Genomic DNA, 57,331 nt, shown 5'->3' on the forward strand with positions numbered 1-57,331 from the left:
ATTAGCCACTCTCTTTTCAATGATCTATTTGTCCCCTAGCATGGAATGGAGGCCGATCACCATTGAAGTCAATGACAAACCTGTATATTGTTACCAGATCAACATTGCTACTCGATTGCCTAATAAAAAGCTATGGTATACAGATGTCAAAAGAGTATTGAAAAAATAAGAATTTTCAGAAGAAGCATCGAGAAATGAATAACAAACCCTACTAAGCTTAGCATTTCAATTTATCATGTGCGTAGGAAGTTTATACAAAAGGTCTTATGATGGGATTCATTTGTCATGTGTTGATGAAGATCAAGCTGAACAGATAATGGTTGAACTACATTCAGGAGACTATGGTCCTCACATGAGTGGGAAAATGTTAGCCAAAAGAATTATGAGTGTAGACACCCCAATTTGTACGAACCTGTTAAGAAAATCCAAATTTCCTCGAATTGATTCCGATTTAGAACTCAAGATTTTCGATGGACCCGCATTGCTACTTAGCATCATTTTCATGCATACATGCATCATGTCATATAGTTTGCATGCTCAACCTTGTCCCTAACTCACTCCAAATTCGTATTCATTCTTCATTAACCAATCCATTACCCATACCCTCATCATGGTCCACTCCCTAACCAAATCTAAGCCCAAAACAAAGTCCATATTTTAACCTAAATTCAAATTCATTATCTAAGTCCTAAACCCAATTACCCAAATCCATTACCTAGCCCAACCTAAGCCCAAAACCCAATGTCATTCTAAACCCATAAACTAAGTCCATGTCCTAACCCAAATCCAAGTCCATATCCTAACCCAAACCCAAGCCTACTCCAAGTCCATTCTCTCACCCCTTCATAAGATGACACATGTTGATACCGCATAAGCCCCCAATACCCAATGCATCATCTAATTGGAGGGTCAACTTCCCTTTTGTGAAAACTCAAGAATGCCCTTCTCAAAAAGTTTAGTCAAACCAAAAAGGTTATTTGGTCTTTGGTAATAATCCATAAAAATGAGAGAACTTCCCATTATGCCCTCAAAAGGTGGGAATCTCCAAGTACATACATGGAGTTCTCCCATTGGTCCATTTTAAAAAAATACTTCCACCCTTATTTTATGAGTTATTTATAAATGAACCAAGGTCTACTTTTCACCTACCACTCCACCTTTACACATGTCATTCTCCTACTCACCCTCCTAAAATTACTTTTGTTCTCCTATTGGCCCATTTCAAAATTATACTTCCACCCTTGCTTTATTTGTTATTTACAAATGAACCAAGATCTACTTTTTACCTACCACTCCATCTTTACACATGTCACTCCCTTATTCACCCTCCCAAAAGTACTTTTGTTCTCTCATCTCTATTTACCAAAAAACCAAAGATCAAAGAATGTTTTTAGGGTTCCTTCACAAATGTCATCTTTACCCTCATACAAATGAAAAATCCAAAAAGAAATAACATAAATCCCATGTCCATTTTCTTTATTTTTAAGACTGGACCACTTTATCCCCAAAATTTCTCCAAAAACTCTATAAATACCATCATTTTCTATGAGCAACTCATGCTCTCAAGCCCCCATCTCTCAACCTAAAACTCAACCAAAATTTCTACTCATTCTCTCATTTTCTAAACTTAAACTCACTCTACCCTCAACCATCTTATTCAACTCTCAAGTCTACTTTTCAAGGTTCAACTTCATCAAGGGACAAGGTGGGCTTTAACATGTAAATTTTATTTCAAGGCTTGCATCTTCTTCTTCTAACCCTCTACTTTATTTTCTTTTTTAGAAATCTCTTAGGATGTAATGAATACCCTCTCCTATCCCCGGTAAATTGGATTAAGGTTCGATCAAAAGGATGGGGGTTGAAGCCCTTTTTTACCTTAACATCATGCATCATCTTGTACACAATGCACACGCTCACCTATGCATGGCAATGATGAAGAAATGTGTCATCCTCTTGATGAGGAGAAACACTAAGTTTCTAGCCATGCATACATGCATCAAGGTTGTGGTCTCAAGGGAATTCCATCATGAAGTCTCTTTAAAAGCTCAAACTTACATTCATATGCCCAAATGCAATGTGACTACATGGGTCATTCTCTTCCATAGAATGTCCTTAATGTCATTTTGAATCAAAATCCTTTTGAAAAGGGGACATTTCGATTTAATGCACACACCACCCTTGTCATGCATTCTCATGCATTTTTAATATTTATTTTCTCAATTTTTTTACAAAATAAAATGGCCAAATAAGGTAACCACCTTTGGTGGAGAGGATGGGGTGCCTAACACCTTCCCTATCCTCTAATCGGACCTCTTTACCTAGATCTTAGGTAGACCTTGCCCTTTTCCAACGAATGAGAGTCACTACAATGCCATGAAAAAAATAGTTTTTCAAAAAATCGATTCGGGTGCCCATTCACACCTATTTCCAAAAAAGGAATGGTGGCGACTCCAAACAATGTAGCATTGAGGTTCATGGCGAACATTTCATGTCTACAATGAGACAAGGGTATTATTAGCCTATGATGGAAATAGATTGTCATCATCTGGTCAAGACCTACCACAAATGCCAAATACATACAAATCTCATACACGTGCCACCTTCCAAATTAGTTGGTTTGACTTCACCGTGGCCATTTTCAGTTTGGTAAATTGATATCATTGGTAAAATCTCACCCTAAGACATCAAATGGGCACGAATACATTCTAGTTGCTATCGATTATTTTACAAAGTGGGTCGAAGCAGCTTCGTATGCTGTCCTCATTGCCTCCCGAGTTGCAAAGTTTATTCGAGCAAATATCATCAGTTGATATGGGGTACCTTCGAAACTGATCTCTTATAACGGGTCCCACTTCAAAGCTGAGGTTATTACACTGTGTTCAAGGTTCAAAATCTCGCACCATAAATCATTTCCTTATTGTCCTCAGACCAATAGAGCAGTTGAGGCGACCAATAAGAATCTAAAAACAATCATCAGAAAAACGTGTTAATCATATCGAGATTGGTAAGAAAAATTGTCATTTGCATTATGGGCATATCGAACTTCAATTCGATCTTCTACTGGATCTATTCCCTACTCCTTAGTGTATGGCATGGAAGCAGTCTTGCCAACTGAAATGAAAATCCCATCTCTCAGGGTCTTGTTAGAAAGTCAACTATCAAAAGCAAACTGGATTCGTCAACAGTATGAAGAATTAAATTTGATCGAAGAAAAATGACTAAGAGCTTTGTACCACGTACAAGCTTACCAAATAAGAGTTGCCCGTGCGTTTGACAAAAAGATCAAGGCACGTCACTTACAAGTCGGGAATTTAGTACTCAAAGAGAATCGGGCTCCTATCTTTGATCCTAGAGGGAAGTTCAAACCAAATTCCGGAGGTTCATTCATCATCAAGGAAATATTACCGGAGGTTCGTTCATCATCAAGGAAATATTACCGGGAAAAGCTGTCAAACTTCAAAACTATGATGGAATTGAATTACCAGAACCAACAAACCTTGATCAAATCAAACAGTACTATATCTAAAGAGGTCATCTTTGGTCGAATCAATTCTCCTATTACCCAGTTCAATATATCCCTTCTCAACCCCTTTGCAGTTTTTTTTTCAAAAGGAAAATACATTTTTCGTTCTCAACTTGACCACCCAACTTAGGGGAGGAAAAAATTCGAACTACATTTTGGTTTGATCCCAAAAGTCTGGGGTACGTAAATAACCTGAGAAGTTACTTCAGGCCTGACCACATCAAAATAAAAAAAAATAGATTTCTCGACATGAAATTTTTTTTTAAAAAAGGTATTATCAAATGGGGAAGAAAATTCAAGAAAAAGAGAAAATGCCACACAAGGGGCATTCGGGTATTTGAGCCTCAAAATTCTTTTCTTTTTATATCCAGTCTTAAGCTTACCCATGAAAGTCCTCCTAAGTATCATATGAAAAATTCAAGGAAGATAGCAAAATATAATCATACAGCAATTCCAAAAGTTCAGAAAAGGGAAGAAAAAGAAAAATGGGACCTGCTAAGTTGAGAACCCGAAAGGGCTACTTAAGCAAAAATTAAGATAAGCTCGCAAGTTTGAAAATTCGAAAGGATAATCTTGATAATAATTAGAGCATAGGAAAAAAGCCTACTAGGTTGAAAACCCGAAAAAGGTGACTTAGACAACTATTAAGGCAAGCTCGCAAGATTGAAAATCTGAAAGAACGACTTTGGCAATAATTAGAGCAAAGAAAAAAGAAAAGAAAGCTCGTTAGATCGAAAACCTGAAAAGATGATCTAGGCAAAAGCTAGAGCATGCTCGCTAGTTTGAAAACATGAAAGAGAAATTTAGGTAAAAGTTAGCAACAAAGAAAAATAGAAGAAAATCTCTATAGAGTTGAAAAGCTAAAAAGTGGTCCAAGCCGAAACATCTAAAGTCCGAATAATCAAGTTTAACACTTAGTTTAAACCAAACGATGACTCAGAAGCCACAAGTATCTTGTCTACGATTGATCTAAATATTTTTTGCTTTTCCAAGTAAATCAAGGGGAAGAAGGGTGAATTCTATGGTGAATCTCGAAAGAAAATATTTTGTTCTCTTGAGCCTAACTCAACATCTTCAATCTTCAATCAGAGTTAAAAGTTGAATATTTATTGCGCTTGTCGTAATCAAATATTTCAAACCTTCATACAAGGAGCACTTTCTTTCTTCTCTGATATGTAGTTTTCCCCTTATACTAGGGGTATTTTTTTACAAGATGTGTTCAATACAATGTTTCCTGTCAAGCTAGACGCATTTTGTTTTCAAACTTGATCAGTGTTAATCCTAAAGGATAATGGGAACCCCGAATTTAAGGTTACCCTCTTGATGGCAATTTTTTTTTTTGAAAACCCCTAAGGTACAAAGAAGTTAAAAAATTCATAAATTTTTTTGAAAAACCTTAAGGTCCAAACAGAAGCATTTATGATCTCATTACTCTTTCACATGGAATAGGAGATAGGGCATTCTTTCTTTCTTTCCAGATTCATTAATGTCTTTCTTGTACTTATTCATTAATTATTTTCCAGATTTATTCATTTTTTCCCAGATTTATTCATTCTTTCTTAGATTCATTGATTCCATCCTAGATTTATTCATTATTTCTCATATTCATCCATTCTCTCCCAGATTTATTCATTTTGCTCAGATGTCGTCGAGGGTTATCTCGGATATTGCTCAGTTTCGCTTAGAGGCCTCCGAAGATTATCTAGGATTTTACTCAGTTGCCGCCGAGGGTTATCTCAGATTTTACTCAATTGTCGCCGAGGGTTATCTCAGATTTTGCTCAAATGCCATCGAGGGTTATCTTGCATTTTGCTCAGTTGCCACCAACGGTTTTCCTAAATTTTGCTCAGATGTCGCCGAAGGTTATCTCGGATTTTACTCAGTTGCCATCGAGGGATATCTCAGATTTTGCTTAGTGGCCACCAAGGGTTATCTCGAATTTCGCTCAGATACCGCCGAGGGTTATCTAGGATTTTGCTCAATTTTCGCTAAGGGTTTTCTTGGATTTTGCTCAGTTGTCACCGAGGGTTATCTCGGATTTTGCTCAGTTGCCACTAAGGGTTATCTTGAATTTTGCTCAGTTGCCGCCAAGGGTTTTTTTGGATTTTGCTTAGTTACCACCGAGGATTTTCTCAAATTTTACTTAGATGCCGCCGAGGGTTATCTCAAATATTACTTAATTTTGTTCAAATGCCGCCGAGGATTATCTCAGATTTTACTCAGTTTATACTGAAATTATGCTCAATTTTTACTTAAACCACATGAGATTTATCTCAAATTCAAAATACACATGTGCACATTATTCCATTAGTCAGGGAAAATTCTCTAAAATTCAAGGATTTAATACCATCAGTGAGAGCTCGTGCTCGAGGACCTGACAACTTTTAGTTCGATGAGAGTTTTACCCTTAAGGATCCGAACGTCCCGAAGATTTACTAAATCAGACTGCAAAATGAACTGTCACTAGGTTTGGAATTCAGATATCGTACTATCTACTAAAATAGATTTGCATCTAGTTTGCTTCAACCCTCTGCCAAATAGGGGTACCCCAATACTTTATTTGTTACTAGATATGTTTCAGAAATACAGATCAAGTATTTCAAACTATCAACACTATAAAAATCATGCTACACTAGGAAAATATAATCCCAAAAACATAGAAATCATCATCTTGCAGACAAAAAGAAGCTCCACAATAAAAATCACTAAAAAATTATCAAATTATCAAAATACCCCTAACATCAAAACAACCTTAGAGTCCCCCTTATGGTTAGGAAAATCTTTTCGAACACATAAAATAGTAAAGTAAAACAAAATAAACTATTTCGTCAATTTTCACCAGATTCGACAAAATTACAAAAATACCCCTCATAGAATTCGCGATCATTTAATGTCAAAAAATTTGATAAATAACACAAACCAATAATCTCATTGAATTCCTTACGAAAAATCGATTCCAAAACATCCCAGAACATCGAAAACCGACTTGAAACGTAAAAGTTCTCTTCGGAGGCAAAACGATAATTTTCTAATTTTTAAAAATTTTAATTTCGAAATTAATAAATAAAATATTAATTAACGTAAAGTAAAATCTTAATAAAATTAATTTAAAAATCTAAACCAAGTCAATCTCATAAGACTTAAGTCAAAACCCTAACCAAGTCAATATCATAAGACTTAAGTCAAAACCCTAATCTAAAGGAACCAAGTCAATCTCATAAGACTTAAGTCAAAATCCTAATTAAAACCTTAATATAAAAAGGACTAAGTCAATCTCATAAGACTAAAGTCAAAACCTTAATTAAAACCCTACCTAATCAAACACTCTCTAGAGAACCTCCACAACCTAATTTCGCATCACAAAAAGTAGGTCAAAAAATCTTTTAGGAAACACTTAGATCTAAGAAGGAGGCACTTCATCTTGGAGATCTGAAGCGAATTCAGTGACAGAAACGAAGCGATGGAAGTATCTTACGAAGAATCATTATATCAGTTCTAAGGGAACCAATTATTGTGATCGTACAAGTATATTTCTTTTTTATATTTTTTATTTGTTTTATTTATTTATTTTAGATTTTTTTAGCAATATAATCTTCTCAAAAAATAGTAGAGACCGGCGTTTGTCGGACGAGGTTGGTTCCTAACACCTTCCAATCCGTAACGTGATCCCTGGACTTAGTTTCTTTTGTAGATTAGTGGTTTTTATCCATCTTGAGTTAATGCTCGATTCCGATACCGTAATAACTAGGTAGCAACTCCCAAATCTCAAAGTCAAAAGTAGATCCGCACACCCCGCAGATCGAGGGCGCTTTCACACTCAAAAGTAAATAAAACACCAAAGCCTACGACCAATATCCTATTCCATGAATGAATAAGGAGCTACCAATCACTTACGAATAAAACAATGAAAAAGTCCTCAAACCTAAGTCGAGTGTGCCCTCCGTTTGATATTCCTAAAGAATCAAAGTTATTCTTAGAACATCAGATTCATTCTAATCTGATCTAACCTATAAGTTTGGTTCAAAAACATAGCCAAATCAAGGTGGTTCGACCTCTTTTGTCGACCCTTCTATGTATTCTCTCAATGGTGTTTGGCTTTCTTAGCTGCCCATCTATGTATTCTCTCAAAGGTGTTTTGCCACCTTGGCTGACCAATTATATGTTATCTCAAGGAGGTTCAGTTCAATTTCATTATGAGAGTCGACCTTAAAACCCGACCTTCCTATTAGTTTCACTATAAGGTTCAACCTCATTAGACTACCCTTTTATCAATTTTACTATGAGGTCCAGCCTCGTTAGCCAATCCTCATATCTATTTTATTATGAGGTTCGGCCTCCTTGGCTAATCACTCCTATCAGTTTCACTATGAGGTTTGACCTATTTAGCTAAGCTTCCTATCAGTTTCACCATAAGGTTTGGCCTCCTTGGCCGACCCTCTTATCGGTTTCACTACAAGGTTTAGCCTCATTTGTCGACCCCCCATCAATATCACTATGAGGTTTGGCTTCCTTGGACCATGAGGTTTGGCCTCCTTGGTCGACCCTCTTATTAGTTTCACTATAGGCTTAGCCCCTTGGCTGAACCCCCTTATCGGTCTTATTATAGGTTTGGTCCCCTTAATAGTAAAGATTACACAAGATTACTAAAGTAGCAAGAGTTCCACCATCAAGAAAAAATAGATACGGTGCTTGAAAGGGGGTTGCAGTTACATAACTTGACTAAGTTAACTTGAAAATTGAATAGTTATCGAATTAGAGCAGTTACACATTTAGCTCACTTCTCATGTAGGTTGAGAGAATCATGAGGAGTGGGTCTTCGTGATCATCAAAGTATCATGGGTTTTTATTACTATAAATGTTAGATAACATGAGAAAGAGTGGTTACAATTGAGTCTACTACCCCAGTAAGAGTTCAATCTATAAATAGAGAAACTTCTCTCACTCAAATAAGAAGGTACAATATACACAAAAAATCGTTAATCTAATTCTCTTATTTTTTACTTTGAAACTTTTACCAAGTTCTAACTTGATCGTTGGAAACCCTTTGACCGCCATCGCACCAGTATCTTATTAGGTGAAAACTGACACAGAGAAGATGGCCAAAACAAAATAAAAGCTTACCAGAGACCAAAGAATTCATTTATGCAATACAAAATTCGAGAATCAAGAAAACAAATAATACATAGATCTCGAGGAATGGGAGATCCAAAGAAACACCTACATATACCAAATTTATCAAATTGCCAAAATTTCCTTTTAATCTTAATGTATCGAAATAAACCTCATGAAAATTAAAAATTCCTAAATTCACATTTTAAATTAAAAAAGACTTTTCCAACATATAGGTTACAAACTATACAAGATTAGTTTATCTATTTAAGATTTCAAAAATATTGTTTTAATTTTTTTAGTATTATAATGAGAGAATGCAGTAAAGGATTGTTGCACCAAATATTATTTAAGATTTTTTAATATTGTAATGAGGGAAAGCAATTGAGGATTGTTGACACCAAATTTTCTTCTAAAAGTTCCCCTACGATAGAGATTTTTTTTTGTGTCAAAATTCATAAAATTGTAAATCCATAATAACCATGTTAGTTGATGTGTTGGAATTAAACATATGTATCTTTAATCTTCAATATCACAATTAGTTAAGGGATGCGTATTAATTACCAGGTGGAAATAAAATCCCAATTCTTAGATCAAATTAATTTGATTGGTGTTTGAAGATCTTATAATCTTGAAATCTTACGTTGGTGTGGGCCTACATAAAAAATTTCCAAATTAGACCATTTTGTATATCCTTATTTAGACTAATAGTTGGTATTATTGAAATGATAGACTACTAAATCTGAAGTAGGCTTGGGCATCCTCTTTGGAGTTAAAGGGGGGGTAAAAGAGAAAATATAGTAAAGTTCAAGGGATATTATAAAAAACGGGGGTGAGGAGGAAAAAAAATATAGTTAAAGGAGGAGATTAGGAAAGATAATAAAGTGGGGTTGTGTGGACTTCACTTATTTGTTTCAAACTTTATACCCTACAAAATTATAACTAAGTGGGGTCCACTATTGTGTTTTATTATATAAATGAGAGTTTACTTACTTAGAAGGGTATTATTGAAGGGGATTGAGAAAAATATAAAGAAAATAAAGTTTAAAGGAGAAGAAAAGGAAAGGCAATAAAGTAGGATTGTTTGGACCCCACTTCTTTGTCTCAATCTTTATAGCCACAAAATTCTAATAACTACAGTTTCTTAGGGGTATAAAGAGAGGTCCACTGTTATGTTTTATTATATAGATTCTAAAAGGAAAGACAATAAATTTGAAAAAGGGAAATGAGGAAAGAAATTAAAGTGGGATTGTTTAGACCCCACTTCTTTATCTTTATTGTTATACACACAAAACTATCGCAATTATTGTTTCTTGGGGGTATAAAGAGAGGGGTCTACCGTTGTATTTTAATATATATAGATTCCAATAGGGTAACTCTATTATGTCAAGTGGGAACTCAATTAGTCATTTGAAAACCTGAGTTATTTGTGTTATATCTAATACTCTTTTGTGAGAATAGCAAATAAATGAGTTTTTGAATTTTAAAATATTAAAAGTAATTTCTTATATATTAATATTATTTGAAAAGATTTTATTCAAATAGACTAGGATTTTCATTGAGTAGAGTCAAACTGGTTTGACTAGATTTGTATTTTATATTTCTTACAGTTGAAAAATATTTTTAATATTTTAAATTTAAAATTATATTCAATTTCTATTTCTTAGTGGTAAATAGAATACTTAATTCAATTAAGTTTCGAATAAGATTTAGCTAAGTTTCCGCTTGGTTCAAACGAGTTCTAGTACTTGTAGTATTGACTTCAAACCCTTGAAAGGCTCCATAATTTAGCCAAATATGTTTCATTGAATGAAGAAATATGGCTCAAGAAATAACACATGATCCTGACCATGAAAGCATTACATCCAATTAATGGTTGGAATTTTATTTGTATCTTGATAATATATATCTCAATAATACTCATCTTGAGAACAGTCCCCAACAGTTGAGTTATGCATTTATTCAATCAAGATTCTTGTGTTATTTCTTGAGTCATATTTCTTTAGCAAGTTGAATGCATCCCATTTTATAATTGTTATAATGCCGATACTAGGGTTAAAAGACATAAGAAACATAGTGGCCCACTATTTTACACATTCTTCAACGAAGTCTTGAATATTTTCTTTAGCCAATTGAGTGCAACGCATTCTTCAGTGGGCAAACCCCAGACCCAAGCTCTATTTATGATCCCCTAAAATCAAAATAATTTCCTTGAAATCATAAATGCTCTTTGAAATGTGTCAGCCTCTTAATGTAATATTGTTTTTTTTTTTCTAGTTTGTAGTAGATTAGAATCAAGTGTGCGGTTTTTGGAATAATTTGACCTAGTTACCATTATTTTTAGATTTTACAAATAATTGAGGGGTATTTTTTATATTTTAAAAATAAATAAATAATGTTTTAACGGGACAGACTAGTTGCACACCACGAACTGTTGGTTGCACACCAACCTTAACAAAATCCTTCACTTTTTTGTATTTTTATGACCTACTAGTTGCACTCTAATACCTAATTTTTAGGGTTTAAGCTTTATTTTAACTTGTAACTTTGTATTATTTGTCCGTGCTCTATGTTGATCTGGTTTTGTGATTGCATTTGTTCGTATTCTCTTTAGCTCCAATTTAATAAAGGCACTAATTTTCTAATCTTTGTTTAGAATTTAATTCGAACCTGTGTATTTCAAGAGAACGTAACATTGTAAACATGATTTTGAAGCGAAAAAATATTTCTTGCAAAAATTACTGAACTATCACTAATTTCTTTGGACATAGTTGAGGAAGAACAAAAAAACAAAATTTTAAAAAAGGTGTGCAACATTTTTTTAATTATTTTTGAAGTGTAATCATCCAAATGCAAAGTAAGTGATGGAGTGCAATTGATAATGGGTGGTGTGCAACTAGTCGGTCCCTATTTTAATAGTATTGAACGTGTTCTCTACCACATTGTTATTATTCCTCTGTAATTTTTAAGATTGCATATAAGGGAATCCTCTCATTTAAAAATAATAGTTTTGATAAGGAAGTAATCTTAATTTTGAGGGAGAATATGTAAATAGTACTTGGATTAGGGATCTCCTCTGTAAAAGACAAATATTTTTTTTCTCATTTCTTTAAATATGAGAAAATTCTTGTTTAATGAGATTCATCTTCACTAAAAATCGAGAAGAGTAATGTTGGAGTGACTTCGCAGGACACTGCATTTGACACTAAGCTAAAGTCATGGCATTCATATGAAACCATGTGAAACCATGACGCTTCTTAGACGTATCTCGATAAAAAAAATCTATGGTTCTGTGCACACCTCCACATTAACACAGTGTCATGGGAAGTCACTTTTAGCATTTTTCAATTGAGAAGCTCATTGGGTCTCTATAAAAAGGACCTGACCTCACCATTTCTAAGCCCATCACAACTAAACCATATTCTCTCCTTAAGCCCTCAATTTTACTATTCCCTTCCTCCATCTTTCCCATTCAACCAACATGTGGAGAACCAACAAGGGGAGCTTCCAACCCATTTTGATGGAGATTGAGTGGAAAAGTTCCTTCAATTGCCAGATGAATCCGATCTTTCAATGTTTTCGAGCTTGATGAACATGCAATGCACAGAAAGCAATTCGTCACTAATCTTAGAGAAAACAATTGATCATGTTTCTACTTCAACAAATGCATCAACTCTCAATGGGAATGAGTTGATAAAAATGGGCATCGAAGATGGTTTTGTTCCGAACTCAAACAACGAACATTCCTTGAGCTACAATGGTTCTCTTTCAATGGTAAACCGACAAGACGATATTTTCGGCCTTGCCGATGATGCAGGATTGTTACAAGGCCATCAAAGTAATGCTACTATCCGTTCTAATCTCTTAGTAAAGAACCAACATGTCCAACTTCCCAACTTGACCGATACTTCTTCTTTTGGTTCAATTGACTCTATTTTTGAGAAACCAACAACCCCATATTCCTGGTTCTTCCAACACAACTTCAATTGATTCAAGTAACACATCCATCCCTATAATAAACCCAAATTCCCAACTTCTATCTCTGATACACCATCTTGGTTTTGTTTGAATGGCTCCCTTTAAAATAGAAGCCAACCAAATTTTTTCATACTGGTAACCATTCATCATTGAACCAACAAGCCATTTTTTCTCGCTCTAGAAGTAATGCACATTTTCTTGGCTCAAATGGTTCAATCTCAATGAGAAACCAAACCATCCTTAGTTCTAGCTCTACCTATACATCGTTTTCCGTGAACCAACAAGCCATTTTTTCTCGCTCTAGAAGTAATACACATTTTCTTGGCTCAAATGGCTCAATCTCAATGAGAAACCAAACCATCCTTAGTTCTAGCTCTACCTATACATCGTTTTCCGGCTTAAACGACTCCATTGCCACTAGAAACCAAAAACCCAATGCTTCTTACTTGGGTAATACACCTTTGGTTTCCTCAATTGGCTCACTCTCAATGATAAATCAACAAACCCCTTTTCCAAGAATTGGCAGCGAGCCTTCTTTCCATAACAAGCAAACCTATGTTCCTAGCATTAGTAAAATGCCTTGGTCTAGTTCAAATGGCTAATTCCCCATGTCCAAGCATTTAGTTTTTGCTCCAAATTCTCTTCGTACATCTTTATTTGGATCCAATGGTTCTTGGACCTTGAGGAACCCATTAGCACTTGTTCCAAGCCATAACAATCAAGAAGGTTCTGACACTATTGTGTCATTTAGGATTCAAAACAAGCCATCGAGTATCTCTAGATCCTTGAATGTTGGCTGTGTTAATGAGTCTCAGAAAAAATCATGGATGGTTTATGATGACCCTCATATATGTCGCACATGCGGCAAAATCTTTTCGTTCATATTATTCCTTGGGAGGTCATATGAGTTACCATACAAGGACAATGAAGAAAGAAACATTGTCCGCTACTATGCCAAAAAATTTAAGTGGTTGTAGCCTCATCAAGTTCTTGCAATGTCCCATCGAATCCACAGTCTCACTTGGGCTCCATAGAGAAATCCTCGTGGATTAAAAGGAAGAAGAGAAAATTTTCTGAAGAGGAAGAAGAGAGTTCAAAGGATGAGACTGAAGAAATGGGAGAAGTAAGTTATGAGACCTCCATTAGAGATTGGTGACAAGAAAAAGTTGGCCTTTTTCGCTGAACTTCTATGCAAAAAATAGATGTTTTATTTTGTTATTTTGTTTAATTTCGTTTGCTTTTTTAGTCATGCTGGAGTGACCTCAAAATTGACCTCAATTCACACTTTGCTAATGTGGAGGTGCACACATAACCATAGATGCTTTTCACTTGTATCTCGATGAAAAACATTTATGGTTCTGTAGACACCTCCATGTCAACAAAGTATGAATTGAGGTCAATCTTGACGTCACTCCAGCTTTATTCTTTGTTTTTCCAACTTGTTTGATTTGAAAAGGAAAATTGTTTCTTTTTCTTCACTTCTCAAATAATACATGAAATCATCAAACTGTGTAGTCACAGGAATCAATTTTTCCAGTGAAATTTGTACTTATTCTAGAGAAAGTTTTGATTGTTTTATGATAGCTTGAATCTTATATGAATTCTAAGCCAGGCGAGCTCCAACCCACTCTATCCCCCATTTATCATCCGTATCTTCTTGGTTATATGCTATATTTATCCTTAATTTAATGTATTGACGTGGATTGACTTTTTTTAAGGCATTATAAGTAACTAGAATTTGACTGTGTTGCAGGCTCGATAATCTTGTTTGAGATTAAGGGGGGAAAAAAGAAAAGGAAACAAAAATGTAAGAGTATTATTGAAAAGGAGGTAGAAGGGTAAAGGTATTAAGTTAGAAGGATATTATTGAAAAAGATGAGGAGGACAGAAAATGAACTTTGATAGGTATTATTGGAAATAAGGTATATGAGAAAAGTTAATAAAGTTGAAGGAATATTCTTGAAAAAAGAGCAGAAAAAAGGGAAGAAGTTGATATTGTTCCTCGAGATGCTTGCGAGATTTAATTTGAACCACTCTTTATGTGTGATAAATATTAGGGGAAGACAACCATTTTGTTTTATTATAACAATGTGAAGGTAAATAGTTTTCTTCGATTTTGAAATTGTTTTTTTGCCAAAATAAGAAGATTAATTAGTTTGCTTATCAGATTTCATGGTTAGTATAACAACTTTGAGAATTGTAGGAGTAGAGTAGAGACTTTGAAGTATAGTTTAATTTCTTACCAAATTCATTCCTGACTATCTTATTAAGTGTCGTTGGACCCACATAGATTACCACATTTGAAATCCAACACCACGACCCTCTAAATCTCATGGAAAAAACTTAGATTATTATTATTTGGGAGGGGGAATGATTGATCCAAGGTGTTGAAAATGGATGACTACTAAACTCCAAAATTTGAAATTAAAATTCAATGGTGAAAAATAAGTTTTTTCTTTCTTTCTTTTTTGGTTGAAATTTTGTACTCTACATGACCATGGCATCCGACCATATTCTTGGATGCCACAAAGTGGTACGATTTGGAATTTCCTTACTAACTTCACAAGGAAAGTGTTTTTCAATTCAAATAGAAGCAAAATCTAATCTAAGGAAACCTGATCAATTAACTATTCATATTCCATCATAATATTGAAAGATCTTTTTGTGAATCACAATACACTTATTAATCCATCTTATAACACTAATATCCCATTGCAATTGCATTTTCCTTTGAATATTAAAGAAGACCTTGATCGAGTTACTTTTAAAATGAGTCATTGATCTCACTAATTGAAAGATTGTTGAAAAATAACCATCATACATTTGGTGGTTAAGACCTATTTATAAAAATGATCTTTTCATTTCTAGTTCCTTTTTGTGTCTGTACAAGCTAGTAGTCCACTCGATCATCATGATTTATCACAACAGAATACAAAGTAGGATCGTGTAACTCTACAAAAAACTCTCATTGAAGAAGTTTTGGATTGAAACAAGAGTTGGTGAAATGTGGGTGTAGTTTTTATAGGGATTTGTAATTGCCACTACAACAAATATGGACATTAGGAACGGTTTATAACCGTTCCTAAGCCAGTATGAAATGGTTTACAGGCCGTTTATAATTAAGGCGTCATTAATGAATTTAAACTCGTTCTAAATCTCAGGATTTGGAACGGTTTTTAAACCGTTCCAAAACTCAGATTTTGGAACGTCTATAAGACTGATGTCCTAAGTCAGAGACTTTGGGTATCGATTACAAACTGATATCTAAAGTAGTCATAAACCGATATCTAAACTTTAAAAAAAAAATTAATTTTTAACTTTTTTTACCCGCTATCAAAATAGATCCAAATAGAAAACATCAAAGTTCTCTATCACATTAATTTATACACAAAAAGAGTTACAATGAGTCATAATTTACAAATCCAAAATTAAAAATGAGTCATAATTACGATGGGGAAGAAAACTCTAACTTTTACCCTTCCTAACATTTCCCATATATATTGTGCCAAACACTTTTCAAAATAAGGGTTATAAGTTTTGGAATGGACTGAGTTTTTATGTGGATAATCTCTATAGTAAAAAGATCATCCTCACCAAAAATCAGCTCATTCCGTAACTTCTAACCCTAGTTTACAAGTTAAAGAATTGTGGACGGTCCATTTTAACCTACATATATATATATATATATATATATATATATATATATATATATATATATATATATATATATATATATATATATATATATATATATATATATATATATATCTAGGTTAAAATGAACCCTTCTTTGCTTTTGTCACCAACCAGGCCAGGGGTTTTTACGAATAGAGGGCAGAGAGCTACGAATGATTGTTTGGAGCCTTGATGCTGGAAGCATTGGTTTCCAGGACTGGAACAAGAGAAAGAGGAGAGGAGCTTGAATCGGAAGGAAGATCAGAGGACCTGGAGGGATAAATCTCGTAGTTGGTTGGCTTACTCCCCGGTGCATTGGAACCCCGAATGGAAACAAATCAAGGTCTTAGCTTCCGAGCTCTTCTGCTGCCACTGGTTTCGGTGGATCGAATCGAAGGTTGGTTGGGATGCACTTAGCAGGTGGAGCTATGGGATTCCCAGTCGCTGTGTGTGAAGCCCTAATACAGGTTCTGGATCTTCTGCGTGAAGTGGTTCGTGGTACCCTCGGTCGCAGATCTGAAGGGTGGTTTCTCGTCGAGCTCCTGTGCACATCCATCCAGTGGTGCGTGGAATAGGAAGGTGGACTAGTCTTTGTTTGGTTCCCGCGTGGTTCCACTGCAAAGATTCAGAGGAAGGAAAACGGAGATCTCCAGTCTCCATAAAATAGGATCTTCTGGTAGACCCTATCCACGTTCTTGATGTGATTCTTGGTTACGAAATTTTGTGACCTGCGGTTGATCACGTTGATTCCGCTGTAGTCAACCTTCAAATACTCCATTCGATTCCCTCATTTATATGTATATATATAAAGGGTCAAGATCCGTGTACACGTATATCTTCTCTTATATCTACGACTTGTTTTGTTCTATGTGGGCTAAAAGTTTCAGATTGAGCTGATTTTTGGTGAGGATGATCTCTATGACGAGGAGATCATCCTTACCAAAAATCAACTAATTCTAAAACTTCTAACCCCATATTTATTAGTTGAAGAATCGTGGACCGTCCATTTTTTGTAAATCACTTCTGACGAGATTAAAAATTTCGAATTGAGTTGTTTTTTGGTGAGGATGATCTCCTCGTCATAGAGATCATCCTCACCAAAAATCAACTCAATCCGAAATTTTTAACCCTCATAAGACAAAACACGTTATAGATATATGTGTACATGGATCTTGTGTTCTTTAATGATTTTGTGTTTAAATGAAAGTCGTTATACTCAAATTAACATTGTACTTTTAACTTTTTTGTAGTTTGTAATTTAACTCTTGTATTGTGACTGCTTATCTCAATTGGACTGTTCTATTATTAATAAAATTCAACCGTACATGTCACAAAAAAAAAACATTAGGCTATTCAGCGACTTAATACACTTTTTATTATTTTTTAAAAAATAGATTCTTTTTTTTTTTTAATATTAAAATATTAAGCCCTTTTTCTAGTAACCCCGGCTCAAAAGAAAATAATAATAATAATATTGGGGTGCGTTTCATCTAAGGTCTCTAAATCCGAATAGGTGTAGGATTTAGCCAAGGTATCCATTATTAATCATAAATAAATAAAAATCATTAACTCACAAAATTTTACCAATTATTTAATCAAATGGCAAAATTAAACAGGAAAATTACTGAATCAAATGGCAAAATTAAACATTTTCCTATTTATTTGTACACCCAACTTGAAAGAGAGCTTCCTTGCTTCCAATAAAAGAAAAGAAAGGAGCATGTAATGGGAATTCTATAACAGATAATACTAAAAATATTTTGAAAAAGTAGAAACCTAATTTTTTTTTCCAAAATATACTCTGTTTTTTCTCAGAATATTTTTATTTAAAAATTACAACTGTTAACAGTAGAAAATGCACAAGAAACAGATAAACAGATGCCATAATCACAAGAATCGTGTTTCATTCCTGATTCTTTCTAATTTCTGATCCTGATTATGGGAGAGAGGTTGTTTTGTAATCCATACAAAACATGACATTGGATTCTCACATCTGATTATGGGCGAAAATGGGATTCTAGAATCCAAACAAAACACCTTTTAGATCTCTAATGATGATGATCAATACTCTTAATACACTGCAAACAAGAGAGAATTAGACCACATATTTTTAATATTCCAAGCTCACATTAAACAACATTTCTTAAAAAAATACCTTAATTTCAATCTAACAATAATCTCACACAGTGTTGTCTACATAGACAGTTATGACATCCAATAAGATCACAAGAGAGAACCAACTGCCTTTTCTGTAAGAACCCAGAGCTGGATAGTTTCATTTTAAAGATCTAAAAACACCTTTCAATCTTCTTCTTTTTCAGGGGGAAGACCACAAGGCAACAACATTTTCTGCACAAAAGTAAACAAAAACATTAGATTTAGTTATAGAATTCTTCGCTAGGTCAAGCACTTGTTTTACAGGGAAAGCGCTCGAGAACATTAAAATTAATGTTTTTTTTTTCTTTTCGAGTATGAACAATAATTGAATTTATGCAGATGAAACTAATTTATATGAGAAGATGTTCTCTAATTATCAGCATGCAGACTTCATTTTTTTTATAAGCAAAAAAAAAAAACTTTCTATCGAAAAGAGGTCAAAATGTTCTCAAAAGAACGACAAAAGGAAAAGCAACTAAACACTCCTTACACACTAAATCCCACCTACATAGAAAATCCTCAAAAAAGAAACCTCTAAACTCTTTGAATTGTTTTTACCATTAAAAAAGCAAACCATGAATACTACAAATGACACCGTGAAGATGATTCTCCTTTCCTTCAAAGATAAGCCCCAACAAACTGCAAAAGGGACGAGACTCCAAAGAATCCACTCCCTACCTAGAAAAGTTTTCGCCTTCTAACCCTGAACAACCAAAAGGACCGAACGAGGTTGACACCAAGAGATACTAAACAAAGAGATAAAATGGGGATAAACTGAACGAGCAAGATCACAATGGATGAAGGTGATCCACAGACTCCCCACTTGCCTTGCATAAAAAGTAAAACTCAGCAGAAATAACACCCCTAGCCATGAGGTGATCTAGGGTAAGAAGTTTGTCACAAGCAGACACCCATAAAAGAATATATAAAAAAAAACCCATAGAAGGGATTTGACAAGACCAAACATCTACGGTCTTCCAATTGGGTAGGAAAATCATAGGAGGATAGGGTGTTGACAAGAGAAACCATTTCTACAATCTCTCAATCACTAAACCCCCTTTTGAACCCAAAGTCCCAAGTCGTATCCTCGCCAAAAAGAGTAAGGAAAGACAAGATAAGCATCCTCTTTTTTGAGGACAGAGTATATAGCCCAAGAAAGAACTCCTGAAAAGTGGAATCACTACACCATTTGTCCTCCCAAAAACGAACACAGATACCTCCCCCTTATTGGAAATAATCTAGTTATTTTAGTCCTAATTGTTTAGTAATAGTTTTTAGTTTTCATATTTCTTATTGTAAGGGCTTTTTTGGCTTTTGAACTCTTTTATTATTATAAATTTATGTCAAGCACTCTAATTGAGACTTGACGATTTCTCTTCATTATTCTTCTTGGTATCAGAGTCATATCGACAGCTCTCCTTGGGCTTATATCTCTCTTCATTATTCCTCACCTTACTCTCTTCTCCTCCAACTTTTTTGGTTGAACTTGGAACTCCACAAACCTAGCAGCAAGATCGTTTAAGGGCTTCCCCTCTGGGGGTTTTTATTTTTTTTTATTTCTAGCTTGAGTTGTCCCAATCACATGCTGCAATAGGGCTGGTTTGTGAAAAGCCTGCATTGTAAGCTGTGTTCCATGCTGCCAATTTGTTTTGAGTTGGACCCCCTGCGATAAGTTTTTTCTTTTTGCTGCTGGCCTACGATATAAGTCTTTGCTGCTGGGCTGCAATAAGTTTTTTGGCTCTATGTTTAGGGTTGTGTGATGTGGGTCTTGCGATAGTGCTGTGTGGCTGCTTTAGGGCTGTTAGCCTCTTAATTAGGGCAATGTGAGATTGATTTGTGCCATGGGAGTGTGTGTCTTGCGATGGTGCTGATGGTGTTTTGTGCTGTTGTTTTGCCAATGCAACTTCCTTGTGATAGGGCTTAGGGCTGGCTGGTGTGGCTTCACCTCCCCCGCCCCCCTCCCCTCTTTTCTGTTTGTTTTCGTTGTTTTCTAGTTCATTTAGGCTGCAACTTGGACTGACAGCACTGCTGTGAGTTGCTGTGCTACTGCGATTGGAATACAAGGGTGTTGTTGCAAAAAAATTTTGAATACTATTGCTGCCCCACAATAGGGTTTGGCTGGGTTGTGTGATACAGTTTCACCCCCGCCCCTCTTTTTTTGTTACTGTTAGAAGTTGTCCTTCACTCTTTGGTGATCGTGAGACCTCCCTTCAAACCAAAACAATGACTTCAGAACAAGCAATTACGACTTCCGCCACAATTCTTAGGTCTAATTCTTAGCCCAACGTATTACCACTGCTCTTCTCAATGGTTGGAACTTTCAGTCATGATCTCGATCCGTGCAACTTTATCTCGGTAGTAGAGGGAAATCCGAATGGCTTTTTGGCACCATTACTTAGCCACCCCTTACTGATCCCAAATTTGAATCATGGGAGATGGACAGCTGCACTATCCTTAAGTGACTATTAAACTCAATGGAGCAGTAATACATATATACCATGTTCATGTACCATGAGACTGTCTCCTCTTTGTGGTTAGCACTTACTCAGACATATGTACATGCCAGAAATGACTCGAGGATTTATAAACTCTATCAAGACATTGCCCAGGCTATCCAAGGGACTCAAATTGTAGCTAATTACATTGGATTTCTTCAATCACATTGAGAGGAACTTTCTCATTATGAGTCTTTGACTGAATTGTCTTCAAAAATAATCGATTATGTGGTTAAAAAGATTGCTAGACATTAGACCTCTCAATTTCTTATGGGTCTACGTCCTGAATTTGAGGCACTTTGAACATAGATCCTCAACACCACTTCTTTACCTTCTTTATCTGAGATATTTGCAACCATTGATAGTGATTAGCGTCATCGTATTGTACCTTTTCATACTCAAGTCCCTGCCATTCTTTCTGCTCCAACTGCAAATTAGATGGCCTTAGCTGCCAACTTGAGTTTCTCTGACTCTCGTATCTCAGGATCTGGGAGTCGTGGTAGTGGTAAAGGGAATGGCATTACTTACAATCATTGCGGGAAGACTAACCATGAGAAGGCCCATTGCTTTCAACTCTATCCTCATTTGATACCACGATCTCTTTCCATTCCATCTTTGGGACAGTCTGCTCCTCGTGCCGCTATAGTGGAATCATCATCCATTCCTCTCATTGATCCTCCTCCTTCACTTGGCACGATTGACTTACAATAACTACAAACTCAGATTGCCACTATTGTCCGAGATTGGATTCATGCATGCACTCACTCCTCTTTGACTGTGGCCTCAATTACTATGACTCTAAGTACATCCTTTATTTTTCATGTCACTCATTCTGGCACTGCCCCTCTGACATTGGTTATTGATTATGGTACCTCTGATCACATGATCGGTGAATCTAGCCATTTTATTTCTACTTTTCCTACCAATTATAGGGAGGTTCTCCTTACTAATGGATCTTTTATACTTATCCACAACAACAATATCATCCCCTTATCCTCTAGCATTTCTCTAGACTCTATGCTTCGTGTCCCTCACTTATCTATTAATATTTTGTCTGTGAATAGTACTACTAAGTCTCTAAATTGCTCAATCACCTTTTTCCTACTCACTATATTTTTCAGGACCTAACTTCAAAGAAGATTTTTAGCAAGAGATATGAGAGGAATGGACTTTACTTATTTGGATCTCAGCCTATTGTTGTTCTGGCTTTTGTGCTTCCCTCTTCTGGGAGTCACGGTTTTCATCTCAAAATCTAGATTTATGACATGCTCGTTTAGGACATGCCAATTTTCAAAACTTATGATCTTTATTTCCTGCTTTAAAAATTGTTTATAGCGGACATAAATTTCAGTGCTCTGTGTGAATTTTCTAAACACACATGTACTTATATTCCTCATATGCATCGATTTAATGCAATATTTGATTTAGTTCACAAACCACCACCTGAGTAAACTTACTCTTAGTTTAACGCCTATTGGAGCTACTAGTAAATTTTCTGGAACGCGTTTATTTCTACATCTTCCCAAGTCTTTCCAACATCCCCATCTCTAATACACCTGTTTCATAACATTATACTTCTTAACCACTCAATAATTAGCTCCATAAAACATAATTGGTCTTGTTGTCTTCTTGTAAAATTTCCCTTATTAATTTTCTTTTTATGCATCAATCACATGACACTTCAGAATAACATAATGCGGGACACAACCTCTCATGCAAATACAATTTACAACTCATGCAATTGTAATATAATTATAAGTAGAGGACATTGCAGATCTAAAAGAAAACAAGCCTAAAGACAAAGCTCGTGAAATAGAGTATTAAACGAAAATGTGTAAAGAATACCTGCATAAAATTGTAGCGTTCTCTTCCAATTGATTCATTTTCCGCGATAGCAAAATAAGACAGTAGAGGATAATGACCTACATACGACGCATAACTATCACGTTGAATGTTAACTGCCCATTCACTGCACATCCAAACATATATAAGGAATAAGAAAGGCATACTATCAAAAAATATATGAAGAGCAAAATAAGATTTTTAATGGGTTAGAAACTTGCAATCTATTCAAGTCGGCATGCCCTGTTCCAACATATTTAGCTTGGAGATGTTCAAGCTGGGAATTAATGTTAAACCTGTCACTGGCCTGCACCAAAGTAGATAACAAGAATTACTAAATTCCTGGAGGGCTGGTTGTTATGTCCCCCCAATAATAGAAGAGTAGTCTACACCATAAAATCAACAAAATATTTATTTAAAAAAAAACAAACTTTGATGCAAATCTGAATTTCTAATCTGTGAGAAACCAGATACTTGTTCAGCATACCAGCATCGAAATGATAAGATACTGACAGTGGTACCAGATGCCATGTGAAGGCTTATAGGATACCTCTTTTCAATTACTTGTTAAATTATTGGCTCTTTAAAGAGAAAAAAATCCTTTCAATTTGTTTTTTCTGGGTATGCAAATAAAAAATATTATGTGAATCTCGCTTTAGGAAGAACCAAGTATCTGTTTTATATTATAACAAATAATTAATCAATGACCAACTGGTGATAAAATTGAATGTGATCCATTATTTCAAACAAATGCTCGCCTGCTTCAATGACTAGTCTCTCAACCATAGGCCGAATACCTTTCTAGAACAAACCAAGTAACATGTAGAGTGCATGAGAATTTTCGGCCTAAATAAATAAACAAGTAAATAAACAAACTGCAATGCAAGATAAGCACATAAATCGCCAAATAAAAGAGACTAGTTTTGGACTTCAAAGAAAGGGCTTCCTGTTACAAAATTTGCAATGAAGAATATACAACATTACAACATAGAATCAGCAGAAAAAGAAATTGATGCATTCTATCTCTAATTAAAACATAATCTATGATTCGGATTAGAACTAGAGCTTACAGAGAGTACAAAAATTTCAAGTCACAAAGCAAAATGAACATAAAATAAAGATTCCAATCATGAGATATGTAACAAGGACAACACTTTTAGGATGTTTGTTGTGCTGGATACATATCAACACAAGTCCATCCGATACACGTCATCCTAACGCACAAGATAGTATCAACCCTCATTTTAACAATTAATGATCCTCATCCATGTAATCATATTACATAAAGTAAGTTATCAAATTGTTAAACACTATCATTATTTGAAATTAGAAATCTACTTGTATTAACTTAAGGTTTATAAAAATGTTTTCTTTCCCTTTTCCTTATTTTTACATAGATTTAAGAAATTGTTGCATTTTAAAAGGAGCCTTGGACTTTCATTTTTCCTAATACAAACTTTACCCATTACTTGTAAGAGATCAAAAAATAAAAAATAAAAATACCTGCATATCTACAACACTTTGAGAATCACAAGAAGTTCCACCTTTTCACTCAAACCTGCCATAACAAAAGTTCAAGCATTAAAAAGATGGAATATGAAATAGGAGAATGGCCAAATGATTCACCCAAATATATATATATATATATATGCAAACACCAACTGATGCTCAAATATATATATGGGGTGCCTAAGGGCCATATACAAAATCAAACATTTTCCAATATATGGGTTAGAAGTGTCAGAATGGACTGATTTTTTGTGAGGATGATCTCTATATATTAGGGCTGTCAAAGGATAGTTATTGAATCAGATATACCTCTAGGGCTCCATCAGAATTCAAATCCGAAAAAAAAAAAATATATCACTAGTCTCTGAATTTGAATCCAATTAGATACATAATTTGATTCGAATCTAACGTTTTCAACCTCAAGCCCAAACCCCTAATTTTTTACCAAGAAAGAGAGATAGATCCGAAGATCACAGAGGTTTCGCAGTTGTTTGAACGATTCAAGGAAGCTTTTATAAGAAAAGATTTCAATACTTCCACGATCTCACGACTGACTGAATGGACTTATAGAGAGAAGAAAAAAGAAAAAACCCTAGAAATAGTTTCATCTTCTGGTTTTAGACAGAGATGCATCCATTTCATCCGTCTCAACTTGAAACCCCAACCTTCCCATACTCAGATCTTCAACTTGTAGCCTCCGGCAACGAAAATATTACCAATCCCATATACACTGAATCCCAACCCCCCATCATTTCTTCTTCTTCTTCTTCTTCTTCTTCTTCTTAGGGTTAGGAAGATGGGATCATAAATTTTACCGTAAGGTTAACAATACAACAAAAGAGAGAAAATCCCAACCAGCCCCATCATCTCTTCTTCTTCTTAGGGTTAGGAAGATGGAATCATAAATTTTACTGTAAGGTTAACAATACAACAAAGAAAAAAAAAATTACCTGGTTCGTGGGGGGGGGAAGATGGTGCCGAACCTCGCCTAGTGTTTCATAACACTTTTTAAAGAACGAAAACTTGTGAAGACTCTAGGAGTGGAGAAGAGTATCTCGGATTATTATTTAAGTCGTGCTGGGGTGACACATGATTTATTGTGATTCTCACAATTCTAACGTGGACATGCATACACAACCGTAGATGATTTGTAATCGTATCGCGAGGAAACACATTTATGGTTATGTGCACATCCCACGTCAAACTTGTGAGAATCGCAGTAAATACCCTGTGTCATTCCAGTATTTTTCTATATATATATATATATATATATTTTTTTTTTTTAATAATAAGTTTTATATATTAACAAATCGAACATTGGACCGATATCCGAATTTGAATCCAATACCCGAAATTTTCATATAATATCCAATTTTCCAAATACCAATTCAAATTCGGATTAGGGTTCAACAACCCCATTTCATAAGTTGAAGAATCATGGAGCATAAATTTTTACCATTAATTTGAAATCATTTTTTATAGGGTTAGAAGTTTTAAGATGGACTATTTTTTTTTTTTTTTGTAAGGATGGTCTCCACATCATAAAGATCATCCATCATTCTCACAAAAAAATCAAATTATTTCGAAACTTTTAACCAATATGAGACAAAACTTTAACTCCAATTTGACCAATCCAACGTTGTCTTATATCTCCCTCTATATATATATAAAAAATTGGCTAGGAGAAATTTCAAAACAAATCAAAAATAAATAACTAAATAAATAGAGGTAAGGGTCAGATTTGTTAACTGTTCCTACTATGTGGTGTTATAACTTATATCAACAAAGATGGGGAAAAAAATCTCCAAGGCGCATCAAAATCCCATTTCTAAAATACAATAATAAATTGTTATCAAAAAAAAAAATCACAATAATAAATCACCAAACCCCATACTGATATCATCCATAAATCCACAAAAAATAAAATGCCCATACATTCAAGGTTTGGAATATTAAAAAAAAAAAATTATATTATAAAAAAAAAAAAATCATGTTTATAAACCCATATATTATTTTATTTTTTTTACAAAGATATTAAATTGCAGCAGTGGGCGATCTTCAAAAATAGTGGAATTTAAATTACAACATCAAAACACACAGATGGAGGCAAGTCTCAAACCAGGCTCTCCATTCATTAGAGATTTTAACAAATACTAATCCCTAAGAAATCAGTATTGATTTTTAGGAAACCTATGCTTTTTTTCTTCCCTTCTTATCCCATCCATATATATATTCCATGTTGTGCATCAAACCTCCTTTGAGGTGTAAAATATCTTTCAGAATAACACCTAAAATAATTAAAATAAGCACACACAAAAATATTTACAGCATCAAACATACTAGTAATCTCTAAGGAAAACTATAGTTTTTTTTTTATAATTAACCGTACAATTTATGTTGTGCTTCAAAGCTTCTTTGAGTTTAGAAAATTCAGAAAGGGAGAGATGAAAAACACCAACCTTTGTGGAGAGACGTGGTACCATCAGAAAACTTCCTTTTAAATCTAGGTCAAAATCAAAATGACTCGACCGATATTTAGGGAATCAGCTTGGGATTTAGGATGAGTCAATGAAATAGACGATTCAATCGATTCCTCGACAAGCTGAGTCACCCTAGTCGTCTCGGTCATGGACTTGATCTTGAAATCACACCCAAGATTTGACTTATTACACCCCCAACAAATATATATATATATATATATATAAAAGTAAGAATAATTAAAGGTTAAGGTGCCAATGAAACTCTCTCCCTTCTTTTCTATTTTGATTTCTATTGGTTAGATTAATGATTTTATATCAACCTACTCCTAATTGGAAACTTTAATGATTTTATTTCAACCTACTCCTAATTGTAAACAACTTTTGAAGTTGTTTGAATGTGTTAGAATGCTTTGTAATGTTGAGGTAATAACTTGAACCAAACTCAGGCTTAATCACTCTTTTACCCATAAAAAAAGGGATATTTCTCAAAATGTGTGCAGCTTATGTAAAAATTTCAATTTTAGTATATTGTTCATTTTAATTCCCAAAAGATTTTTTACCAGTGAAATCATCGTTTTTATAATCAATGAATTCGTTGATAAATTATCAGCGAGATTGTTAATATGAAAAAATCATTGGTATTTTATTAGTAAATTCGTTGATAATAAAGTGACAATTCACTAGAAACACATGTTTTGGGAATTAAAATGAACGTGTACCAAGCTCGGAATTTCGTCATGTTTGACACATGAAATGGAGATTCACCTCCAAAAAATAAAATAAAAACTCGAACCAAACTTTTGATTGTAGGCTTTATTTTCAAAGGTGTTCAATATTGTCGAATTTAAAAGAAAATGATTAAAGTGTTGGAATTTTAATATATAACATTTTGAGTAGATTGGTTTATGTTTCATAAATGAGAGTGTAGACTCTCTTTGAATGTGTATGATGGTGAGTAGATATCTAGAGATTAATATTTATTTTTTGTTATCGCGAGGCAATGGTTGCATGTTTATTTATGATTCTGTTATCGCAAGGCGATGTGTATGAAATAAGAAATTAAATATCCATTCCACACACTTGTATGATCTATTTTCTATTTTTATTTATATATAGTTATAATTATTTTGGGATCTGTAAGGAACTTATGAAAACCTGAAAAAAGAGTCTATCATAACATGTTTGGAGTGACATATTATCTTAGGATGAATGGTTGCGATATTAAACTCTTATGTAATACAAGATGCATAAGAGATTAATATAACAACTAGGATACAAGAGTTTCCTTTCTATCTTTACCGGTGAACTACGTGATATAATGGTAGTTGTGAAAAGTGTAGAGATAACTTAAGGAACCATATGTTTGTCTGATAGGCTTAGATGAAGAAAACGAGTCAATAATCATTAATTGTCTAGTAGTACTCAAACGTTTTTAACCCATCGTAAATAAACCTATTTCTTATGGTCATAGTCAACGACCAACTTGAGTTGCATAAACGATCACCTAACTGTGGTAAGTACAATGACTGCCCACAAAATCAAGAATTAACGATAGGATTCCACAATGATTGAGCGAGAAAGATAATTCGTAATCCTAATTGGGATGGTATATAGTCGTAGTTCTTAACGCTCTTAACTGACACACTACCATTGTTTGTACTTAACTATTGAACCTATTTTATTTTAACTTATAAAATTTGAATGTTATTTTATTAACTATTTTAATAGTAATTGTAGTTATATTTTTAATATGTTTACTTTATGATTAAAAATTATTTCGTTAAAAGTTGATGACCGAAATTTTAAAGTTGAATATTTACAAGTTGATGAAAAGAATTATTTATTTTCTAAATTATTTACATTTTATTTAAAAATGTTTCGTAAGGTTTTGAAACTCGGTATTTTATTTGTTATTTTGAAAGTATAACTGATATGTTGACAAAAGATACAAATGTTTTTTACTTTGTAGTTATTGTCTATTTCATAAATTTTATGTTATGACATGATTTGTGGTTATTTAAGTATAATATGATTTAACCATTTTGTTATTGTTTACACACAAAAACTTGCATATCTTTGCAAAATGTTTTAAAATGAATTTTTTCATATTTAGGTGACTTTTAGTTTGATATATTTATTTCATGCTGGGTAACTCCCTTGTTACTAACCTTACTCTTCACCCTTTCAATTTTGACAAATTTTGAAATTAGTCTTGAGGAGCAAATTTTGAGTAAGTACTTGAAGTTTATTGTTGACGAGTTACATCCCCCCGTCGACTTCATGATATTTTAAAGTTTAATTATTTGTTTAATTTTATTAAAAATGTGTATTTGAAATATTGCAAGTGAATCATAGGTTAGAATTGAGGTTGTTTTCACACTCTAATATTCTTTAGTTATATATTATTTTTTTCTACTACTATATTATTATTTTATTACTGTATAATCATATTTATGTTAATATCACATTTAAGTAGAGTTTTCAGTGTCAAATTCTGGCATGAAATCATGAGGATTTGTTTTGGAATTTGAGGGCGCTACAGGTGGCAATGAGTCGATTCTAATTATTGTCAATTTCGGGTCTCGTTATAAAATAGGTGGAATCGGAACCACCAAAAATCACAGGTATCTATCGATTCTAGTTCTCAAGAATCGAATGACAAATTTTTTTTTTAAATAATTAAAAAAACTCTCTTCTAAAAAATAATATATCATCTATAAAGTGTCAACTTGATAATAATTTGTTCCACTAAAAATATGATTTCATAATTTTTTTTCACAAATTAAATTTCAGCATCTTTGCAAATAATAAACTTTACAAAGAGATGACCCATTTTAAACTCCAATATTTAATTTGTATAAAAAATTAAATAACTTTATAAGATATATGTTAATTTTAAAATATAAAATAATCTTAAATTATGTATAATGTAAAAATAAATAATAAAATAAATCAATTCCAAATACTCATGGGTACCCATCAGATAGAACCTAATGGTTCCAGTTCCTATCGGTCATATAAGGGAACCAGAACTAGGGTTTTCGCTTTTAGATCCAATTTGGTTCTAGTTAAATGGGTACCCAATGGCACCCCTAGAAAGTCGTATGTGCAAAAGCACATGTTTAGAAAGGGCTTATTTGTAATTTAAAATTCTAATAAAAGGGATTTTTGACTATTATAATGTAAAATATGAAATTTTATAATTTTGATAACTAACCACCTTATTTATAGGGATTATAGAGGCGTGGCTTACAACTTCATTGATTTTTGACCAAAAAGACCTTGATACCATTAAGTTTAAACGTCAAACAATGGGCAATTTATGAAATTTTGTCTCTTTGTTGCAAATTGTTTTGAGGGGCAGAAAAGATTTTCTGCTTGTAGTGGCAAATCTTGAAGGGGTGGCAGATCCTTTTCTCAACATTTTTTTATTTACTTCGTTGGCAAACACTTTAAAATATACCAATTTTCTACGGTAAATGATTTGCCTTGCAATCAAACACACCCTTAATAGATCCACTGAAAAAAAAAGTTAAAAAAAAAAAAAAAATAAGGATTTTAACAGGAGTTTCAAACCAAGTATATAAGGATCGTTTCAACATAAGATCATCTCTCTCATTAGTCTGTCACATATGACTCAGGTCAAAATTACATCAAAACATGGAAAACATGGAGCTCCTACCAGCAAACTAGGGCCCTTAGAGAAGAGCTAAGATGTGAAAGAATTGTTGGCCACAAGATTCAGATATGTTGGCTAAGAGAACATCAACCAGAGTCGAGTGAAACTCAATGTGAAAATCATCAACCATTATGAAGCCCTTCAAGCAACATCTATACATTAGTTTAGAAGCCTTTCAACCATATCTCACATCTCAAAATTGCTGACAAAACGCTGCAAAGAGACAAGTGCATCAATACTTGCCATACAATTATTCCAAGACAATGTACTAAAGCATCAGAGATCGGAATCAGTTTCGTAAAATATCAACTAAGACAGTTAGATACAACTCAAAATCTTGGAGGTATGGAAAAACTCAACACTCAAAAAGGAAAATTCAACAACTTCTGTAAATAGAAGCCTGAATTTCAGGGGTTGGTTCCATTTTGAACTCCACCAAAGCCTTATCCCAATGATTTGGGTAATTTCTTATGCAAAACAAGGCCCAAATTATTCCAGATCTTGGTCTGGTACTAAAACAGATTGTTGAGAGCCAGATGATCAGAAGTCAGGACTGTGTTATACTACCAAGTCAGTTAATCGGTTGCCCATCAACATCCTTACCTTCGGGTTAGATCGATGTTTATTGTGCCACGAGAGATTTCAAAAGCATGATTTTATATCATAGGCATTTTGGTCCATGCACAAGAGAAATAAATTAAAGAGGCCTGAAAGGACAAGAATTGAATTTGAAACATCATTGCTATTTTAATTTTGTTTTGTATTTTAATGATTTTAGCCAAAAATTCGAAAAATTGGGGAGGGGTAGGGTGGGATTGGGGGATCCGCAGACCTTGAGAACCATGCCACGAATAGATTCCTGATCTTCACATCCTCGAATTTGGGTGCTAAGGATACCTGAAAAAGGCACTCGAAAACTCAAGTAAGTAGTCAGTCTTGCATTCTCTTTAGTAAAAATTAGATAAATAAACTACATTAATTCCACTATTATAAATAGATTTTCTTCCACTTCAAACCTTCCATACCTATGCTCAAGCCAACAAACAAGTTTCAAGCATTTTTGAAATAGTAATTGGCTTCGAAGTACTATTAACATGCAACCATAATTTCTTTTAGTAACAGTTACCAGCTTCCAAAGTTTTATTTTTCTTGCATGCCTCAATCATTGCTAACTACACATTCTTTCCACTTGAGATGGGCAATAGCCTTAATTGAATGTGTTGTCAATAGAGGAATTGACACTGATTTTTTAAGTTCTTCAAGGGGACCTTTTATGAGGATTTCAAGTTGAAATAGGACTCCTTTTGAAAAAAAAATATATATATATATATATATACACACACATGTGCCAAAAGTATGTAGAGCATAAAATTTAATCAACTCCCTAAAAATAAATTGAAAAATGAGATTTTTTTTCACCATTGGATTTAAAATTTAAATCTGGGAGTTCAGTGGCATCCATTTTCAAACTCAAGATCGGGCCCAAAGAAATGTTTTATATATATATATAGTTTTTTCTCAAACCCAATCTAGACCACAAACAAGAGGGCTGAGATGTCATTTGGACCAATGGGGAGGTCCATATGGACCCCAGTCCATGCAACCTTTTCATGAGCGTGCGAGTGTGTGTGATTTTTTCTTTTGCTTTGTTCAAGCTTCTAGTGGTTGGTCTACTTAATCTCTGTGCTATCGTTTGGTTCTTTGATGAAATAGTTATACCTATAAAACAAAAAGGATACCAGTGAAAGATAGGCCTATTAAGCGGATGGTGAAAACTGAAGATGTATGAGAATACAAGACATTTTCCCTTTAAATTTTTTTTTGAAGAATAGTTCAGAATTCAGGTCAAGGATAGGAACAAAGCTGAAGATGTAATCGATCAAAAATAAAATAAAATGATGTGACAAAGATACAGTAAATAACAGTATGGGGAGTCTGGAACGAGAGAAACAATAGAGTGTTCAACAACAAGAGCAGTACCACTCGTGCAAGATTCTTGGAAATTTTGGGTCTGTTGTACATTTGGTCGAAGCAGAATATAGAGTTCGCGGGGACTACCTTCGACGATTTTGTTTTTAGATGGGACTCTTTATGTAATCAGTGATGTTGTTTTTGTTTTTTGTTTTTTCTTTGATTTGCTGCTTTTTGCTTGTTGTTTGTTCTTGAGGCTCTCTCGGCCTCTCTCTTTGTAGTTCTCCTTCTTTTGCTCAATACATTATACTTTTCAAAAAAAAAAAATAACAGTATTATCTTAAATTGACAGTATTGGGTCTGTTTTGGTAAAATTGTCGCAAAAAAATAGATGCAAGGTTCCAAAAGGTATTATGGCATATAACTATTATTGAAAACACATCACATGGCTCTACATGACAAAGATTCTCAATAAAGAGGTGAGAACTTCTTCAGAAAAATCAATTTGCTTCAACTTCATAATGCCAAATATGCTTTTTCTGCTTTTTTTTTTCTTGAACTTAAAAATTATTAATTTTGTCAAATGGAAATCCCGAATGACATTGTTACATAACTTCATAACAATGGCACATATGAAGACTAAAATGGGTCCCCAATATTTTGGGTTTTATGGATAGGCCAACTGATGGGCCCTATGTCTATGATGAAAAACACTCCAATGGAAAGGAAAAAAATGAAAAAGAAACTTTGGTTATGAAATGCTTGCTTCATTACTCATAAGCCAACTGTGAAAAGGGAAAAAAGTAAAAACTACAACAGCAAACAATAATATACGCTGAGAAGATTAATGGCCCCTCTATTAGAATTCACAAGAAACTAAAAGAAGAGTTCTTGGGCAGATGGACAAAGAAGGCATAAGATGGATACCTCTCAAAGTAGGTATGACTCCACAACAGTCCGCCCAAACTTCTCTTGAACATCTTTGGGAGTTTCAATCTGGATAAGACCAACATTAAGAAACTTAAAATATAGAAGAAACAGAGAAAAAGAACAAGCATCGATGCATCAAAGAAATATCGCATACTCCTACTTACCGCATTTAGAGCTTTAAAAACAGCCTTAACTGTGTTATGACGATTTCTTGAGCCAATAACCTAAAAAAATCAAGATTAAAACAAAAACAAAACTGTAAAAAGATCCATCATCACAAAATTTGATGCATCTTGATTGTCAATTACCTTAGATTTGACGTTTTTGAAACCAGCTAAACATAGAATGGTTTCAACAGTTCTGCCAGCTTTCATCCCTTTTGTCGTTCGGGCAGGCCAGAGGTATATCTATGAAAACATAAAAGGGCCAAATTTGTAGCAAAAACAAAGACATGAGAAAAAGAGGGGTGGGGGTGGGGGGGATTTTTGCTGGTAAGGAAAAAAAGGAAGAAACCACTCAGATTAAGGAACCTTAGTTTTCTTATAACTTGTTTGGACTGCATGTGCAATTGTATGCTCCTCATGCCGTTCTACGTAATGGAGATTCTGGAAGCATTTCTCATATGCCTGTGAATAGGAAAATCAATCAGTAATAAAGTTTTGAAATGGACTACATGCAAAGAAAAAAAATAGGTGCAGGGGAAAGAAAAATCTTAGGACCTATCAGGATCCATCAAGGATGTCCATGAGAAGGACACACATAATCAAATGGTTCCAATAAACAAAAACTAATTAGTATGTTAGAAGAATCCAGCACTGGCTTGTCAAAATGTTTTTTTTTCCTTCCTTTTTTCGGTAAGTACTTACCAGAATGATCAGAGAAAAACTAATATGGATTCTAAATCCCACAAACCTAGTAAATGCATTTAAACATTAAAGCAGCTAATCTTTGCACATCAAGATTGTCAAATACAATCACGAAGTCAGTTGAGCACATTTTGGTTCTTGAAATCCTCAACAACTAAACTTCATTTGTTTTCAAACGTGAAATCTGACCGACGGTAAAATTGTAATTATGTTAAGGTTTTTCGCAAAAATTAATATGTATAATGTCATGAAGCATGGTTGGGCAATCAATAACTGGAGCACCTCATTTCCCCATCAAGTGGCAAATTTTAACACAATTTCCATCAGCCATGTGGCAAGAAGAGATTTACTTATTTTTATTTTCATTTTTTTAACCATCAAAGTTCTTTCTTTCAAGTGCAATATATGGTCGGGATCTTGAACCTTGAGGGAAACGAGCCTGTTTGGGATCTAGGTTTCAAGAGAGATTTTAATGATTAGGAATTGCAGGATCTACAAGATTTAATGACTCAGCTTGATCAAGCTCATTGGGTGTCCATGGAAGATGATGGAAGGCAGTGGATTCATACTAAAGGTTCTAACTTCTCTTTCTTTTGCCTTTGGTATGTACACACCTATCACTTCCTCGGTGCATTTCCCTTTCAAGTTTGTTTGGGATTCTAAGGCTCCCTCAAAAGTGTGCTTCTTTACTTGGTTAGCAACTCTAGACAAGTTACCCACACTTGATCACTAAATTAATCGGGGTTTTGTGACACCAAACTTTTGTTATCTTTGTAATTCGAATGGTGAGTCTATGGATCACATTATAATGCATTTCCAATTGTCGTATTCCGTTTGGTCTCATTTTGTCGGGCTTTTCAAAGTTTTCCAAGTCTTCCCTAATATGTTGTTATCTATTCTAAAGTAGGGATTCTTCCATCTTTCTAGGGAGAAAGAAAATCCTTTGGAAGTTTCTTCCTTTCGCTACTACCTGGGGGTTATGGCTGGAGAGAAATAGGAGAATTTTCAATGGGGTGATTTCTTCTTTTCAGGATATTGCGTTGAATGTTTTGGGGTTATTGTTCTTTTTGGTGCCAATTATGTCCTGACTTTAAGGGAGTTTTCAGTGAGGATTTCATTTTTAGATGGGACTCCTTATGTAAAACTTGGTTGCTTTTCTTTTTGTCTGTCATCTCGACCGGCAGATGTATTCGCCTCTCTTTTCCAATAAATTTTATATTTATAAAAAAAAAAGGTGCAATATAAGGTTGGTTATGGGTGTGACCAGCCATTTGACCACTCCAGAAATTTGTTTATCAGACGGATGGTCCAGTTGCAAAAGATCCCATCTTGACAGGGTATGAAATCAGTGGGATAGCCGAGGCAAGCTTTAAGTTATGCACTTAGTAGGTGAGGGTGGGTTTTGAACCCAGGTAGTGGTATCAAGTATTAACACACACAGACTTTAACCAACTAAGCAAGCTGGCTCTAATCTACTTAGTATTCAGTTATTACTAATAAACAACAAATAGTGGACCACCAAAATAATTAGCTAAAATTCCAGACCAAATGGAACTATGTAACTGAAGGACGTAATGAAGATACCTTTTGAAGGGCAATGGGAACTGCTGGACCTTTTGCTTTTGCATAACCCACAACTCCATGATAATTCCCACAAGCTAACATAGCAGTGTACTTAATCACTTGCCCACCCTAAAACATAGAAGTAGAGAACAAATGATTTTCATGAAAAAAATTAATCTAAAATTAGAAGACAAAACAAGAATTACCTTTGTAACTTTGCATGTTCGGTTGACATCAATTAGCTTCACATCAAAACCCTGCCATTATTTAAGAAAAAACTTAAATATTGAACAACGAAATTTGAAAGAAGACAAGGAAAATACGGTATCACTTGCACAATTTAAACACATAATCTTCATATATAAGGTTTTTCAGAGGCTGAAGTTATGAATCAAACATCAAATAAAATAGAAAAGTGCAGCTACGACGACGTGTTATCCATCTAAGAAAAATCATCATTACAAATGGAAAACCAGCATTCCAAAACTTCAAGAACATGCCCATCTCGGGAATAGCGTTTCCTTTCTTTCTTTTTCTTTTTGTTATTATAGGCCTAAGAAAAATCATCATTAAAAGGAAAAGCAAAGGCAGAGCAGAAAAATTAACTGCTGTTTACACAGGAGGACATGTTTGTAGATGAAACAAATGATTACAAACACAAGACATTCAAAGTGGTCAAGGGCTTTTGTAGTTAGTCTCTTTGTATCCTTGGTCTTCTCATCCATCGTTTTTTAATGAAATCTTTACTTTAAAAAAAACAAAAGATGTTCAAAGTATGGGCAAAGAAAAAAAAAATTACAAGACAAAGATGGTTTCTTTTTCTACTTTTTGGGATGAGACAAGACTATTTCTCATATACCTGCTGCCACAAATTTAATCGAATAAACAGTAAACAACTAGAAACTTACATAAGAGAAAGAAAGGGAAACATAAGTAACAGAGACATGTCTAAACTTACTTTCCTGTAAAGTGGTCTTCTTTTCTTTTCTGTCAAAGAGTTTCTCTCCTCTGCAAGATCCCTGATCTCCTCCTCTAGAACTCTGCCCTTCTTTCCAAACGTATGATCCAACTCCGTTAGCTTCTCTTCAAGCTTCTTATCAATGGCATTAAGCTTCTCTAAAAGTACATCATCCTTATCTTTTAGGTCGTTGAAGTCCTCATCATCATCTTCCTCTAGTCCAACTCCCTGAATATTTTGCTTTTCTTTTTCGAACCCTGCATGCTCCACAAGATCAGCAGCAGGACCAACTTGTTCATGTTGAATAACTCCATAATTCGCAGGGTTATTAGGATCATAGGCCATCTTCCACTCCACCAATCTCATGGCTCTATTTAGTTTTTGAATAATCATGAACCTATCCTTTCCAGTAGCTTCTTTCAGAAGGTTCATCAATTCACCGATAACCCTGTATTCCAATGGAAGTTGGAAATGTTTTTGCTCAAATTTGTCAATTCTATTCATCCACTTATACGCATCATCAAGAGTTTCTGTCAGGGAAAAAAAGGAAAAAACAAAAAAAAACAAAAAAAAAGAAGGGAAAATGAAGAAATTAATAAACATTGATGAAACCGAAGTACCACTGTTGATCAAATGACAAGCTTCGTTGCAACCCCATTTGCAGGTTAACCCTCTTTTGCAAAATATAAAGTAATGCTCAAGAACTCAAACACAATGATTGTTCCATTTACATTGGACTCTCTTTCCATCATCTCAATCATTGTTTGAATCTTAAACTAGTAATTCATTTAATTCTAGTAGTGGATCTTTAAAAAAAATGCTTGCTTTTGCAATTTGTTTGATTAATAAAGAAACAATAGGACTTTTGATAATGTGAGGATACCTTGCAGGACATCATTTTGGCAATTAGAGCCAAGTTGCTCTTTTGGACAAATCTATGCAAGGAGTTGAACGCGTTTTTTGTTTTTTTTTGTTGAGGATTTTGCATTTAGATGGGACTTGATCATAAACAAGGCTAGCTAATGGTGATCATGGAAGGGTTGTCGAGTCGGGACTTTTTTGTGAAGGAGCTTCGGGTGGTAATGTCTTTAGTTGTTTCCAAGGGAAAAAAAGGTAAAAAATGCAGAAAATATTGAGTACATTTCTTTTGAGTCTTGAAAATGAGAGAGTGACTTAAGTTGAGACTTGAACTTTAAGAGTAATAGTGTAAGGTAGAGGTTAGAGAATATTTATAATTATGTGAGAATGTATTAGAAAATGTAATGAGATTTAATAGTTGGAGGCTTTGCGAGGGTAAGAAAGAGATTAGAAGGCAGAAGAGATGTTGAAAAAAGAGTAAGGGGGTAGAAGTGGGATATTTACAAGAGAAAAATGAGTTTATGCTATAAATAAATATAAAAAAAAGAAAAATCTGTGTCCAAAAAGTATGCCATCGCATATTGTAGTATGCCATTGCATATTGTGCAGATACCATACTATTGTATATGCGATGGTAGCATATGCGAACAGTAGTTTGGAAATGGCATATGCAATCGCATTTGACAACACTAGTTGTTTCCTTCCTTGACCTTTAGGTAGATTCTATATTAGTTGTTTTGCTACTATAATAGAAAATTTTATGCTTCTTAAAAAGAAAAACTAATCAAGTAAAATTCAGTCACAGATTGATCAATGCCACCACATCAAAAATATAAAACATTTAAAGTTAGGATTTACCACCCAGGTAGTGGAGCAGTGGTTCAGAGTCCTAGATTGTTCCCCAAAGAAATGAGATCGTGTCCTCCCCCCCCAAAACCAAACCCGATACTCCAGTTTGTGGTGGCCAGGCGTGTTTTATGTATACTAGGCTCAATTAAGCATAATCACAAAATTCATCAAATTTTGGCCAAAAATCAGAAAAATCTCCGAAAAGTGGGTCCATCCAAAATAATTGGTAATTAATCGGATTATCAGGAGAAAAAAAATTTACTCTTTCTTTCAATTATATCCAATGTTCAATTTCTTTTTGTATTGTCCCTAAGTCATAATTTTTACCAAATTAACCGAATTGACCCGGTGGAATAATTTCCGAATTCTGAACATGGTTACTATGCAGTTAAGGATTTGTTCAATTTTTTCATGAAAAATTCGAAAGCTAACAATATAAAATAAGCATAATTTTACATCTAACATAAAACCCAATTGGATAAATCAAATTTCAGAAAAAATCAAATCAAATCAAACCCATTACCTGAATCAATGAAATTCTTGAGAAGCTCTTCATGCTTATTGAACTTCTTCTTAAACTCATCTGCTCTTTTCTGGACTGAATCGGGTGAGAACCTCTCATCATCTTCATCACTTTCTGAATCTGTAGGTTCTTCTATCATATTGAGATCTCCAATATTTTTCAATTTCTCCTTCTCTAATTTCTCGATCAAAGGTCCTACACCCAAATAATCCTCTTCATCTTCTTCATCATCAACGATTTCTACACCAGCCCTTTTCTTTTCCTCTCTTTCTCTTAGCTTTTCCCTCTCAACTTCGGCTAAGAGTTCATTAATGGTTGCATCAGAAGAAGAGCAGAAAAGGCGATGGTGATGGTTTGATAATCGATCCAAATGACGAAAATTCAAAATGGGTGTGTTCTGGAAATGTAGAAATTGAGGTTGGAAAGTGAGGAAAGAATGGATTTTTTGTCTGGAGAGATTGAGAGGGGGTTTAATGGAGGGTTTTATTAGGGTTTGCTTGAGAAGGAGACGAGCCCAAGCACATTTTGATTTGGTTATTGAGGTAGCCATTGTTGTAAATTAATAGAACTTGGATTTCTCTACACCATTACAGAGCAAAAGAGAGATACAGTGAGAGAAACTCAGGTACAGAGAGAGATCAGCAACAGGGAAATGAAAGTAGGGTTTTAGTAGGGCAATCAACGGATAGGTATCCGAATTCGAATTCGAATTCGGATGGGATATTATTAACCAATATTCGCATTCATATCCGAATAAATTATTGAATATCCGATATTATCCGATTCGAATCGGATTGCAAATCAAATTCGAAAACTATCTTAAATTTATCCGAAACTTATTTACTATTCGAAAATTATCCGAATTTTATTTGGAGAAATTATATTGCCACACCAACTTTTTCTAGTCAACTCAAACATACCAAAAACTAGGGTTTCAATCATCATAGTAGAAATCAAAGAAAAAATTACAGAACATTGTATAATCAAACAAACATTAAAAAAAAAAAAACACAATTGACAATCTACCATGATTAAATCTTACGAGCTCTGCATAGAAGAAATTAAGATTTCAAATCGAAAATCATAAAACCCTAATTTTCTCATACAAAAAGAGAAATTGTAGACTTTGCTTAGTCGGAAGAGGAGACCGAAAATAGACCCAAACTAAAACCTCTCAAACTTCATCATTAGGCCCATTTATATTGATGTGGTTGCTCCCAAACCAAGTACAAACGAAACCAAAAAAGAGGCACAGAACATTTAGGAAAACATACTAGATCTAACTTGGGTTTGAGTAGAATATGGTTCAGTTAGGAAATCGATTTGGAGAAAAAGAAGAAAAAAAAAATGTCTAAGTCTAAGTCTCGTACTCTTGTGACCAAGAGAATTTTCAGTATAATGCTCTTCAATGTCTTGGGCTCCATTAATTCCAAGCTTCAAATTGCTGTATTCCTCAATTAATCAGTTCTTGGAAATACTGAAGGGATATAAAGTTGGCTTCCCATACATCATACATTGCAAATAAGATATCATATTTCATATTGATCGAGTAGTTTTTGTAATTTTACTAAGTGCTTCTATCAATCTTTGACACTAAGTAGCATCTCAATGACACTTTAGGTAGTCGACTAGATGAGTTTCATTATCAGGCATCGTTGTGACGCCAACAATGTGAGTAGATCAGCAAGTAAATGTTAATCTAACAAACACATCTATCTAACACACACACACACAGTGCTAATACCAATAAAATAAGATCCTAAACAAGCAAAAGGAAATTATTAAATGTTTTTATGCTTTATATTTATATGAGGAAGATCTTCTCGATCTCGTCCTTTCTCTTTCGATGATATATCTTATATTTATTAAAGAAACACATATTACAGTTATCATGTTCAACACCCTCGAGATGATCCATGATCCTAGTACAACACCTTTGCAAACCATGAAAAGTTTACAAGCACTCTAGCAAGCCACGGTGTCACGGCCCTATTCTTCCGAAGCGGGGTCGTGCGGCGCAAGGGGGTCAAATCCACTTGCAAACCTGTAAAATGATCGTACACCACACACACGTAGCTAGCAAACAAGTAAACGAGGTAACACGAGATAAAGCCCGGAGGCAACTTTGTTGATATAATATTGATTACACGGTGTAACGCGTTATAAAAGCAAATAGATGCGTTACAAGCAATTGATGATCCTATGACACGCGGGACTTCCACGGAGCTGGGCTTCAAGGGCTTCAACAACGTGGGTGTAGGCCGAGGATTGGGATAGCACTGACACCCTTCCTACAAAGTGTATGCTAAGTCTTTACTAGGTTTCCAGAAGGAAACATCAAAAGTAGAGGCCGGTCATACTCCCTTATTACTAAAATGCCACTAAGCTAACAAGTGTGCCCTGGCACGGGGCTGACACGTACCCTAAGCTAACAGATATGCCCTGGTATGGGGGCTGACATGGCTTCATAACGAGCCTTACATGATATTACATGGGTGCTCCCGGGTAGCTCCGAGGCGAGCTTACACCTAACTCTAGGTGACAGATGATGTGGCCGTTACACACGGGCTGCATAATACATATCTTGGCATTGGGTTTTCAATGTGGCAACATGACATAGATCCTTCACCAGCCCCAACCCTATAGCTCATTCACCTAAAACACACTTAATAGACTTATTAGTTTCCATGAATAACAATAACACTCGTACATAATAATGTCATTCGACGTCAAAAATGGCGATATTTGTAGTTCCCATTCTCCAAATTTTCTTATCCCTTTTTTTTTTTTTTTTTTTCAAGAAATTTATAATGAAACAGGTTTCAAATGACCCAATGCCCCCTAAAGAACTTGTTCTAAAAAAAATTAATCTAGGTTTTCAGAAAATGCAATAAAATCCAAAATTGACAATTAAAGTGTGGGAGCTTGCACTTCCAGGCAATGAGTTCAGAAGCATTACTAGGCAAATAAAAAAATTGAAAAATAGATGGGAAAAAAAAAAGAAGAAATATATAGAATGTATAGAAATATAAAAATAAACTAAGTGTTATACTTAAGCCTTGAGGTCATCAATGTAGAAATTGATTCCAATAATTCCAAATTTAAAAACTCTAATACTTCTAATGGGTCATTTCTGCATCATATTAAAGGTCCAATATTTCCACCTTCTTGATGACCTTGAAGGATCTAGAAGATGAAGATGACGACCACCTCCCACTTTGCAGAAAAAACAGAGAGTGGGTGATTGAAATTACTGAATCAACCATTTTTCCTCTCAAGGAGAGGGGCGAGAAATACCTCTTTGGACTAAGTCCAAATAACTCCAAACACAAAGAGTGGAATGGAGAGAATAGAGAGAATTTCCTCTTTGGAGAGAGAGAGAGAAAGTAACTCCAATGTGTTGATTTTAGTTCATTAAATTCGAACATCTTTTCCAAATTTTGTTATGAGTTCTAGTTGGACCTCTGACACGAACTTGAATTTTTTTCCTTCTTTTACTAATAGTTTAGTAATGAAAGAATCATCATCAATTTACTCTTCAAAATCAATTATAATAAAATAACAACACAAGCAAAATGCGACATCTGTTCAATATTATACTCTAACCAATTATCAAACTCATTAAATCAAGTTGGATTAAGATGACGTGATACCTATCATCTTTCTAAATTTTCTTTGTGAAAAACTATGTTCACGAGGTTAATATGTACCTTTCTATAGGTATGTTCTTCAAATATCGTCCCGATCATTAACATGATAATCCAAAATTTTAATTCATAACCCAGGATCCAAATGAAGACCTTCTAAGTTGATTTCAATACGATTATACTTTGAACTATGTCGTGTGCCATCACTAAGATCCTTCTTTTTTTATAATAAAAATGGTTGTCTCAATGTAGATTTTCTTATAAGAAATTTATCTATATTTAATTCAAAACATTAATTAATTTAATTAAATATCAATATCAAGATGTTAAATCTTATTTATAAATTATAGGTATCAATTATTCCATTCTAATAATTTACTTAATTCTAACATTGGAAAAGAAATTTATATATCACATGTAAAAGAGTGTTAATAAGAAATAATCTACATCTCAATCAGTATCAATAATTCCAATCAACAATAAAAATTAAAGTGCTTATAATCAAAGTTTCATAATCATGAAGACAAAATAATCAACAAATGAGGCTTTGCCCCTTGTACATTTATAAAGGGAATACCAAAATTCAATCACAAAATTAACAATAAGACTCTGTCACCCTATACATTTAGTCAACATTCAATCATAAAATTAGCAATGGGGCTCAATCCCTTATAAAAATAAAAAAATTAACACAAAAGCATATTCTCAAACAACATAAGAACAAAAATAAGAAAATAACTTCATGAGTTTAAAATAAACTATGGGGGTTTCACCCTCTTGTACATGTAACAAAAGGAATATCAACAATTTCAAAATTAACAATGGAGCCCCTCCCCTTACAAAAATAAATAAATTAACACAAACATATCTTCAAACAACATAATTACATAAACAAGAAAATAAAGCTCATGATTTTAAAATTTGAAATTAGGAAAAATTATCAAAAAATGGTTGATTTTTTAATTATTTATATAAAAAAAAGATTTAAAAAAAAAAAGAAGAAGAAGAAAGATTTAACACGTTGTTCTGTCTAGCGTTTTATCAAAATCATACTCTTTCATATTTTTTTATGTCAAAAATGCACTTGGATATCTAACCCACTAAAAATATCTAAGGCTTCCGTTTGTTGTGCAAAATACATGGTAAATCTAGCCAGACTACCTTAATAAGCTTTCAAATCTAAGCAAGAGGTGTTGAGCCCCACTTGAATTACCAAATTGGCAATTCAACACCACATACCTATAGGCTTTATGGGAAAAAAAAAAGTCAGATTAAAAATAAATTTCATGCTTGTTCTAGTTGGTTGAAAATAGATGACTATCGAATTCCTAAATTTAAAATTCAACAGTGAAAAATAATGTATTTAATTTTTTTTTCAAAGTTCTTAAAATTTTGTCTTTTATGTCACTGAGGCATCGGATCACGTTTTTTTTTATATGCGATCTACATGGGGGTGGTCAAAAACCTTCCTTACTAATCTAAGTATCGAACGTATTAAAGAAAACAACTAGAAGATATGAAAATACTGAAACATTGTACTGTCCAATGATTTCCAAAGACGTCGAACAATTCAATGTGTTAAATCTTTTTTTTGTAATTTCTTAAAAATTATCATCTTTTTTATAATTAATTAAAATACTAATTATTTTTTAATAATTTCTCTTGAAATTTTGGTGAGTACCTTTTAAGTTTGAAGTTAATTGCATTCGTTGAACGATGTAATTGAAGCTTGATAATGAACTGAAACCTTCCTACAAAATTTTACAGATATTTGATCCATTAATTACTACATGCGATCAAAGTACATACGTTCTGCATGCTATTAGGATTTTTGTCACTGAGATGGAAATACCAATCCTTAAGAACATCTTCCCATCTTAGCTATATGTTTGATATTTTGTCTCAAATTAAAGTCGTTTGAGGCTAGTATTTTTCATTCATATTAGTTTTGTTCGTGCCTTACAAGATTTAGGTGAGAATTGAAAAACATGGGCTAGCTTTAAATGCAGAAAATAATTTAGAGAGTAACAGGTGAATTTTTGTGAGAAGGGTCTAAGCAAAATTCCTAGAAATATAATAGTTTTTGACATAATTAATTATTAAATCAGTGTCAGTTCTATTTGAAGAGGGAATGGTTCCCTTGCAAGAAATTTAGAAGTTGATGATGATAGGTTTTCAAAAGAAAAATCCACTGTTTGACGATGATTGTTTCCTGAATTTTAAAAATTAATGGGCTTTGTTAATAAATGGGATAATGGATTTTTGAGGTTTGATGGTTCAAAAGGTTTGATCTTTAATATAGGGTTTGACGATGATGGTTTATTGAGCTTGAAAATTATATAATGGTTTATTGAGGTTGAAAAATTAAGGGGGTTTGCCAATAAATTGAAAATGATGGATTTTTAAGATTTGATATGGAGGGAGAGAAGTTGCCTTTCACATTTCATGCACAAGATTTAAGTTCAACCACTGATGGTGAAAGAGGGGTTTTTCATTATCTCCTAAGGTTATCTTTAAAGAAAAGAAAATGAGAGTGAAGGGTATAGAAAAGCAAGTTGGAGTGCAAAGTACTTAAAATGACACCTATTCTAACCTATGTATTTTGTTCTTCTTGTTCTTTCTTCTAAGTCTTCAATCCTTGACCTGACTTTGTGTTTTCTATCCCCACAATAGACATAAAAATGTTTGGATTATTTAGACAGTCCTCTTTGTGGGTTGATTAATATTAGAGAAAACTTGTTATATTTTCAAATTAATGACATATTTAATTTGAAAATATAACACATTTTGTGTCAGACCTTGACGTTGTTACTCAGGCATTACCTAATAGAGGTGCAAGGCTTACAAAAGTATTGAAACAACTACAATATGCACCACTTCCAATTGATAAATAAAATACAGTCATTTATGCAACTATCAAGGACTTTGTGATCGATTGTCTTTAGACAATATCTTCCTTGAGAAATAAACAAAAAAAAAAAAATCTTAATGTCTTCATTTTCAACCTCTAGTTAATCTTCTTCCTCAAAACACTCATCTTTGATCATAAAATGAAGTCTCTTATCTTCTTCTTTAAAATCAAGATTCAAAGTATTTTACCATCTTCGTCAATATTGAGATTATGCATTCTCCAACCTTCAAACCTCAAGAGCAATATACAGAGAAATAAAATATCACACTGGAATTTTAGCCTAAACAAAATCTAAGATCTATACAAAATATGAAAAATAATGGATTGAAGATAAAATTAAAGAGGTTAAAAATAATTTATCATAAAGAATAATGGCCTAAAGATGAAGGATTTTTTACATTCGTCTTAAACCTTAAGAATCCATCTCTTTCAACCAATGAACCTCAACAAAGAAAGTTGGAATTTTTGCGAAGGATGGATTCTTGAATAGTAAAATAAAAGATTTTCAACAATACATTGAAGATAACAGATTCAAGATGAAGTTGAATAAGTTAAAAATATATAGTTTACGTTCGAGATTAACATCACGAAAATAATTCATTTTATGAGATTGAAGATAAGGGCCTTTAGGTCATTTTATAAAACTAATATAAAGTGAATCATATCATAATGGAAAAACGAAGGGGACCAAAACGTAGAGAGGTCACGCAGGCATGTCTAGAATCTAGATCACCCAAAATATATTTATATAAAAAATCAACATTGTTTGGCTTGAATCATTGACTCCCTATAATTATCTTTCAATCTCCCCCGTATAAGATTGTAAGGCTAATATTTTCCTATTTTATTGAAAAAGTTTCTAGCCTTGTATTAGGTCATCACGTGGTACCCAATGATTCTGTCTCGAGACTCTCGAGTCATTCACGGGCATCCAAGAAGAAATTATTCCAACTAGTCGCCAAGGCTAAAATCTCAATCTCGACATCCTCTCAACTTAAGCAGACAACATTACACTCTTGACAACAATTTTCTAACTTGCGCTGGTGCGTGATATAACAGCAAATGTTACTAAGAGAATCTTAAGACCCCTTCAGCTTGAGACTTACGTTAGTACATTCCATAAAGTTATACTTACGCCAGAACTGCTTTTGCTACCCCAACTTTTACTTGTTACATTCAAATTAAAAAGAAAAAATCAATGCTAAAATTAAAGTAAAAGCATAGGTGCCGGTACCAATTTGTCATTTAGATTTCTATTTGCAAAATTTAAGATTTTAGGTGATTTTTTTTCTAAAACCATCACCTAAATTTAAAATTAAAATTTAATAGTAAAAAATAAAAAAATTAATTTTAATTTTTAAATTTATAAAATTTTATCCTCTACAACAATGATATTGGATAATGTTTTCGAATGCAAGATGATCTAATCGAGAAATTTCATTTTATCAATATGTGCAGGAGAGAAATTCTCTCTTGTTGATTTTGTTTACGCCATATATGTCAAATGGGTGTTGGTCTGTGAGTTAAACAATTGTCGAAATTATTTGAAATGTTGAGGTAATAACTTTGACCAAACTTTTATAATGCTCCAATAATGTGATTTAATCTTTAATTAGGATGTAAGAAAGAAATTACGAATTTTATTATCTTTTTAAATTGGAATGTAATAAGTAAAAGTTGGGGGTGCCAATGGCAGTTCTCTTAATAAGAGCTCCTTTAATTAATGGCAGAAGAATAACACAATTCCACCTCTGGCATATAAATTAGACAAGCCCGTTGAAATCACGACAATTCAAATTTTTTACTGGACCAAGAATGTAGTATAACATCAAGGCGCAAATTAGCACTCAACACAAACACAAGCAGCGCGTCGTATGACCTCAGGCAAATCTGCAATTCTACTCCACTCTCCAACCTCGTTATCGTAAACCAAAACCAAACCTTCCTTCAATCCTCTACAACTCCTCCCACTTCTCCTCAACAAATCATCTATGCACCCCAACACCTGCACAAGCACTACTTTCTCTCCAACTCCAACACAGCTGAATCTAACTGTACTGTCCAATCTAACTTGCGCCGGTAGTGGTGGACTCCTTATCCTACACCACTCTCCAAACCCACCCCCATCACCATTACTCCTCTTTCTCCTTCGCCCATCGTATCTCCAGAAAGAAAGCTCTACTGCGTGACTAGATAAAACGTACACGTGTCCTCCTGCTGTGCACGCTGCCACCACACACCCACCTCCCGGCACAGCTCGGCTCCTCAACCACACACGTGCATCCACATCGTACAAATCCATCGAACTCGCGTACACGTGCGCCTCAGATCCAGCGTCACGCGCCGTGTCCGTACCGTTTCCACCGATCTTCAACCCTCCTATCACGTAAAAAACACCATCAACGGCTGCGCCGATGCATCCGTACCGTCTCCTAGAAGATTCCGCAACTATGCGCCACGCGTCAGTCTCTGGATCGTACTCTTCAACAGTTGCTGTACGAGCAGCGCCACCAGAGATGTAGATTTTCCCTGAAATGGAAACAGCGGCAAATCTCTTCCTCGGGAAAAGCATTGGTGATCTCGAGGAAAAGGTTCCGGTCCAAGTATCGTAACGGACTGTAGCGTTTCGACCTAGGATGTAAATGCATCTGCCTAACGCCGTTAAACGCGCGTGCGAGAAAGATCCGTCGAGAATCTCGGGTGGAATAGTCTCGATTGCTCGAAACGAGGAGATTCTCCAAGAGGTTTCCTCACCGATACAGTGATTCGCAGCGTATATGCCGTAATCTGTAACGGTAACGGCGAAAACCGTTTGACGGAGATAACGGAGACTGCGACGGAGATCGTAGAAGGAGTTTGAATCTAGTAGTTGCGACCATTTGCGACAAACAAGAAAGAGAGAAGAGAGAGACGAAGGAGAAACCCTAGAGAGGCATTCGAGGAGAAGATCGTCAGGGAGGGAAAGAAAAGTGGTTTGATGGTTCTGATGGCGGTTTTCCGGGCGAATCTTGTCCGAGATTCGATTATTAAAAGTGGTTTCCCGGCGAGATTCTTGTTGAGGATTCGGAAAACAGGATTTCATTAGCCATGAAAAGCTGCGAGAGTTGCAGCTCTCGGACATGGCTGAAGAAGCGAAAAATAAAACAGTAAAAGAGAGATTTATATCGAAGAAAGGATTCTGTGTTGGATTTAAATCTAGCAGAATTAAAAGGTCACGTCCGCAGCTACTTTGCCTTTCCGTAATCTTTTCTTCACGAGGAAATGATACGGAGGGTGTAACGTCGTCTGACGGTGGACCCGGATTTTGATTGGGTTTTTAGATAATAAAAAGGTTGGACTGATTTTCTAGTACACTGCGTTAGGCACTGACTGACGTGGATATCCCATTTTCAAATCCAAGCTCGATATTTATTAATTAATTAATTAATTTATTTTTTTGAAATATTAATTTTTTCGTAAAATGAAGAAGATTGTGACATTAGACTGACAATGTGAGAATACATGTGGGCTCAATGACTTATTTTAAGATTTTAAATCTTAAAATTAAAATTTTTGGGTGTGGGTAAGAGAGAGAAATTTTCTCTCAATAATTGCTAATGTCATTTGCGTCGTAAGTCAAACGATTGTTAGCATAATCTTGTGAGGTGAGCAGATCATTTTTCAAATGGATGACGTACCTCATTTGGAATGAGTTTTTACTCTCAAAATAGTTTCCCACAATGCTCACAGACTCTTCAATGCATACCACCTCAAGTATGCAAGGGTATTTTTATAATTAACAAGGATAGTTTTGTAAATTAAGAAGGCCATTCAATACACGTGGATTCATGTGATTGGTGGATCCTCGAATTTTGTAAACTTTGTAAGCAAAATTATGTGAGCTTCTGATGTTCTAATAATAATGTTCTATAATTAAAATTACTTAAAAAATTATCTTCTAACTTAAAATTCAATCTTCCTTAATCTTTAAACCTCAATGAAACGATAAAAATGCCTTTGCATTATCTCTGTAATCATTTTTTTTTTTTTATTCTTAAAATTAGTCATCTAGAACCCTTGATTTTTCATCTTCAAAATCGGTCATTTAAAATTTTAAGATTCTATTTATTTCAATATTGAAACATCAAAGCAATATGGATTTTTTCGAGAAATAGAAGATGATGGATTGATAAAAATATTATGTTATGAGATGTCTAGTATTCTTATTGGACTTGGACTTGAAGAGGCAAGATAATATCAAAAGGGATGTTTCCCAATGCGGAGTGAGCTCGGCCTGAATCCAAGACAATTTTTTTTTAAGGTATGTACTGTATTTTTAGTAGGGTTTCTTTATGTTTTTATGCTTTATGAGGTTTCTTGTAGCAATGGACATAGAGTTTGTAATATTTATCGTTGATAGTGGTTTTTTCCCCTGTCCTCCGTGAATATAGGCAATTTGTCGAACCATGTAAATCTTGTGTGTTTGTTTTGTTATTTTATCTTTACTCTTATTATACTTCCACACAACATGTTAAATATATTTTTACATGTAAACCAATTTTAATGGGATGGATTTTTAATAGAAAAATCAATGATGAATTTGAATATGAGGGTATTTAAGTCATTTGTCATGCGTAAACGACTCTTTTTCTTTATTGTCTGGGCTTTTCTAACGTCAAAAGACCTTTTAAATCTCTCATCAAAGGCAGAGCAAGTAATTTCTTGAAATTTGTCCTAATTTTTAATTGATCCTCATAGGGACTGGTTTTATTGGGAAGGGTATCCTCTCATGTCAACTATTGCTTTGATGGAGATGGTTAAAGTGTAAACATAATTCAGGCTATTACTTTGCTTTTAATTTGCCTTATCTTTTAAGTTGATCCTTTTTTAATTTTTTCCTCATGATCTTGACAAATCGATTAAACAAGCTGATTTAGAAGAACTTGATAGATATTCTAATCTATAATGATGTGATGGCTAGGATTATAGGATCAAGGGATCTGTTGTCCACATAAGTGTTTTAAAAAACCAAACCCAACAATGGTTAACTTCAGATGGATTTTGTAATAAAATCGATTTGATTAATGAAGGATAGATTTTTATAAATGAAGATAATTTATGAAAATTATTCTTATTTTTTTATATAAATATATATGAATTTAAATGGATTCAACAAAATGGGAACTAGAAACCAATCATGGTTCGACCAATTTGAAAATTTTTCGATCCAATCATTGGTTCAATTTTAAAACATTGGTTGCTCAACACATGACTCAGATTGAAAAAGGATAGCCGGTCTTCATGCATTATAAGGGAGTCATGATAATTTAACTTACCCACATGGCATACTCAATCGACACCTTTGACGTGACAGGCTTGGGAGTTGTAAATCTACTCTCATCAGGGTACAAAACAGCATTTTTTTATGAGAAAATGTGTTTCTATATCCCGAGTAGAACACATCTATAATTCTAGAGCCTGTCAATTCATGAGTGTTAATTGAGTATGCCATGTGGGTAATTCAGATTATCACGATTCAAATAAGGGCTATAGACCACGAAGTAATAGACTATGAACATGTGTGGTGCAAAAGGTGCATTTAGTACATAAAGAAACCAAGTAATTGAAAAATGTAAACATTTGACACTCAATAACTAGACAAATACATGGGAAGTAAGTTTAGTGTCATCTCGATACATATTTGGAAGTTTAGGAAAAAGTGTGGAATATTGAATGTCTCATTCAGATAACATGTGCATGATACAATACCCAAAGGGATAATATTAGAAAATTTAAGTTTATTATGATTCTTGATATAGAAACAAAACTCATAGAAATGATTACAACGAGAAGATTGAACCCAATAACAAACAGAAGAAATCAAAACGAAAGGATAGGAATATGATTGTTACCATAGCACCCAAACAATAAGTTTTGGGGATTGAAGTATGGTCATTGGATCGTACACGGTTGGACAGAGCATAGACAAAAGTTATGGCACTTGGTAAAATTTCATTTATCACAACCTTAAAAGAAGATTTATCATTGGTGGATTATCCTTCTAAGTCCATTGGTGAATTAACCACCAAAATATATTTGATGTCAAATCCCCATAATTCCTCTCATTGAGATGAGGAATTGAAGAAAAACATGTGCAAGACTTGTTTACAAAGGCCTATTTTTCCAAGACTTTGTTTTTGGAAAAATTCATTTGTCCAAAAGCATTTGTTACTTAGCATTTACTTTTTCTACCACTACCAAGATCTTGTCATGTGGCATTACTCAAATAGACTTCGCCAAATGGTGATGCCCCTGTTTTTTGTCTTCAACAAAATTGAAAATTAAAAGATAATTCATGAAAATCCCATGTCATTTTTAATTTTTTTAAGATTAGACCATTTTACCTCTAAATCTACTTTTATTCCCCTCAATCCTTCTTTTATCCCCTCAATTTATTTATTTTCTCGCACTCAGTCGATCAAGGTTAAACCTCATATAAGACTTGTGAGGAGGTTCAATTGATATTTTTTCTTAGGGGGGTGGGGTTGTTAAGAGTTGAAGCCTAACTCAAGAATCCAATGGCAAAATATCAAGTTTTGGATGTACATGCAATCCTGTCATGAGATATATGGTTTTGGACTTCTTTCCCACGTCACCATCTTCATTAAAAGAAGACAAAAGACAAAAAATAAAAAAAATAAAATAAAATAGAGATTTTCTTCACCTGAGACCATCCCCGTATAATTTTTAGGCAACATCTCACTTTGTTTTAGGAACCTTTCCATGCCTGCATACCATCCAAATCACCAAGTTTCTATAGTCAACATTTCACTCATTCTCACATTTTCATGAATTCACATGACAATTGTGATAAGGGTCTCGCTGTCAATGAGATAACTCTATTCGTACTTTAGCCAACATTAAACATCCCATACATCCACACCATTCCCATGGTAAGACATGACCAAGGGTACCTCCCTCAATGAGATTATCATCGTGACCCCATGTCAAAAATCATCAATCCCCTGTAGAATCATACATTTGCACATATAAGTGTAGGGCACAAATGAGATTCGCACCTAAGGCGGATTTACAGTGAAATCACTTGTCCCCACAAGATTTTTTAAAATCTATAAATTAGTGAGTTATTGTGATAAATTTTAGTGAAGAATAAAAAAATCAGTCTATATTGCCCTTACAAATTTTTTTTTTTTTCCATTTTCACTCTTAATTGTCCTCACAAATTTTTTTTTAGTGAGCAAAAGTCGGACTCCGCCCCTCTTCTCACCAATGGGATACTCCTAAAGCCTAAGTCGACGTCAATGCGTCCTTACCTCACATATATACATGCATACATTCCCAAAGCAAAGTCATGGTTGGGATGTTTCTATCAATGAGTGACCCTTACGTGGCTTAACATATATATATTTTTTTTGATAGACACATGCACCTCCATTCATCATGTCCCAGTCACCCATTATCATGCATTTGGATTTGTTCATCCCCTCTACTTGTAAAACAAATTAAGGAAAAAAGTCAAATTAAAATAATAATTAATTAGTTCATTGTCATTTCTAATCATTTTTTAATTTTGATGGAGACTACCACCTCTTCGATGACTAGAAATTGGTGTATGATTTAATGGGTCTTCTTCTATGGTGGATTTGTAGTATGGTAGTCAGTCATCAGTGTGTTTCCTGCTACTTAAAATCATTGCTTGATGGATTATGAAAAGTTTCCTACAGTTGCTCTTTGGTAATAATTGCACGAAATACTATAAGACAACTCAGCCCACTTGTGGACAAAATAAGGGCCGCTGCCTCGGAACGGATCCTCTGCGGTACCTTTTTTCCCTGTAGTTTCTATCGTGATTTTTCTGCATATTTCATTGAGTAATTTTGAAAATCAAGACGATTCAAATCCTCTAATTTTTTAAATATAGGTCAGATTTATAATATAAAAAAATTTCACAAAAGAACTTTTAAAAATCATGATCAAAGGTTAAGAATATAAATGGTCAATGAACTCTTACGTTTATATTGTTTGAATTTAATGTTTTGATTATGTAAAAATATTTCAATAATCTAAAATTACTGTTGAAAATTGGAGAAAAATACTGCAGAGGATCCGCTCCCTAATGCCTTTCTTGTGATTCCACAAAAATCGATATCGAGAAATTACAAGAGAGACCCACATCTTGCTTCTTTCTATTTTTCTATCTCATTAGAAATTGAAGAACTACTTGATTCATCTAACCGCCATAGGTTTTCTGTTATTATTATTATTATTACTATTATTAAGAGATATTTATTGGATAGACCCATATATTGCATTCTATTAAAAAAACTTCCTTACTTTATCAAGTTTGTTATTCAACAAATCTTTTTTTCTTGAAAAATAGAATAGTCTGACTTATGTAGTAAGATTCAAAATCTTACCAAGGGCCTTTGGGCCCACATGGATTATCAACTTGGCAATCGACACCACAACCCTTTAAATTTGATGGAAAGACTTAGATTAAAAAAAAATCAATTGAAAAAAAAAACCTTTTGAACTTGATTCATAGTGTTGAAAATAGATGGCTATCAAACTTTTAAATTTAAAATTAAAATTTGATTTTTTTTTTTTTAATTCTTAGAATTTTGTTTTCTACAACCCTGTGGCATTAGATCACATTTTTAGATGCCAACACTTGACGAAGGAAACTTTACTTATTTAGTAAGGAAAGTGTTTTTTTTTTTTTTTCCATAACAAACCTTAAAGGCAATCCACATAAATTTTTTAAAAATAATGTTGGAATCTCATATCGCACTTCTTGACATGAAAGTGTATGAAATGTTTTTCATTGAGATATGAGTGAAAAAGCATCTATGGTTCCCATCCACTTTCACATCAAGAAGTGAGATATGAGATTTGAGCTTGAGGTCACTCTAGCACAACTCAAAATTTAAATACCTATAATTCTCATGGTATAATGAGTAAGTGATTAAAAGAATTAAGAGTATTACAAATATTTAATAATTTAAAGTGACGTGGATCTAACTTAAGGTTTGTTGAGTAACGAAGTTGATAAAGTAGGAGAGTTTTTGTAAAAAAAAATGCAACAGATAGGTTTGTCTGGTAAATCTCTCTATTATTAATTTTTGGGTAAATTAAACTTTGAACCCTTGTAATTTGGCTTAATTCCATTTTGACTCCCTAATATTTTGATAATTGCACTTACCTCTCTTATAGTTATCTAAGGGATTCACTTCACCCTTTCATCAAATTGTCGTCAACCTAACTTATAGGTTCATTTTATAAAGATCATTTTGCCCTTGTTTAAATATTATTCTTTGTTAATAAAAACATGCCTATGAAAAAATGGGTTCAATGAATGTTCTGACGGGGTATTTTAATTTTTGTTTTAAAAATTATTTTTTTAAGAAAAAAAATAAAAAAATAAGAGGTTAAAATAGTAAAATAACATCTGAATTTTAACCACATTTGCGAAAGGGGAGGTAAGTGCAATTATCAAAATATTATGAGGTCAAAATAAAATTATATCAAATTTTAGAGGGTTCAAAGTGTAATTATCCTTAATTTTTTACGGGTTTTTGTCAACATGTGCCATATTAAGATGCGTTAAATACACCTTGAAAATGAGCATGATAGAATATTTTTTAGGGCAATTTTAGATGGTAAAAATATTTTTTGAGATGTATTAATGCATCTTATGTGTTCCCTTAGCACATGTTAACAACACCCATAGTATATATATTTATTTGTCGTTTTTAAGCTTTTTTTTCTCTATGGAGATGATGGAAATGATTTCTCTAAAAGAAAATATTAAAAGTTCTTCTCATGAAGACAATTAATTCTCATTGGGTCAATGAGTGCTCATAATGTGGAATAGTCTTTTGGATTTATTCATTAACATTTGAATAAAATATTCTAATTATATTTAAATAATATATATAACTCAAGCTAGCAAGTTAAAGATACAACTATAACATTATAACATTTTAAGAGTTAAATAGAGAAAAAATAGATTTACTTCTCTTTCACATGGAAGAGGAGGAGGACGACGAAGAGGCATAAATAAAATTTTCAAAATAAAAATAAAAATACTATATCTTCATTTTTTGGTTTTTCGAATACAATGGAAAATTAAGCAAATCAATATTATTGGTTTCACAAATTGGTTAGTACAACTTCGCTTAGTAAAAGTTTGCAATTCGAATTAATAGGAATAAATATAGTAACACATATTTAGATAATGTTCACTTAAACCAAGTGTCAAAGATCAATTATCGAAATGGTACATGGCACTTCTTAGTTACTGTCACTAATATTTGGAATGTCACACTTAAAATATGCCTGAGTAAGGATTTTTAACCAAAGAAATTTTAATCGAGGAGTCGAAGCCCTATTTCTCTTTTTACTGAGAAAAATGCACAAATTCTTCACTCCATAATTATCGATCAAGTTGTGCATATATAGTTCATTAAAAAAAGGCATATACTTTATAGGGAATTTATGGGGCCCAAATAATGTAGCATATGGCATCATAAACGGTTGAATCGTCCCTATATATGCCAAATAATGAAAGACCTCTCACAACCTTTTTACTAATGGCCTTAGCTTCATCATACGTAATGTTGGTGTGGTACTTCAATAATTGGTTTTCAATAAAATTCAATTTCCATTGGAAAAATGTAACTTGTAACCCAAACACGTAGACACATACAAAAAAAATATAATTTTTGGGATAAATACACGAGGGTGGCCTGAGAAAGGATTTGAACTCAAGACCTCCACTTCCTGAGGTGTCGTCTTGACATCTCATCAACCTTTACTTAAGCTAACCACTCTTACCCAAAGTTACGGAGTTCAGAGAAATGTTTTGCTCACAAACTTTTTTTTTTTTTTTGATCATAGCGCTGTAGGCTCTCTTCCACGATGTGACACATGCAGCCTAATAAGGGTAATTTCATAAATTTGAAGATGCACTCAATACACATGTTCTAATGTGATTGGTCAAAGCCAGATCTAATCCACCTTCTTCCATTATAATTGTAAAGATATATATATATTCTGTCTTTCAGTCAAACGCAGAGAAACAGAGTTTGATGGCTCATGAAACGTTTCCCACAGCTACTCTTTCGAAATAATTACACGTGGCACTATAAGACAACTCAGACTAGAGTACATAAGAAGCGCCACAGCTATCTTTTGTTCTCACAAATCAAAATACATATGATACTCTTTTTCATTAGAACCGAATATGATACATGACAGCACCTAACCTTCACGTGTCCTTACTATGTTATTATTTTTATATTTTTATATTTGTTTGTCGTTTTCAAGGGTTTTCTACGTTTTATTTTATAAAGAAGCCAATTAAAAGTTTTCTTTTCAAAAAAATTATTTAAAAGATCCTCGCCAAAGGGCTTCTTTCTAAATGATCCTCAAGTTTTTAACAATTGCTTAACAGGTCATTTAATACACTTTTTCTTTATAAATAGGTCCTGAACCTCATCTCCCACATTTCTCATGATTGAATATTCTATATGTTCAAACTTATCGTTTTCATCCAAAAATTAAATTTTTGACATCTTAATTGAATTTTGGAAATTCCATTCTATTAGAAAGGATTTAAGAAAGAAGAAGAAGTTATTTTCACAGGTTTTTTCAAATATTTTGAAGATGTATGTAAAAAATTAGGAAATTTTTACATTTTTTTTCTTAATTTTTGGATGAAAATCAATCAAGAGTGATTCTTTTGGGTTGAAATCATCCAAACAAGTCGTTATCTTAAGTTTTTGGTTGATCTTTCTGTAGACACCCCAATTTGAACGGACCCCCACTCGAAAGAACCCAAAAATATTGATTTTTCAACAGGCCTCA

At 33.8% G+C, this 57,331-nt stretch overlaps 3 protein-coding genes across 10 annotated transcripts; all 3 read right to left on the reverse strand.

The window, feature by feature from the left end:
• Window positions 1–18,392: 18,392 nt before the first annotated feature.
• Window positions 18,393–25,340, reverse strand: LOC147396786 (uncharacterized protein At4g14342). 6 transcript variants are annotated; one of them, XM_086451950.1, is made up of 5 exons: window positions 25,239–25,340; window positions 24,283–24,337; window positions 23,001–23,086; window positions 22,783–22,906; window positions 18,393–18,634 (listed from the first exon to the last, which is right to left on the reverse strand). In XM_086451950.1, the coding sequence occupies exons 2-5, from the start codon at window positions 24,286–24,288 to the stop codon at window positions 18,587–18,589; spliced, it is 264 nt and encodes an 87-aa protein (XP_086308076.1). In that variant the 5' UTR covers window positions 24,289–24,337; window positions 25,239–25,340; the 3' UTR covers window positions 18,393–18,586. The 6 variants fall into 6 exon arrangements, with proteins under 6 accessions (XP_086308076.1, XP_086308078.1, XP_086308079.1 ...); XM_086451952.1 differs by lacking the exon at window positions 25,239–25,340 and adding an exon at window positions 24,954–25,085; XM_086451953.1 differs by lacking the exon at window positions 25,239–25,340 and adding an exon at window positions 24,880–25,032.
• A 4,984-nt stretch (window positions 25,341–30,324) lies between these two features.
• LOC147396787 (Ribosomal protein S5 family protein) lies at window positions 30,325–39,554 on the reverse strand. Of its 3 annotated transcripts, XM_086451959.1 has the most exons (11): window positions 38,906–39,554; window positions 36,676–37,205; window positions 35,924–35,974; window positions 35,739–35,846; window positions 33,819–33,914; window positions 33,597–33,695; window positions 33,453–33,512; window positions 33,286–33,354; window positions 31,280–31,344; window positions 31,051–31,154; window positions 30,325–30,660 (listed from the first exon to the last, which is right to left on the reverse strand). In XM_086451959.1, the coding sequence occupies exons 1-8, from the start codon at window positions 39,453–39,455 to the stop codon at window positions 33,289–33,291; spliced, it is 1,560 nt and encodes a 519-aa protein (XP_086308085.1). In that variant the 5' UTR covers window positions 39,456–39,554; the 3' UTR covers window positions 30,325–30,660; window positions 31,051–31,154; window positions 31,280–31,344; window positions 33,286–33,288. The 3 variants fall into 3 exon arrangements, with proteins under 3 accessions (XP_086308085.1, XP_086308084.1, XP_086308082.1); XM_086451958.1 differs by lacking the exon at window positions 31,051–31,154; XM_086451956.1 differs by having other exon boundaries at window positions 31,051–31,344.
• Window positions 39,555–47,159: 7,605 nt separating this feature from the next.
• On the reverse strand, window positions 47,160–48,685 carry LOC147396788 (Galactose oxidase/kelch repeat superfamily protein). The gene has a single exon (XM_086451963.1). It carries the CDS (start codon window positions 48,582–48,584, stop codon window positions 47,304–47,306), a length of 1,281 nt encoding a protein of 426 aa, XP_086308089.1. The 5' UTR covers window positions 48,585–48,685; the 3' UTR covers window positions 47,160–47,303.
• Window positions 48,686–57,331: the final 8,646 nt, after the last annotated feature.

The sequence above is a fragment of the Akebia trifoliata genome, chromosome 8 (genome assembly GCF_017979445.1).
Source record: "Akebia trifoliata isolate Shusen 1 chromosome 8, ASM1797944v1, whole genome shotgun sequence".
In the NCBI taxonomy this organism is placed as follows: domain Eukaryota; kingdom Viridiplantae; phylum Streptophyta; class Magnoliopsida; order Ranunculales; family Lardizabalaceae; genus Akebia; species Akebia trifoliata.

Coding starts and splice junctions, on each gene's coding strand:
- LOC147396787 (XM_086451958.1), bottom strand. CDS start 39,455: ATGGCTACCTCAATAACCAAATCAAAATGTGCTTGGGCTCGTCTCCTT. Junction 35,847..35,923: donor GAACATGCAAAGTTACAAAG/GTAATTCTTGTT, acceptor TCTATGTTTTAG/GGTGGGCAAGTGATTAAGTA. Junction 33,513..33,596: donor TCAAAAACGTCAAATCTAAG/GTAATTGACAAT, acceptor TGATTTTTTTAG/GTTATTGGCTCAAGAAATCG.
- LOC147396786 (XM_086451950.1), bottom strand. Junction 22,907..23,000: donor CATGCCGACTTGAATAGATT/GCAAGTTTCTAA, acceptor TTGGATGTGCAG/TGAATGGGCAGTTAACATTC. Junction 18,635..22,782: donor AACGCTACAATTTTATGCAG/GTATTCTTTACA, acceptor ACTTTTGTGCAG/AAAATGTTGTTGCCTTGTGG.
- LOC147396788 (XM_086451963.1), bottom strand. CDS start 48,584: ATGTCCGAGAGCTGCAACTCTCGCAGCTTTTCATGGCTAATGAAATCC.